General features: G+C 47.3%; 1 protein-coding gene across 1 annotated transcript; it reads right to left on the bottom strand.

The window, feature by feature from the left end:
- Window positions 1-29628: 29628 nt before the first annotated feature.
- Window positions 29629-60156, bottom strand: LOC144505536 (NACHT, LRR and PYD domains-containing protein 3-like). The gene is made up of 10 exons (XM_078231663.1): window positions 60079-60156; window positions 58599-58695; window positions 54877-54966; window positions 53843-54009; window positions 47920-48091; window positions 47748-47813; window positions 39848-41579; window positions 36749-36835; window positions 30494-30661; window positions 29629-30326 (listed from the first exon to the last, which is right to left on the bottom strand). The coding sequence occupies exons 3-10, from the start codon at window positions 54938-54940 to the stop codon at window positions 30239-30241; spliced, it is 2544 nt and encodes an 847-aa protein (XP_078087789.1). The 5' UTR covers window positions 54941-54966; window positions 58599-58695; window positions 60079-60156; the 3' UTR covers window positions 29629-30238.
- Window positions 60157-72089: the final 11933 nt, after the last annotated feature.

The following is a 72089-nucleotide window of genomic DNA, read 5'->3' as shown; positions in this document are numbered from 1 at the left end:
CCTTCTGCACTGTAGGGTTTCTATGATTTCTTCTATGATACCATATGCCTTCTTCACCACTTTCTCCACCAAACTTCTCCTAACTGATTGAACCGAATGAAGCACCAATGATATAAATCACAAAATCTGCACAGAAAGAGAGAATACCTTTGGGGTTAATTTAAAGCTAATTTAATTACTTTTTTTCCTCATGAGCACTCATAGAATCCCTCTAGTGCAGGAGGAAGCCATTCGGCCCATCGAGTCTGCACCAACAAGAATCCCACCCAGACCCCCACATATTTCCCACACGAATCCCTCGAACCTATGCATCCCGGGACACTAAGGGGCAATTTAGAATGACCAATCAACCTAACCTGCACACCTTTAGACTGTGGGAGGAAAACAGAGCACCTGGAGGGAATTCACACAGACACGGGGATAATGTGCAAACATCTACACAAGGAGCCAAGCCGGGAATCGAACCCAGATCTTTAGAGCTGTGAGGCAGCAGTGCTAACTAACCACTGTGCTGCCCACTTTTTCCATTCTTCTTTGTTTTAATACTCTGTTTCGAGGCTATGTTCCCAGATATGTTCCTCAGTGTCAGGTGCTTTCTGCTCCTTATTTTTTAACAACAAATCAAAAGACTTGCATTTATGTAATGCTTTTCATAACTGCCAACCTGGCTGAGTATAATACATTCAGAAGTAAACACTGTGGTGATTGGGAGAATGGGATACAGAGGAGAATTTCTTCAAAGACAGAGTGAGAGACAGAGATGATGAGAGGATAAAATGGAATTGAGGATAGAGCTCTTTCAGAGAGAGGGTGAGATCTTGAGCCCGCACACTCCCTGCGAGATCATCAGTGGATCCCATGATCTGGCATAATCTGCAAATCACAAATCTTGCTGGCGAGATCACGATCTTCAATTTTCCCCCTCCCACGCTGGCAATGTAATCAGGATCACGATTATAATCGGCAAGAACCTAACTTCCATTTATTTCAATAAAATTAAATATAATTAAGCACCCACCCTCCCTTGCCAGATTCATCCCCTTGCTAGATTTTCATACATTGTCGTGTCAGCAAGGTTTACAACAGATTCACCCAGACATGAACATTGTGAGGGCAAAAAGGCCACTTTAGTCCCCGGGGGAGAGGGACAAGGCTGGGCAGTGCACTGGCAATGTTCCCTGGCACAGGTAAGCAGTAACAGGTTGGCAGTGCCAGGGCAGGCCCAAGGTGGAGATCTCACAAAGGGGACTCATCTATTTGTGGCGGGGGTGGGTGCGGGAGTGGACACAGAGAGCGAAATTGATGCCAGTGATGGGTAGGGGAAGGGGAAGGGGATGCCAACGATGATCGGCAGATGGGGGGAGGGAGGAGAGTGAGGCAGCCCACAATGTTTGGGGGGAGGGGGGAAGGAAACGTTGACAATAATTTGGGAGAGGGAAATGGAATGTGAGCGTTGATTCGGTCGGAGGAGAGGGAGTGGGGTGTGGAAGGGGGTGCCGGGCTATGATCGGGGCGGGGTGGTAAAAGGAGAAGCTGGCAATGATCGGGGGTGGGGATGGGAAATGGGACGCTACAATGATCGGGGTGTGGTGGGAAAAGGGGATGCCGGCAAAAAGATTGGGGAGGGAGTGACAGAAAGGGGTGATCGGAGCGGGTGATGGGGGGAGGAGAGGCCATAGATACCTTGTGGTGGAGGGAATGTGGATAATTTTTTCCAGGAGCAGTTTTCTGGATCTAAAGGTTCCTGACTCACCAGAGCAAAACGTGCCCAATCTTTTTTTGGCAGTTAAAATGACAAGATCTGGAGAGAAAACAGGCCAGCAGAATTGAAGAGTTACTTGCCAGCTGTAATTCTCCAAAAAAGTTCTGAGTGCTGAGTGTAAATCACAATTGTTTTTTCAGTGGGAGTTCATAGAACATAGAACATAGAACAGTACAACACAGAACAGGCCCTTCGGCCCACGATGTTGTGCCGAGCTTTATCTGAAACCAAGATCAAGCTATCCCACTCCCTATCATCCTGGTGTGCTCCATGTGCCGATCCAATAACCGCTTAAATGTTCCTAAAGTGTCTGACTCCACTATCACTGCAGGCAGTCCATTCCACACCCCAACCACTCTCTGCGTAAAGAACCTACCTCTGATATCCTTCCTGTATCTCCCACCACGAACCCTATAGTTATGCCCCCTTGTAATAGCTCCATCCACCCGAGGAAATAGTCTTTGAACGTTCACTCTATCTATCCCCTTCATCATTTTATAAACCTCTATTAAGTCTCCCCTCAGCCTCCGCCGCTCCAGAGAGAACAGCCCTAGCTCCCTCAACCTTTCTTCATAAGACCTACCCTCCAAACCAGGCAGCATCCTGGTAAATCTCCTCTACACTCTTTCCAGCGCTTCCACATCCTTCTTATAGTGAGGTGACCAGAACTGCACACAATATTCCAAATGTGGTCTCACCAAGGTCCTGTACAGTTGCAGCATAACCCCACGGCTCTTAAACTCCAACCCCCTGTTAATAAAAGCTAACACACTATAGGCCTTCTTCACAGCTCTATCCACTTGAGTGGCAACCTTTAGAGATCTGTGGATATGAACCCCAAGATCTCTCTGTTCCTCCACAGTCTTCAGAACCCTACCTTTGACCCTGTAATCCACATTTAAATTAGTCCTACCAAAATGAATCACCTCGCACTTATCAGGGTTAATCTCCATCTGCCATTTTTCGGCCCAGCTATGCATCCTATCAATGTCTCTTTGCAGCCTACAACAGCCCTCCACCTCATCTACTACTCCACCAATCTTGGTGTCATCAGCAAATTTACTGATCCACCCTTCAGCCCCCTCCTCTAAGTCATGAATAAAAATCACAAAGAGCAGAGGACCAAGCACCGAACCCTGCAGCACTCCGCTAGCAACCTGCCTCCAATCCGAAAATTTTCCGTCGACCACCACCCTCTGTCTTCGATCAGACAGCCAGTTACCTATCCAATCGGCCAACTTTCCCTCTATCCCACACCTCCTCACTTTCATCATAAGCCGACCATGGGGGACCTTATCAAACGCCTTACTAAAATCCATGTATATGACATCAACTGCCCAACCTTCATCAACACACTTAGTTACCTCCTCAAAAAATTCTATCAAATTTGTGAGGCACGACTTGCCCTTCACGAATCCGTGCTGACTATCCCGGATTAATCCGCATCTTTCTAAATGGTCGTAAATCCCATCTCTAAGGACCTTTTCCATCAATTTACCAACACCGAAGTAAGACTAACTGGTCTATAATTACCAGGGTCATTTCTATTCCCTTTCTTAAACAGAGGAACAACATTCGCCATTCTCCAGTCTTCTGGCACCATCCCCGTGGACAGCGAGGACCCAAAGATCAACGCCAAAGGCTCTGCAATCTCATCCCTTGCCTCCCAAAGAATCCTAGGATACATTTCATCAGGCCCAGGGGACTTATTGACCTTCAGTTTATTCAAAACTGCCAGGACGTCCTCCCTCCGAACATCTATTTTGTCCAGCCTATTAGCCTGTAACACCTTCTCTTCCTCAAAAACATGGCCCCTCTCGTTGGTGAACACTGAAGAAAAGTATTCATTCATCACCTCGCCTATCTCTACTGACTCCATACACAAGTTCCCACTACTGTCCTTGACCGGCCCGAGCCTCACTCTGCTCATTCTTTTATCCCTCACATAAGAGTAAAAAGCCTTGGGGTTTTCCTTGATCCGACCCGCCAAGGACTTCTCGTGTCCCCTCCCAGCTCTCCTAAACCCCTTTTTCAGCTCATTCCTTGCTAACTTGTAACCCTCAATCGAGCCATCTGAACCTTGTTTCCTCATCCCTACATAAGCTTCCCTCTTCCTTTTCACAAGACATTCCACCTCTTTCGTGAACCATGGTTCCCTCACTCAGCCATTTCCTCCCTGCCTGACAGGGACATACCTATCAAGGACATCCAGTATTTGTTCCTTGAAAAAGTTCCACTTTTCATTAGTTCCTTTCTCTGACAGTTTCTGTTCCCAACTTATGCCCCATAATTCTTGCCTAATCGCATCATAATTACCTCTCCCCCAATTGTAAACCTTGCCCTGCCGTACGGCCCTATCCCTCTGCATTGCAATAACAAAAGACACCGAATTGTGGTCACTATCTCCAAAGTGCTCTCCCACAACCAAATCTAACACTTGGCCCGGTTCATTCCCCAGTACCAAATCCAATGTGGCCTCACCTCTTGTCGGCCTATCCACATATTGTGTCAGGAAACCCTCCTGCACACACTGCACAAAAACTGCCCCATCCGAACTAATTGACCTACAAAGGCTCCAATCAATATTTGGAAAGTTAAAGTCCCCCATGACAACTACCCTGCGACCCCCACACATATCCATAATCTGCTTAGCAATTTCTTCCTCCACATCTCTATTACTATTTGGGGGCCTATAGTAAACTCCTAACAATGTGACCGCTCCTTTCCTATTTCTAACCTCAGCCCATATTACCTCAGTGTGCAGATCCCCCTCGAAGTGCCTTTCCGCAGCCGTTAAACTATCCTTGATTAACAATGCCACTCCTCCACCTCTTTTACCAGCTTCCCTACACTTAGTGAAACATCTATACCCCGGGACGTCCAACAACCATTCCTGTCCTTGTTCTACCCACGTCTCCGTAATGGCCACAACATCGTAGTCCCAAGTACCAATCCACGCCCCAAGTTCATCTAACTTGTTCCGGATGCTCCTTGCATTGAAGTAGACACACTTCAACCCACCTTCCTGTCTACCGGTACCCACCCTTGACCCTGATACCTTCCCCAATACCTCACCACCCTCACTGACTTCTGGACTACAACTCCTTTTCCCACTCCCCTGACAAATTAGTTTAAACCCCCCTGAAGAGCCGTAACAAATTTCCCTCCTAGGATATTGGTGCCCCTCTGGTTCAGGTGCACCCCGTCCTGTTTGTACAGGTCCCACCTTCCCCAGAATGTGTTCCAATTATCCACGTATCTGAAACCCTCCCTCCTACACCATCCCTGCAACCACATGTTTAACTGCACTCTCTCCCTGTTGCTCAACTCGCTATCACGTGGCACCGGCAACGTACCAGAGATGACCACATGTTTTGTCTTGGCTCTCAGCTTCCAGCCCAGCTCCAGAAATTCCTGCTTTAAATCCCCGTCCCTTCGCGTACCTATGTCATTGGTACCAATGTGTACCATGACTTGTGACTGTTTCCCCTCCCCCTTCAGAATCCGGAAGACGGAGATGTCACGGACCTTGGCATCCGGAAGGCAACATACCATCCGTGAGTCTCTTTTGCTGCCACAGAACCTCCTATCTATCCCTCTAACTAACGAGTCCCCAATAACTATTGCCCTCCTGCTCTGCCCCTTACCCTCCCGAGCCACAGAGACGGACACAGTGCTGGAGATCCTCTCACTGCGGCTCACCACTGGTATGTCATCCCCCTCAACTGTATCCAAAGCGGAATACTTGTTGCTAAGGGGAACGACCACCGGGGATCCCTGCACGGACTGCTTCCTCCCAGCCCCTCTCACCGTCACCCATCTGTTTTCATTCCTCGGAGTAACTGTATTCCTAAAGCTTCTGTCTATGGCCACCTCTGCGTTCCTAATGATCCTAAGTTCATCCAACTCCAGCTCCAGTTCCCTAACACGGTTTTGGAGGAGCTGCAGATGGGTGCACTTCCCACAGGTGTAATCAGCAGGGACACTGTCGTCGTCCCTCACCTCAAACATAGTGCAAGAGGAACATTGCACTGCCTGCACACCCATCCCCTCGAGATACCTTGCCAGTACCAGGTAGAAAGTGCAGAAATGAATTTAAACTCACCTCTGCTCGCCCTTACTGCCTCAGCCCTGTGAGCCAAAGCCTTATAGCTCACACTCTGCTTACCACGCACTCCTCTGCCCGCTCCCGACGCTGCCCGCTGTATACTTCACGCGCTTAAAAAACCCTTCCCAGACTCCTTAGCAGCCCACTTCCAGTTTTCACTTTAAACTTAAAATTCTACTGCAAAAGTAAAGGCCAAAAAAAACCACACACTAGCTGACTAATTAAATAAATAAACAATTCAATTAATCTCTCACCAGCACTGCTGCCTCCAATCACTCCCTCTCAGCTTGCTCCAGTGGAACAATGAGTTCAGACTCGAATCTCCCACACTCTGTGCAATGCAGAGGTCACAATCGTGAATATCATTAGAAGCTCAAGGGGCAGGGCCTATTCACACTGGAAGCTGACATTTCAGGGCCTCTGCCCATGCGCAGTGGCCCCAAACTGTCAGCCTCCCATTTGCTGGCCAGCTCGATCGCTGGCCAGCCCGGGACCCCCGCAGTGCGACCCCCAGCCCTCCCCACGCCTGATTGTTGCCCCCCCCCATCCATTCGCGGGCCAACCCCAATGTCCCTCCCGCCTGATCTCCAGCTCCACCCTTCAGCAGTGACGATCCCCCCAGCCTCTGGCAGACCATTCCCCTGGCAGACCCCCCACTGACCAACCCCCCCCAGCCCGCCCCAATCACTGGCCTCCCTCCTGCCCCAACCAATCCCCATGCAGAGTGGCAATTGGAGCCCCCACCTCCGCCGATTGCTGCCGAGCACCTCCCTACCAGGCCACACCCCCTGGCCCCACCCTCTTGGCACAGCTCCATGCCTGGTGGGCAGGGCCAAGGTACCCCCTGGGCATGAGCACTTTGCCCCTTGGGCAGTGCCAGGGGGCACAGGCTGGCACTGCCAGGATGCCCATGCACAGGGGGCACCCCCCCCCCCAAAAGTGGGGATCGAGTCTGAACCTCGCTGGAGTGAAATGTTCCGAATGGGGTGGGAGATGCTAGCGGGCCTGGAAAATTCAGTCCCGGGCCCAATAGTAACATTAAAAAGAGATGTAAAATATATTAAAATGACTGACCTGGTGTTCTCGCCAGTTTTGAGCGTGGTTCCGATGGTGCTCGATATCCAGTGCTGGGAGATGCACATGTGACAGGAACGCATGCGTGAATCCTGCAAATCGGCCGACGTGATTCTCCCGGCCCACCACGCTAAAATATCAGCGTGGCAGAATGGGATAATCACCCCCCCCAGTCTCCACACCAGAACTGACACTGCCAAATTCTCATCAGATTGCACCCAGAGAGCAGAGGGGTAGGTTGGCCTGAATGGGGAAAGTGTCTGAGGGGAAAGTTCTCTCAGAGCCAGGGGAAGTTTGAAATTTTTTTCTTGGAATTGGAGGGGTCTGAAATGCTTCAGCTCAAGTGGAGAAGTTTTAAAGTTTATTTTTTAGTGTCACAAGTAAGCTTACATTAACACTGCAATGGAGTTACTGTGAAAATCCCCTCGTCGCCATACTCTGGCGCCTGTTCATGTACACTGAGGGAGATTTTAGCATGGCCAATGCATCTAAACAGCACATCTTACAGACTGTGGGAGGAAACCGGAGCAACTGGAGGAAACCCACGCAGACAAGGGGAGAATCTGCAGACTCCACACAGACAGTGACCCAAGCCAGGTGTCAAACCAGGGTCCCTGGCGCAGTGCCAAGCACTCGGTCAGCATGAGGCTCTCACTCCCAGAATCCACATTTTTCATCTGTTGTGTAACTGTTGTGTACTTCTGCTGGCCTGTTTACTCTCCAGATCTTGATATTTTAACTGTCAAAAAAAGAGTGGGCATGTTTTGCACCTTCAGTCTGGTGAGATAGGGACCCTTAGATCCAGAAACCAGTTCCTGGAAAAAAAATCTCCATCCTCTCTCCACCAAGAGGTATCTGTGACCTCTCCTCCACCCCCTGCGCACCCCCCCCCCCCCCCCCGCCCCACCCCCCGCCCCTCGCAAACTCCCCCTGGCTCTGATCATCTCCTTCTGTCACCTCCCCAATCTTTTTGCCGGCAACCCCTTTTACCCACTCCCTGACCATTACTGGCATCCCCTTCCACCACCACACCCCAATCATTGTAGCGTCCCTTTTCCACTCCCCACCCCCGATAATTGCCAGCTTCCCCTCCTACCACCCCGCCCAATCATCGCCAGTGTCCCTTTCCATTCACCACTCCCCCTCTCCCCACCCGAGCATCACCAGCATTCCATTTCCCTCCCCCAAATTAGTGTTGGCATTTCCTCCCCCCCCCACTCCCCCCAAACATTGTGTGCTGCCTCTCTCTCCTCCCTCCCCAAACCCCTCGGGCATCGTCAGCATCCTGTCTCTCCCTACCCCCCCCTGCCCCCGCCCCCTCGAGCATCATCAGAATCCCCTTCCTCTTCCCCCCAATCATCGCTGGCATCCCTATCCTCCGCATCTCAGATCATCCTTCCCTCAACCAACACTGGCATCACCTTCGCTCTCTGTGTCCACTCCCGCACAAATAGATGAGTCCCCTCCGTGAGAGGCTCCACCTTGGGCCTGTGCTCCTGGCACTGCCAACCTGTTAGTGCTAACCTGGTGCCAGGGAACATTGCCAGGGCACTGCCTGGCCTTCTCCCTCTCTCGCAGGGACTAAAGCGACCTTTTTGCCCTGGGAGGTTCCCTCAAAATGTTCATGTCTGGGTGAATCTGTTGTAAAACTGGCCGATATGACAAGGTATGAAAATCTAGTGAGGGAAAGAATCTGGCGAGGGCACGTTCTTAATTATATTTAACTTTATTGAAATAAATGGAAGATAGGTTCTTGCCGATTATAATCGTGATCCTGATTACATTGCCGGTGAGGGAGGGGGAAAATCAAAGATTGCGATCTTGCTGGCAAGATTTGTGATTTGCAGGTTACGCCAGATCATGGGACCTGCAGGCAGTGTGCGCACACAAGATCCCACCCTCTCTCTGAAAGAGCTCTATCCTCAATTCCACTTTATCCTCTCATCATCTCTGTCTCTCACCCTGTCTTTGAAGACATTCTCCTCTGTATCCATTCTCCCAATCACCACAGTGTTTACTTCCGAGTGTATTATACTCAGCCAGGTTGGCGGTTATGAAAAGCATTACATTAATGCAAGTCTTTTGATTTCTTGTTAAACAATAAGGAGCAGAAAGCACCTGGCACTGAGTAACATATCTGGGAACATATCCAAGAAACAGGGTATTATAACAAAGAAGAATGAAACGTGTTGACAGTGCTTAGCACTGCTGCCTCACAGCTCCAGAGACCTGGGTTCAATTCCCAGCTTGGGTCACTGTCTGTGTGGAGTTTGCACATTATCCTCATGTCTATTTGGGTTTTCTCCAGGTGCTCTGGTTTTCTCCCATAGTCCAAAGATGTGTGGGTCAGGTTGATGGGCCATTCTAAATTGCTTCTTAGTGTCCTGGGATGCAGCGGTTAGAGGGATTAATGGGGTAAATATGTGGGGTTCTGAGGGTAGGGTCTGGGTGGGATTGTTGTCGGTGCAGACTCGATGGGCTGAATGGCTTCCTTCTGCACTGTAGGGATTCTATGAGTACTAACGAGGAAAAAGTAGGAATTAAATTAACCACGAAGGTATTCTCTCCATCTGTGCAGATTTTGTGATTATATCATTGTTGCTTCATTTGGTTCAATCAGTTAGAAGTCATTTGATTGTTTGCAAGTCAGAAATTAGGAATTTGTTCTGAGAGTCAGAGCTGGATTCTGTGTGAAAGTTGCTGCAAGGGCCCTGGCTGGGTTTCAAACATTCAGCTTCGCTTCAGAACAGGGAGTGGCCTTTTTGATTTGATCATTCCTGTCACATTAACTGTGAGCAAAGTTAGCTGTACATTTTATAATCTCTCTGATTCTGGGGAAGTTCAGTAACAAAGGCACCTTTGCTAAGGGCTCCCTTCCAAAATTACGCAGTTCCTTTTTTGTACAAGATTTGGAATGGCACCATCTTGCTGTTTGTAATAGACTAGCTGCTTTACTGATACAACATTGCTTTTAAGATATGGTACAGGCGATTGTATAAGAATTTGGCAGAATTTTGGTTCCAGTGAGAAAAACGAAGTGAATCGCGTCGACATAATTTCTGACAGAACATTGAACCTCATTGCCAAAACCGTTCATGGCCTTGCCTGTGACAGCCTCCCTCTGATTCCCCAGCCACAGCTACACTTAATCATGCTAATCAATGGGGAGCTCCGAAAACCAGCTCCCTAGCACTTGTTCCACAGCCATTGTAGGGAATGGCAGACAGGAAAGCCACAACACATTTCTCATTGGGAGCCCTGAGCAGACTTCTTGAGTAAGAAGTTTAACAACACCAGGTTAAAGTCCAACAGGTTTATTTGGTAGCAGAAGCCACACAAGCTTTCGGAGCCTTAAGCCCCTTCTTCAGGTGAGTGGGAATTCTGTTCACAAACAGGGCATATAAAGACACAAACTCAATTTACAGAATAATGGTTGGAATGCGAATACTTACAGCTAATCAAATCTTTAACATACAAACAATGTGAGTGGAGAGAACATCAAGCCAGGCTAAAGAGATGTATATTGTCTCCAGACATGAAATCCAGTGAGACTCTGCAGGTCCAGGCAAGCTGTGGGGATTACAGATAGTGTGGCGTGAACCCAATATCCCGGTTGAGGCCGTCCTCATGTGTGCGGAACTTGGCTATCAGTTTCTGCTCAGCGACTCTGCGCCGTCGTGTGTCGTGAAGGCCGCCTTGCAGAATGCTTACCCGAAGATCAGAGGCCGAATGCCCGTGACCGCTGAAGTGCTCCCCAACAGGAAGAGAACAGTCGTGCCTGGTGATTGTTGAGCGGTGTTCATTCATCCGTTGTCACAGCGTCTGCATGGTTTCCCCAATGTACCATGCCTCGGGACATCCTTTCCTGCAGCGTATCAGGTAGACAACGTTGGCCGAGTTGCAAAAGTATGTACCGTGTACCTGGTGGATGGTGTTCTCACGTGAGATGATGGCATCTGTGTTGATGATCCGGCACATCTTGCAGAGGTTGCTGTGGCAGGGTTGTGTGGTGTCATGGTCACTGTTCTCCTGAAGGCTGGGTAGTTTATGCGGACAATGGTCACTCCTCAAACACCTCATAAACCAGCTCTACAGCAAACGCCGTAGCCTGGAAAAACACTGTCAGCAGCAAACTACCCAGCCTTCAGGAGAACAGTGACCATGACACCACACAACCCTGGCACAGCAACCTCTGCAAGACGTGCCGGATCATCGACACAGATGCCATCATCTCATGTGAGAACACCATCCACCAGGTACACGGTACATACCGAGTCCAGCAAGACTCGCAACCACTGCCAGCCGAGGCACATTAATAGGGTCGGATGTTTCTGGGGGATAGGGTGGTGGGATGACAGAGGCTGGGGAAGGGTGATTGGTGGTTTCAAGGCCCAGGTCGGTTTGGAGGGGGAATAGCAGCTGCTCTTGCTCCTGGGGTGTGGTGGATGTGTGTTGGTTGCAGCCCCCTCACTGCACAGCACCAGCTAGGTGAAGGGGGCTGCAATCAAGGTGTCCCTCACTGCCCTTCCCTGCCGGACACCTGCCATCACTGCCCGCCCTCTTTCCTCCGGCTCTTCATATGACAGGACTCCCACCTTGCCCCCTCACCGCTCCTCTTCTTTCTCCTCCTCCTCCTGCTCCAGCTGGTCTCCCTGCTACTGGGCGATGTTGTGCAGATACGTGAAGCACGCACAGGGTCATACTGGAAGGCCCCCCCCAGATTGGGCCAAGCAGCGGAACCGCATCTTCAGCAGGCTGATGCACCGCTCAACGATGGACCGGGTGGCTGCATGTGCCTTGTTGTAGCGGGTCTCCGCCTCGGTCTGGGGCCTCCACACAGGCGTCATCAGCCATGACCTTAGCGGGTATCCTTTGTCACCCAGTAGCCATCCCGGAAGACTGGGCTGGTCTTCAAAGTCTGACTGCGGTCACGGGCATTCAGCCTCTGATCTTCGGGTAAGTATTCTCCAAGGCGGCCTTCTTGACACACGACAGCGCAGAGTCACTGAGCAGAAACTGATAGCCAAGTTCCGCACACATGAGGATGGCATAAACCGGGATCTTGGGTTTATGTCACACTATCTGTAACCCCCACAGCTTGCCTCCTGGACTTGCAGAATCTCACTGGCTGTCCTGTTTGGAGACAATACACATCTCTTTAACCTGTGCTTAATGCTCCCTCCGCTCACCTTGTCTGTATCTTTAAGACCTGGTTGGCTGTAGGGATTCACATTCTAATCAGTATTCTGTAACTTGATTTTGTGTCTCTGTGCCCTGCTTGAGAGCAGATTTCCACTCCATCTGATGAAGGAGCAGCGCTCCGAAAGCTTATGGCATTTGCTACCAAATAAACCTGTTGGACTTTAACCTGGTGTTGTTAAAACTCTTACTGTGTTTCACCCAGTCCAACGCCGGCATCTCCACATCACGACTGTGGAAGCACAGAGCTGTCATGGACACTCCCTGGATGGCGTGCAGCGACTTGCATGATCTTCATTTGATGTTCGCAGACAATTTGGATGTTCAGGGAGTGGAACTCCTTCCTGTTCAAAAATTGCTGCGCCGTGCATGGGGCGGCCGGCAAGGCAATGTGTGCATCATCCATTGCAGCCTGCATATTTGGTAGCCTGGCAATGGATGCGAATCCGAGAGCCCTGGCCTCCTGCTGTGCACGGCCCACATCAAAATTAATGAACTGCCCTGCCCGGGCATACAGGGCATCTGTGGCCTGCCACACACATCTGTGCATGGAGGCCTGGGAGATCCCAACTAGGTCACCACTGGGTGCCTGGAATGATCCGGAGGCATAGAAATTGAGGGCAGCCACCCCTCCCCTCAGGTGCCAAGTGTGAGAGCACCTCACAAGTGTGTTGCACCATGGTCTTGGATAGGCGCAGCCGGCGACGGTACATCTCCTCTGAAATGGCCTCGAAGGCATTGCGGGGCCTGTACCTCCTTGCCCTCGGCACCCTCTGCCTTTTTTGCACCCTCTCGGGAGCCCTTTTACCCACCTCCTGGCCCTCAGTGGCGGACCTCCGGCCTCCTTCCTGAGGGTCTGGTGGTGGCTGCTGCTGCAGTGGTCTGTCAACGCCGACCACCTCCTGAGCCATCGCCTCCTCCTCCTCCTCCGCCCCTGCTAACACCAACATGGCCAACTCCAGATCGAGCAAACCGAGATCCACCTGCACTGTGGGGTTTGGAAAGTCATGATGTGGAGTTGCCGGCATTGGACTGGGGTGAACGTGGTGTTGTTAAAACTCTTACTGGGTTTGGAAAGAGCATAGAATGAGGGATTATTCTCATTGGCTGCACAGACCCAGCACCACCCCAATCCCTCACTTGGGCGAGAACCCCCACTTGTGGGAGCTGGCAACGCCACACAATCCAAGGTGCCATGTGTGGCCCGATTAGGGTTCTGTGAGATTCCCATAATTACAAGTGCTGGCACAGATTATGCAGGTTGATGCGCAGACGTGGGAAATGTGCACCCTTGAGCCATTGCTATGTATGCAACTGCAGCATCTGTTACAGGCGCGCTTTGCTGGTCCGTGTCACAGGACAGGGACGGACTGGAAATCAGCACCAGATGTGTGCCCAGTGACAGCAGATTCCATGCAGTCCATGTCTGAACCTCTGCACCCCAACCTGCTTCATCTGGTTAGGCCTCAGTCAGCACATGGTGCACCCTTCCTCCACCCCGGATCACCAGCACTTAGTGGAGTCCCAGAGCACATCCCGCGGTAAGACAATGCCACTGCAAAGTGCCCTGGAGGGGGAGGGTGAGTGGGAGCCCTCAAGGCTGCCTCCCGTAGTGTGCAACAGAGCTACCCAGGGGGTGAGGAGGGTGGGTGGGACTCCCTGCTGGAACTTCACCCAGTGGGCTGTGAGGAAATAGAAGGCCCCCGACCCCCAACCCTCCACCCTAGATATCACTGGTCCATGGGCCAACACCTGAAGGCAGCAGGAGGAAGGCCACCAGTCATCTCCAGCGCCTGCGAGCAACATTCCCCGTGCTCCGTTAGCAGCACTTACCTCCACACGCCATTTCAAGGCTGCCACACCAGGTTGAGACTTTTAAATACCTAGTCTGATTCGCGCCAAAGTTACATCATGCCAAAGAGGTGGGAGACACAGACGTGGGCGGAGATTGCCACGTGGATCCCGATAATGGCATGCAAAGGGATGTAAACTTGTGCTAATCAGCGGCACGCCAATTTTCAGCGGTTCCTGGTGGCGCCATTTTTCTCCAACTGGGTGATGCGCGTGGGTCGTAAAAGCTGGCGGGGAACCCACAAAATGGCCGACACGCGCATCTCCCAGCCTGACCCACCAGAAAAGTTGCGGGTCACGATGGGAGAATTGCGCCCAATGTTTGAGTTCACAATGCTCTGGCCTGTCTCACTGTTCATCAATTTAACATCGAGATGGATATTTAACCTTGCGGCCACAGTACAGAATCCTGGACATTTTGGATCTGTTTCTCGGCAGGCGTCAAATCAGTAATTTCGGAATCTTTATCGTCAAATCTCCAGACTGAGAATCCTTTGTTCAGAGTTTTTCATCTGTCCTTCAATGAAACCACCAGCAAGTTTTGGAGCTTTGCTCTGACTGTATACAGGATGGACCATTTGAGTGTTTTTGCTGAACTGATTGACAAAGTTTGTCCTCTCGAATCAATTATCTAATTTTTACAGGAATTCTGTGACATTCACAAAAATGCTACTCAGCCTGAAATACAACAGGACAGCAAAATGGCACTGCTGCCTCATAGCTCCAGGGCCTCGGGTTCAATTCAGGCCTCAGTTGACTGTGCAGATTTTGCACATTCTTCCTGTATTTGCGTGGATTTTCTCCGGGTGCTCTGATTTCCTCCCACAGTGCAAAGATGTGCGGGTTAGGTGAATTGCCCCTTTGTGCCCAAAGATGCCTCGGTTAGATGGATGAGCCATGGGAAATGTGTGGGTTTATATGATAGGGCGGGGGAGAGGGCCTGGGTAAGATGCTCTGTCAGAGAGTTGGTGCAGACTTGATGGGCCTCTTCTGCATTGACGGAATTCTATGAATGTCATGAGTGAAAGAGGAATTTCCAATCCCCCAGAGCCTTTACATTCATCGTGTACTACAATCAATTATTCAGGCTCTGATTAAATATAGGAACAGGAGGCAGTCATTCTGCCCCTTGAGCCAGTCCCCCTACTTACTTAAAGTAAGCCTAAGTCCTTCTGCCTTGAGCAAAAGTTATCCTCAAATCAAGGAACATCTGAAAATGACTTGCCATTAATTCACTTCACTTGTTAGCTTAACGAATAAAAATCTGACCAACTTTGTCTTGAATAATTTAGTAAGAAGTTTAACAACACCAGGTTAAAGTCCAACAGGTTTATTTGGTAGCAAAAGCCACACAAGCTTTCGGAGCTGCAAGCCCCTTCTTCAGGTGAGTGGGAATTCTGTTCACAAACAGGGCATATAAAGACACAAACTCAATTTACATGAATAATGGTTGGAATGCGAATACTTACAACTAATCAAGTCTTTAAGAAACAAAACAACATGAGTTGTTGAATTGTTTCTTAAAGACTTGATTAGTTGTAAGTATTCGCATTCCAACTATTATTCATGCAAATTGAGTTTGTGTCTTTATATGCCCTGTTTGTGAACAGAATTCCCACTCACCTGAAGAAGGGGCTTGCAGCTCCGAAAGCTTGTGTGGCTTTTGCTACCAAATAAACCTGTTGGACTTTAACCTGGTGTTGTTAAACTTCTTACTGTGTTTACCCCAGTCCAACGCCGGCATCTCCACATCTTGAATAATTTATCCAGGATCCACCTCTTTTCCGTGTATCTCCTGCTAATTTGGAATGTTAAATGTAACTGTGGAGTGTCTGTGCTCATCCCAACAGCTGCAGTCTTTGTTGCTCAGAGATCATTGACTTTGGAAGTTCAATGGTTAACCACTTAATGTACAGAAAAGGTCTTTCTCTCTCGCTCATTGGCAAGGGGTTTGTTCATGGTGAAAATACAAATATCAATAAATTGATGTTTTCTGACATTTCCCATGTCCCAGATGGAAATGCAACAATTTTTTTCAAAGCATTTGTCAGTTTTACTGAACCTCTCTGGAACAAGGAAAGTTTCAGTAAAATTTCTGACAAAATGTGTTTACAGTCGCATTGGCCACAAGTTGTCAAACTGGTTGGATTTGATTCCTCCAGAAAGGCTGCATTCCTGTTCTGCGGTGAGTGAGGAATGTTTGAATTGAAATCCATCCTGAGGATGGGCAGCATCTTTCACACACAAGTGGAGCTCGAAACCTCACTGAACAAGGAAATGATCAGATTCCCAAATTGTCATGATAAAATAAAACAAGTAATTTCTACTTCATTGATGTAACTTTGCCATGCAATAACAAGATATAACAATCTACACTGAAATGAAGATGCAACATTATTTTTGCAGACAGAATTGAAGTTTAGTGTAACTTCTACATTTTATTCCTCAGCCAGTGTCTGTGTGCCTTTGTAACTATCTGTCCTGTACCCAAACATCTCTCTATTTCCCCTGTTCCCTCTTTTCTTAATAATACCATTTGTTGTATATCTCACAGTTACCGTTCCTAAATGCAATCCCTCACATTTCTTTGGCTGGAATTCCACTTTTCTGATGAGCTGCCCAGTCCGTTGGCATCTTTATTCAATCTACAGCTTTCTTCCTCACTGTCAACCATTATTCAATTCTCATACAACCTGAAAACCTCTTCATCTTACCTCTTACATTTAGGTCAGTTTAGCAGGGTCAGTTGTGACCTCAGGAATGTTTTTCATTCATTCATAGAATCCCTACAGTGCAGAAGGAGGCCATTTGGCCCATTGAGCCTGCACCAACCACAATCCCACCCAGGCCCTATCCCCTTAACCCCACCTATTTACCCAGCTAGTCTCCCTGACACTAAGGGGCAAATTAGCATGGCCAATCAACCTAACCTACACACCTTTGGAGTGTGGGAGGAAACCTGAGCACCTGGAGGAAACCCACGCAGACATGGGGAGAATGTGCAAACTCCACATAGACAGAATTAAATCCGGGTGCTTGGCGCTGTGTGGCAGAAATGCTAACCACTGTGCCACCATGCCTGCCGCCTGTCTCTGCAATTCACCCCAGGTCCAATTGCGTGTCCCACATTCACGTTGTCTATTACATGAGATATTTCAACCAGGTTATACTAAAACTCATTAATGGAGGTGCTCTTACTCATGAGATGAAAAAAGGGCAAGTATTGCTTCGCAGTGCAACCCAGCTTTATTAAAGAAACTTATTATCAAAACTCGATTGACAAAACAACTCTTAACTCTTGATTGAAAATTATTAATACACTGTACTGTCTGTTTGAGACTCTGGTACTACCTGTGCAGTTGAACTTGATGTGGAGATGCCAGCGTTGGACTGGGGTAAACACAGTAAGAGTTTTAACAACACCAGGTTAAAGTCCAGCAGGTTTATTTGGTAGCAAATGCCAGAGTCTCTGTGTGCCTTGTTTGGGAGCAGATATCCACTCCATCTGACAAAGGAGCAGGCCTCCGAAACCTAATGGCATTTGCTACCAAATAAACCTGTTGGACTTTAACCTGGTGTTGTTAAAACTCTTACAGTTGAACTTGGCCAGACTGTTCTGCCTGGCATGCTTTTTTTGTCCTCACTGAGCTCTGTCAATTTTAAAGTTTATTTATTAGTCACAAGTAAGGTTTACGTTAACACTGCAATGAAGTTACTGTGAAATTCTCTGAGTCGCCACACTCCAGCGCCTGTTCGGGTCAATGCACCTAACCAGCATGCACCTGCATGCTTACTTTCGGTGACTGAATTACAATGACAAACATGTCTCTTACATATTCCCCTCTCTTAATTCATAACCATTCAGATAATAATCTCTCTTCCTCTTTTTGCTACCAAAGCGGATACCCTCATATTTATCCACATTATACTGCACTTGTCAGACATTTGCCACTCTCTCAGTTTGTCTGATTCACACTGAAATACTTCTGCATCCTCCTTACAGCTCACCCTCCCTCCCAGCATTGTGTCATCTACAAATTTGGAGTGATTTAGTTCCCTTATATAAATCATTAATATATATTGTGAATAGCTCGGGTCCCAGCACCAATCCCTATGGTACTGTCACTGCCTGCCAATCGAAAAATGATCAGTTTATCTCCACTCTTTGTTCCTTGTCTGCCAACCAGTTTTCTACCCACCTCAATATGAGAAGAATGTTCTTACTCGGCTAGTGACAAGCTTCTTGATAGTATGGCAGGGTTTACATGTGAAGGGACAAAGGGAATGTCAAGGGTTGAATGAATAATGGAAAACAAGGAGATTGTTGGACTTGACCCAAACCCTTACATTCCCTTTGCCCATTGTTCCTTGACATCTCTGATAATTAGTCTACTCCACCCTCTAACCTACCCCAGGCATTCTCACTTGATCAACCAAACCCACCTCAACCCTTGCAAAAGTTGCAAAGAATTTGGACACAAAATCTCATTGAGATGTTACTATTTTGATATTTGTTTAGCTACTCTAGCAACATTCTTCTGGAAGAATTTTGTATTTTGTGATTTTTGTTTTTTTTTAAGTGATTACAGACAGTGAAATTGGAATTTCAAATGACTTATGTGTTTTTCAGAATACACAGTATTTTGCTTTTATTCGGAAACCTAGACTAGTTGTAGGAGTTATTAGCAACAGCCTGGTTCAATGCTGGCTGTCCTAATAACTAATCTAACCACTGCAACAACACCATGAAACACATAACATTTGCATCTCTGGTCAGTTCCAAAGAACATTCATATTGGATTTAAAAGTTGACTCTCTTTCTCTCGCCACCATTGCTGCCAGACCTCCTGAGTTTTTTCTGCATATTTTTGGTTTTTATTCAGACATCAAGCGTCTGCAATATTTTCGTTTTACCTGATATTCATATTCACAGTCTGGACAACATGTTTTACTCCTTGGTGTAAAGAGATGGAAAGGCAGTGGAGAGATACTCACAAAGCTGTCCCTCCACCTAATCGATTACCAAAGCCTGGACAGTGGACTCGCAGGAAAATAAAAGGGCAGAGGCTAACCGTGCTCACAGTTGACGTAATTTGATTACGTTAGAGCCCATTTTCAAGGATGGTTGATGATTGTGGGCTCAGAGGCACGAGCAACAAAGTTAAAAGATGATTACAGATTTTTCTCTCAGAGAAACTCCATTTGATCCTTTTTGTTGTTGAACAGCAGCCACAATCCTCCAACTAAAAGGATGGTGTCTGGGGGGTTGTTAAAGAATGTACCTCGTGCTTTTCACACTTCATTGTACAGAGATAGCCAGCACTCAAATTCTAGCATGGAATACATTCCATTAATTTTAAGGTATGTATTTTTCACATTATGCTATTTTAATTCCTGGGAGTTTCTTTTTAGATCTATCTACATTTTAGTTTTAGATTCCACCCCCAACCCCCCACCTTCCCCAGTGATTTGTGGGGCTTTATGCTATCTTTCCACAATATCTCAATGAATCGAATAAGGTAATGCTATTGAATGGCCCAGCAAGCCATTCAGTTCAATTACACACAGAGAGTGCTAGAGGTTTGCACTATCTCCCAGTTGATGCTAGATCGGTTGCTATCTTTAAACCTGAGCTCGAAATGTTTTTGTTAAGTAAAGATGTTATGGATTATGGGCCAAAAGCTGGTATATGGAGTTAGTCCACAGATCAAGAATGATCTCATTAAATGCACAAAGAGGCTCGATGTGTTCAACTCCTGTTCCTGTTTCTATGTTTCTCTGTTCCTAAGGACAATTAGGGACAAATACCAAATGTTGACCTTTCCAGTGATGCTCACATTAAATAAAAGAATAAAACCTGATCTAAAACTTAAGTACCCTGTACTGCATTTTCAAATATTTTAAATAACAAGGTATTTGATGTGAAAGGCAAAATGCTTCTACATCCTTCTTGTCAAACGTTGGCAGGGCTTGAACATATTTAAACAGATTCCCACCAGACCTTTGACTGCCATGAGTTTGTTCTTCCTCATTCCTTCAGGCAAAGTCAACTACAGCTTGCCAAATCCAAACATTTTGTTTTAGCCCCCCTTTGTAAACCACTCCGAGTGACCTACTGCACGTTCAGGAAAAGAAAAACTCTACTGAAATAGCCATTTTTCCACGAGGCACTCCTATTTAAACAAATCAAATGCCACACCTGGAAAGAAGCAACAGTATCTCAAATTTCACTGTCTCGAGCTTTAACTCTTCACTAGCTCCCAATTTGGTTCAGGTACAAGATCAGGTACCCCAAAGTATGACTCTCCGACTAGACCCCAACAATATTTCTTGTCATTCATGTGAGTATAAGGCGTTTCACTCCAGGTGTAATTCTATTGACAGATTAGGAAGCTTTTATTAAAACAAACTTTAAGAATTGCGAGTAGACTTCTTGTTGGTACAACCAATATTTATTTAAAACATACAATCAATAATCACCCACCCAACGAACAATAAGTTATCTTACAGAAAATACTAAAGTTCAAGTCCAATACTAGATCTTGACTTAACTTTGCGTGACTGGCAAGTACCCAAGCAGATATTGGCCTTTATCTGTGCGCTCAGTAGTCCTCTGCGTAGTCTGGTCTGGCACTCTGGCTCTGGTCTTCCTTCCTTTTCGGGTGCGGTGGCTCTTCTCGTGCTGGTCGTTGCTGGCAATGGTCACCGTTGTTGCAGCTCGTTCGTGGGGTCAGAGAGAGAGAGAGAGCTTCTGTTGTGCAGCAGCTTTTATACCCCATTGGGTTTCGCGCCCCTTTTGGCCATTGCCAATCAATCGATCAGGACTTGATCACCCTGATCGATAAAGTCCAATCGGGTGCTGCCACACCAATCTCTGGGTGTGTTCCCAACGGCCATGTCTGTAGGTGCTGGGGGCACGTAGGACACACACCTCCCTCACAAATAAGGGTTTATGGTGCCCCAAGTCTGGTAACCAACACAGTTTGACCAGAAAGTCCCTTTTTCCCTGGACATGGCCCATATCCTGTGTATTCAGTCGTCTGAGTTGCAGCCTGTTGATCTCTGTCTTTTAGGTGGCAGCCTGCTGTTTTAGTTTTTGCCCAATTGTCCCAGAGTGCTTTACAAATCGCCATTTTAGGTGGCCCGTTTGGCCACATAAATATACAGTTTAAATATAATAAATGAATTAGCTTATCGTTTACTAATTGAAATACTTATACATGACATGATATAATTATTTACTGCTGAGCTAGCTCTATTAGCTCCAGTTACAAAAACAATACTCTTGCACACTTAAAACCCCTCTTCAAAGTCAGTTAGCAACACACAACACAAAATATATTTCTTGAAGGTACGGTACATCACAATAGAATATATGAGAAGGGAAATTTTATGCGGGAACTCAATAACATAACACAGCCAAATTATTGCATACCGCTGTTGTCACCACATTGCAAGATAGATGTAATCACTCCAGAGGGGCAAAAATATGTTTATAAATATGCAAATAAGAATGAAGGCTGTTAGCTCTGAGAAAACATTGGATTGGAGGGGATGTTTTCTTTCTAACTGAGATTGCTGAGGGAACATTTAATTGCAGGTGCATAAAATTATAAAGTTCTATTGGTGGCGAGGTTGAGCATTGTTGGGATGGGCATTGTTGTGTGGTAAGAGAGTGGGTGAGCACTGTTGGTGGGTAAAGTTGGTGAGCACTGTTGGGGTGCCCTCTGTCAGAGGGTGAAGGGCGGTTGAGCATTGTCAGAGGGTGAACACCGTAAACGGATGAGAATTGTGGAGGTGGGCGGAGTAGTAAAGTGGTATTATGTATTATTCGAGGCTCAAAGAGGGCTGATTACTATGAGGAGTTTCAGCATTGTCTACTATGGAGGTTAGTACTGTCAGAAACTGGGAGTGGCGGGGGTGGGTGGGGGGTGTGCGGGTGGGGGGGGGGGTTGGGTGAGCATTGCCAGGGATCCTGAATAGTTGCCAGTGAGGGAGGGAGGTGAGCATTGCCAGAAGGTGAAGGGCTTGAGTGATGTCAGCATGTGAAAGGTTGGGCGCTGTTGGGGTGAATTAAGGTGAGTTCTGTCAGGAGGTCAGATCCATCAGAGGGTGAAAACTGTCAAAGTGGTGTGTGAGCACTGTCAGAGCATGAAGGTGGGAAGCACTGTCCGGATGGAGTATGTGCACTGACAGGGATTGACAGTAATGAACACTGTCAAGGTGGTGTTTGAGCAGTGGGGGTGGAGAGTGAGCAGTGTCAGGGGATGTGAACTGTCTTGGTTGTGTATGAATACTGTCTGGATAGTGTATGAACACTGGGTAGCGTGTGAGTACTGTCATGAGATGAAGGGCGGGAGCACTGTCAGGGGGGGATGAGGATGAACACTGTTGGCCACTGATAGTGAATGAAGAGGGTGTGCACTGTCAGGCTTGCGAAGAGGGATTGAATTTGTTAGTGTGCTGAATAGGTGCATTGTCAGTGAGGGCGTCATGGTTGACAGGTCTATTTAAAGCAGTGTAAATCAATAATCTGAGTCAGAGCTTCAGTGCACGATGATACATTGGGATGTGGCTTCACTGAAATTACATTCGTCACTTGGCCACACGACTCTGTTTATCACTGTACCCTGCTGGAGTCAGCACAAGAAAAGGCAAAGGCTCCAAAATAAAATGGTCAGTGGGCAGTTCAAATCTAAATTGGGATGGTGGTGGGGGGTGGGGGGGCGGGGGTGGCGGGGGGAGAGGGGAGGTCAAGAGGATGAAGGGTGGCACCCTCTCCAATGCTGAGTGGATAATCTGGCCCATCGTGATTTCCCCAGTAACTGTGAGGATATGTACCCCTCAACTTGCTGCTCCACTGTGAAACTAGTGTTGGAAATCCATGTCTTCACAGAAACCTTTCAAAATAAATATTACTGATCCAGAACACCAGTTTTATTTTCCAAATTACTTTCCATCCATTCTGTATCTGCAAATGATTAGGTAAATTCACTATAATAATCTATTCAGATTACGAAAAGAATGGGCTCTTGAGCTGTCTCTGAGCTGTGGAGGTTAATATTTGCTTAAAATCTAGTTGTTTACTGAGGTATATCAGAGACAGTGTACATAAATCCAATCTGATTGAATGATAGTCTAGCGTCAGATATAGAACGGACCAAGTAAATAGAGCATTTTGCTTTCCCAAAAGCATGGATAGATTAATGATCACTGAGCACACATGCTTCAATTTTCAATGCATAATTCTATTTATGTTTACCTTAGCAAGTCTATTTCTGTGATAAATTTAGACTGTCCACCCATTTCAATTCAATCCTCTAACCGTGGTTTTGGAAAGAAATCCTTCCTGGTATTGGCATTCACTTTCACATAGTTCATACAAAATCTTTAATTGCCAACTGGCTTTGATATCATTATGAAAGAAAGAACTCCATTCACTCGAACTCAATTCAGTAATGTCATTTGGAGCATATTTTTAAAGTTTAAAGTTTATTTATTAGTGTCACAAGTAGGATTACGTTAACACTCCAATGAACGTTAACACTCCACTCCACTCGAACCAGAGGGCACAATCTCAAGGCTAAAGGAACGATCCTTTAAAACAGAGATGAGGAGGAATTTCTTCAGCCAGAGAGTGGTGAATCTGTGGAACTCTTTGCCGCAGAAGGCAGTGGAGGCCATGTCATTGAGTGTCTTTAAGACAGAGATAGATAGGTTCTTGATCAATAAGGGGATCAGGGGTTATGGGGAAAAGGCAGGAGAAAGGGGATGAGAAAAAAAATCAGCCATGATTGAATGGCGGAGCAGGCCCAATGGGCCAAGTAGCCTAATTCTGCTCCTATGTCTTATGGTCTTATGAAGTTACTGCGAAAATCCCCTAGTCACCACACTCCGCCGCCTGTTCGGGGAAACTGAGGGTGAATTTAGCATGGCCAACAAGCACATCTTTGGACTGTGGGATGAAACCATACATTCAATTTCCTTTCAAATTTCAGTTTTTATTAAACTTAATTTAAATTGTCAAACTATTACTGAACTCACATTCTCTGGGTTATAAGAACAGCCTCTTGAATACTAACCCAGTTAGATTACTCTAGCTGACCCTGATGATTGAAATCACCTCAATTTTCTCGTGATTGTCTGATGACTAACTTGACATTTCTGAGTTGTGACTTTTACAGGGAATGACAAAAGGGAATCTCAAGTACTCATCAATGATGTTGAGGAAGTACACATTCCGATCTGTCGAGGGAAGGGGGCCCTTAAAGTCCACACTCAGTCTTTCGAAGGGACGAGTGGCCTTAACAAGTTGTGCCCTGTCAGGTCAGTAAAAGTGCGGTTTGCATTCCGCGCATACCCGGCAGCTTCTAGTTATGGACCTGACATCCTCCACCGAGTAGGGTAGATTCCGGGCTTTTACGAAGTGGTAGAGCCGAGTGACCCCTGGATGGCAGAGGTCATTGTGGAGAGCCTGCAAACGGTCCTCCTGCATACTGGCGCATGTTCCACGCGACAGGGCATCCGAGGGCTCGTTGAGTTTCCCTGGATGATCCATGATGTCGTAATTATAGGTGGAGAGTTCGATTCTCCACCTCAAGATCTTGTCGTTCTTGATTTTGCCCCGTAACGTGTTATTGAACATGAACGCCACGGACCGCTGGTCCCGTGATCAGGGTGAACCGTTTTCCCGCCAAGTAATGGCGCCAATGCCGGACGGCCTCCACAATGGCCTGGGCCTCCTTTTCCACCGCTGAATGTCGAATTTCGGGGCCTTGGCGGGTGCGAGAAGAAAAGGCGACGGGCCTTCCCGCCTGGTTAAGTGTGGCGGCCAGGGCGAAATCAGATGCATCGCTCTCCACCTGAAAGGGGATGGACTCATCGACAGCATGCATCGTGGCTTTCGCGATGTCGGCTTTTAGTTTATCAAAGGCCAAACGAGCCTCTGGTGCTAGGGGAAAAGAGGTAGGCTTGATGAGCGGACGGGCTTTGTCCGCATAATTGGGAACCCACTGTGCGTAGTAAGAGAAGAAGCCTAAGCATCTTCTCAGTGCTTTTGCGCTAGTGGGCAGGGGAAGTTCGAGGAGGGGACGCATACGGTCTGGATCAGGGCCGATGACCCCGTTTTCCACCACGTATCCGAGGATGGCTAGGCGGTGCGTATGAAATACACACTTCTCCCTGTTGTAGGTCAGATTCAGGCGAGATGCAGTGCGTAGGAATTTAAGGAGATTGGTATCGTGGTCCTGCTGGTCATGGCCGCAGATGGTGACGTTATCCAGGTACGGGAAGGTAGCCCGCAGTCCGTTATGGTCCACCATTCGGTGCATAGCATACTGGAAGACCGAGACCCCATTGGTGACACCAAAAGGAACCCTTAGAAAATGGTACAAGCGACCATCCGCCTCAAAAGCCGTGTTCTGGGAAATGAGTCCGGTCAGGTCGTCAAAGTTTCGGTAGGGGAACATGTGGCAAATAGTGACCACAACTCTGTTAACTTTAGGATAGTAATGGACAAGGATGAGTGCTGTCCTACGGGCAGGGTGCTAAATTGGGTGAAGGCTAACTATAGCCGGATTAGGCAGGAATTGGTGGATGTTGATTGGGAGAGGATGTTCGAGGGTAAGTCCGCGTCTGGCATGTGGGAGTCTTTTAAGGAACTATTGATAAGGCTGCAGGATAGGCATGTGCCTGTAAAAAGGAAAGATAGGAAAGGTAGGATTCGAGAGCCGTGGATAACCAGGGAAATTGAGGATCTGATTAAAATGAAAAGGGAGGCTTACGTTAAGTCCAGGCAACTGAAAACAGATGGAGCTCTGGAGGAATACAGAGAGAGTAGGAAAGAACTCAAACGGGGAGTTAGAAGGGCAAAAAGAGGTCACGAGATGTTCTTGGCAGGCAGGATTAAGGAGAATCCTAAGGCATTCTATTCATACGTTAGGAACAAAAGAGTTGTCAGGGAGAAAATCGGACCTCTCAGGGACAAAGGAGGGGAATTATGCTTAGAACCCAAGGGAATAGGGGAGATCCTAAATGAATACTTTGCATGGGTATTCACGAAGGAGAGGGGCGTGTTAACCGGGAGTGTCTCAGAGGGAGGTGTTGACCCGTTAGAGAAAATCTCCATTACAAGTGAGGAAGTGTTAGGTTTTTTAGGGAACATTAAAACTGACAAAGCCCCAGGGCCTGATGGCATCTATCCTCGACTGCTCAGGGAGACGAGAGATGAAATTGCTGGGCCTCTGACGGAAATCTTTGTCGCTTCTTTGGACACGGGTGAGGTCCCTGAGGATTGGAGGATAGCGAATGTGGTCCCGTTGTTTAACGTCCGTGGTAGGGAAGTTGTTGGAGAGGATTCTTAGAGACAGGATGTATGTGCATTTAGAACGGAACAATCTCATTAGTGACAGACAGCATGGTTTTGTAAGAGGGAGGTCGTGCCTTACAAATTTGGTGGAGTTTTTTGAGGAAGTGACAAAAACGGTTGATGAAGGAAGGGCCGTGGATGTCGTCTATATGGATTTCAGTAAGGCATTTGGGAAAGTCCCACATGGCAGGTTGGTTAAGAAGGTTAAGGCTCATGGGATACAAGGAGAAGTGGCTAGATGGGTGGAGAACTGGCTTGGCCATAGGAGACAGAGGGTAGTGGTCGAAGGGTCTTTTTCCGGCTGGAGGTCTGTGACCAGTGGCGTTCCGCAGGGCTCTGTACTGGGACCTCTGCTATTTGTGATATATATAAATGATTTGGAAGAAGGTGTAACTGGTGTAATCAGCAAGTTTGCGGATGACACGAAGATGGCTGGACTTGCGGATAGCGAAGAGCATTGTCGGGCAATACAGCAGGATATAGATAGGCTGGAAAATTGGGCGGAGAGGTGGCAGATGGAGTTTAATCCGGATAAATGCGAAGTGATGCATTTTGGAAGAAATAATGTAGGGAGGAGTTATACAATAAATGGCAGAGTCATCAGGAGTATAGAAACACAGAGGGACCTAGGTGTGCAAGTCCACAAACCCTTGAAGGTGGCAACACAGGTGGAGAAGGTGGTGAAGAAGGCATATGGTATGCGTGCCTTTATAGGACGGGGTATAGAGTATAAAAGCTGGAGTCTGATGATGCAGCTGTATAGAACGCTAGTTAGGCCATATTTGGAGTACTGCGTCCAGTTCTGGTCGCCGCACTACCAGAAGGACGTGGAGGCATTGGAGAGAGTGCAGAGAAGGTTTACCAGGATGTTGCCTGGTATGGAGGGTCTTAGCTATGAGGAGAGATTGGGTAGACTGGGGTTGTTCTCCTTGGAAAGACGGAGAATGAGGGGAGATCTTATAGAGGTGTACAAGATTATGAAGGGTATAGATAGGGTGAACAGTGGGAAGCTTTTTCCCAGGTCGGAGGTGACGATCACGAGAGGTCACGGGCTCAAGGTGAGAGGGGCGAAGTATAACTCAGATATCAGAGGGACGTTTTTTACACAGAGGGTGGTGGGGGCCTGGAATGCGCTGCCAAGTAGGGTGGTGGAGGCAGGCACGCTGACATCGTTTAAGACTTACCTGGATAGTCACATGAGCAGCCTGGGAATGGAGGGATACAAACGATTGGTCTAGTTGGACCAAGGAGCGGCACAGGCTTGGAGGGCCGAAGGGCCTGTTTCCTGTGCTGTACTGTTCTTTGTTCTTTGTCCTTTATTGTCAGTCCTCTGGGCGAATGGGGAGCTGGTGGTAGGCAGACTTTAGGTCGATGGTGGAGAACACCCGGTACTGCGCAATCTGATTGACCATGCCAGATATGCGCGGGAGGGGATACGCATCCAGCTGCGTGTATCTATTAATGGTCTGACTATAGTCAATGACCATCCGGGGTTTGTTCCCACTCTTGACCACCACGACCTGCGCTCTCCAAGTATTAGCGCTAGATTGTATGATCCCTTCCTTGAGGAGCCGCTGAACCTCAGATCGAATTAAGATCCAATCCTCAGCGCTGTAACGCCGACTCTTAGTCGCGATGGGCTTGCAGCCTGGCACAAGATTCTGGAATAGGGAGGGTGTGGTAATCTTCAGCGTCGAGAGGCTACAGGTGGAGCGCGTTGGGCCATTTGGAGGCTGCTGTTCTCCCACTGAAAGCGGAGGGAGTGGCTCACCGTACTGTAGGGTTACACTCTTCAAGTGGACCATGAAATTTAGTCCGAGGAGTATTGGCGCGCAAAGGTGCGGTAACACCAGGAGCTTGAAGCGTAAACCGTGCCCTGCACCATTAAATTTACCACGCAACTCCCTAGCACGGTGACAGACCGGGACCTTGATGCCATCGAAATCGTCTGCTTGACAGGTTGGATCTGGAGGCCACACCGCTTCACAGCGTCTGGGTGAATAAAACTCTCCGTGCTCCCGCTGTCAAACAGACAATAAATCAAGCGTTTGTTTACCTGTATGTCCATCATGGACTTGTCGAGTCTGTGAAGCTTTGCCTGGTCCAAGATGATCGACGCCAACGTTGGTTCGTGAGCGCCGCTGCAGGCAGCTGAGATGGTTGAAGATGACCCCTGCTGGTCGTTCGCGGTCGGTGCCGACCAAAATGGCTGCTCCCATAGGTTGCACGTGGGCAATGGCGCCAAAATCAGCGACCCCTGGTGGTCGCGCGTCTCTTGCGACTCCGTCGTCTGTAATGGCGACGTCCTGGCCTCGCACGTGGAAGAAACCCTCGACGATGCCAACGACGAGGAACCCGGCTCCGGGGAGTCGCAGGCCGCACTGTTGTTCCTGGAAGTAAGTATGGATCGACATACCTTCGAATAATGCCCCTTCTTGCCGCAGGCAGAGCACAACACCGCTTTAGCGGGACATTGCTGCCGAGTGCGCTTCACTCCCCCACAGAAGTAACACCGCGGGCCGACCGGAGCTGCTGCCGTCGTCAGGCCCGAGTGTGGGCACGCCATCACGCAGCTTTTCGGACCCGAGGGACGAGGTGGGATCTGCGACTGCTCCTGCCACGCTGTCTCCACGTGGTCTTCGGGATACAACGCTAGGCTTTTGGAGGCCGTCTCCAGCATATCCGCTAGTTCTATCGACTTAGTGAGATCGAGATTACCTTGCTCCAACAGTCGGAGTCGGATATAAGACGATCCGATTCCCGCCACAAACGCATCTCGAGCGAGGTCATTCATGTTTTGGTCTGCCGACACTGCTTTGCAGTTACAGCCCCTGGCTAGCTGTAGAAGCTCGCATGCGTACTGTTCCGTCGTTTCGCCGGGCTGCCGTTGTCGAGTGGCTAAAAGATATCGAGCATGCATCTCGTTTGGCGGTTTAATGTAGCGCTTCTTAAGAAGCTCGAGGGCCCCTTTGTAGTCGGTGGCCGCACGGATCGCTAAATATACAGCGTCGCTTACCCTAGCGTGGAGGACCCGGAGTCTGTCGTTGTCTGTGGTGACCGCTGCGGAGGCTGCAAGGTAGTCCTGAAAACATTTTAACCAGTGGTCGAAGGTGTTAGAGGCGCCCGCCGCACATGGGTCCAGCGTAAGACCTTCGGGTTTTAACATTTGCTCCATACTCTCTGTATCGTTTTCCTTTTTTTTAACGACGAGAGTTCAATTAATAGTAAATAAAATTGATGCGCGATATAACTCACGAGGCTAGAGATGCTCAAGGAAATAAAGGCTTTTATTTACTATTACAATGAAGCTACCATATATAGTACACGATCCCAGACTGAGGGGTCCCAGACAGAGCAGTGACCTTTATACCTCTCCCAGGAGGCGGAGCCCGACTGGGATGTACCATAATAACTATAATACAGGTAGAACAGCCCAACCCTAACGCCAACAGTAACAAGTAGAACAACCCAACCCTAACCCCAACAGCAACATATATACAGACTCATAGTACTGGCCAGACCCTGGCTCAGTACTACCTGGTGGGAACCAACGATGGTTCACCACACACTGCAGCCCAGACTGATCCCCACGCTGGTCCCTTCCTGTTTGTTCATTTGCCCAGTGCCCGATTGGGGAGCACTGAGCCCCGGAAATCCTGCAGGAGCAGCGCTGTGGGGCTGGGCGGCCGAGTCACATGACCCTGTTGCTGGGCCTCTGACGTCACAATGGGAGATGACACTCACTCAGCTCCAGCTGGAAACTGGGAAATGGCCAATAGGATTCCAATCTGGAGCGTGGCCGCTTAAAGGGGAGGGACAGGAAACCAGACACAAATGTTCATAGAATGGGAGCAGAAATTATTATACATTGAAATGTTCACACTGTCACCATCAGTCCCGATCTGAATTCTTGCAGTGATTCCAAGTGTTTTTTTCCAGTTGGATTGAATTGATTCCACCTCAGCCTAAAGCAGATTAAGGATCAAACAGGAAACAAACAGATTGAACAACAGTTTAAAAAACAGGGAGAATATAACAATTAAAGAGAAATATTAACCATAAATGTGACTGAATTATATTACCGTTGAAAAAAACTGTTTTGTATTAAAAATGAATGTGAACAATTACTCACTCAATCTCCATTAGGCTCTTGCAATTCTGTATGAGGTGGATGAGAGCGGGGACAGATTGGTCTGTGAAGGAATTTGACTCCAAGTGCAGAACCTTCAGTGGGTGGTTTGTGCTGAGAGCGGAAGCGAGATGTTCTGCACATGAATCAATGAGGCCAACCTCGCATAGACTGGGGACCGCAGAGAGAAAAATAATAGTAAACAAGGTAAATCCCCAGTCATAAATAATAATGTACATTATGAAGCATTCAAAACACAGCTTCCATTCATATAGAAGGAAACATGCCACTGATGCAGTAAATTAATCTACGTTTCAGTTCAAAGAGCTTTCATTCGAAGTGGGAAATGCGATGACTGAATAGGTTTTAAGTGATAAGGAAAGCACGGGGCCAGGGAATGGATAAAAATGGAAGTGCAGGACTGATTGAATAACAAAAAGGGATGATGCTGCAAGCCAAATGCACAACATCCCCATTTCCCCATAAATCACTAGGCAGGACATGGGATTGTGAACGGCTCAGGAATACAGATTGAGGTGGAGTTGGAAATAATGGCTATGAGTTTACCAAAAGCATTGAAGTCCTGACATCAGGATTGGAAATGGGTGGCGTGGCCATGTGGGTATAGTAGACAGAGGTAAGGACAAACTATTGTTAGAGCTGGACAAATACTGGCTCGCAGATAGGGGAAGCTGTCCACTTTGATGGCATGGGCAGGGGAAGTTCCGGTTGAGGCAATGCTGGCATCATATTTAGAGGCAGCCAACACTAATTTCAAACACAGAATTTCATGTTGCATCTGCAGCTGGTTTGTAGGCATGGGGTGAGCGTGTTTTCTTGAAAATCCATCTTACAGGACGTGGGCGTTGCTGGCCAGAGATGGGCATTCATTGCCCATTTCTAGTTGCCCTGCAGAAGGAAGTGGTGAGCTGCTTTCTTGAACCACTGCAGTTCTTGAGATGTATGTGCACATATAGTGCTGTTAGGGAGGGAACTCCAGTCGCTTCATAGAAGCACAGAACTCCTACAGTGCAGAAGAAGGCCTTCGGCCGATTGTGTCTGCACCAAGTTTCTAAAAAAGCAAATTGCCCACCCAGCCACAGTGAAAGAACGATGATACATTTCCATGTCAGGATGGTGAGTGACTTGGACGGGAACCTCCAGATGGTGGTATTCCCAGGTTTCTGTTACTCGTGTCCTTCTCGATGGTAGTGGTCGAGGACGTGGAAGTTGCTGTCAAAGGAAGCTTGATGAGTTCCTGAAATTCATCATGCAGATGATACACAAGGCTGCCACTGTTCATCTGTGGTGGAGGGATTGAATGTTGATGGAAGGTAGCAATCAAACTGCTACTTTTTCCTTGATGGTGTAATTCTTCTTAAGTGCTGTTGGAGCTTCAGCCCTCCAAGTAAGTGGAGGATATTCCATCACACTCCTAACTTGTGCTTTGTAGTTGGTGGGCAGGCTTTGGGGAGGTCAAGAGGTGAGTTACTCACCACAGCATTCCTAGTCTTTGACCTGGTCTGGGAGCCATAGTATGAATATAACTAGCCTGGTTCAATTTCTGGTCAATGATAACACCGAGGATGATGGTAGTGGGTAATTCAGTGATGGTAAATGTGATTTGTTGTCCACTTTGACACCTCCAAAATTTTAAAATTAGGGCTTTAAGGAGACAATTATTAACAATTAACACTAACACTAAACTGCCCTTTTTAACCAGCCTCTGTTTTCAGGCTGGCAAGAGGAGCTCTGGGGCACGGGGGGGATTCCCAAAATAATTGGGAATGGTGCCAGGATGGTGAGAGGATGGCTGAAGGGTGCCTCTATCAACAGACATTTTTAATTTTGGTTACCCCACAGAAGGTCTGATCCCTGTAGGTCAAACCTCCACTCACTTCTTTGTCCACATCCACTCGGCCTCCTCTCCCAGCCCTGAGACGCTCAAAAGTTACTTCATGATGGAATCCAGGACTTGGCCACTGGGAGCAGATGCAACACTAGCCCTCTCCAGTGCACATTCTGGTACTGCAGGGACTAGAGAGATACTGTCCAATTAGATTCCTCATAACTGTGGGGTGTTCAGTTTAGTTTATTCATTCGTGTCACAAGTAGGCTTACATTAACACTGCAATGAATTTACAAAGGAAATCTGCTGGTCGCCACATTCCAGTGCCTGTTTGGTTACACTGATGGCGAATTTAGCATGGCCAATGCTTCTAACCAATACGTCTTTCAGATTGTGGGAGGAAACTGGAGCACCTGGAAGAAATGGGTAGAAGTCCCATTTCCAGTCAGTCAATGCTCATTGAAGCATGAAGTAACTGTGGATCAGCAACTATGGGCATATTTGCTCTGTCTGAGCATTTTTTGTCCACGTGTGTGCCGTCAGTGGCATTCTGCACCTGGGAATATCCAACAGAGGAATTGAATCCTCGTGACTGACTGTTTGGATTGGCTGGTCCTCTGGAATATAATATTGATGATCATCTTGATGCAGTCAAGAACCACAGACTGGGAGATCCGACAGATATCTCAAGATCATTCCTGGAAATATCCTGATGGATCAGTGCCTCGGTGACCTCGAATGACATTGGCAATGAATGCTTGCCAGTTCCTATTAGGCTTAGCCGACACTCCAAAATGTCCGACAGCTTGCGAATGGTTTCCATGGAGGGAAGCAAACTTCAGTAACAATGTGGCTCTCACATTGCAGGAAACTGAATGTCTGGATGGCAAACTTCCTGTAGTGGGTAGCCTCTTCTGTGCAGAGGAGTCCGGTTGTTTGCTTCTCTGTACCCTCCTCCTTTGTACCCCCCAGCAGCTTCATAATCCTGGTGCCACTCTGGATTTTGTAGCCCCGCATTACATAGCTGCTCGCGAAAATTCCTCCAGACTGAAGGTTTCAATAGTTGAGTGAATGAGACCCAGAACAAATAGCTGCTCTCACTATTCCACACTTTCTCATTCCTGCTTATTATGCAGATACAAGCGGCAAGTCAGCGAGGATAGTCAACCAGAGTGCCCCACTACACCAGCCAGCTTTGTATTCGCTCAAAACTGTTACAACTGCTCTGCAGTCAGTATCAACCACCTTACCAAGCCACACTAACACTCACAATGACTACTGACTACAGCAATGACTGTGCTTCCGCTGAGTTCCTGTCTTATTCGAGCTGGTGAGACTCTGAAGCACTTTGGTTCCTGCACACCCCTCTTAAGAATAAAATAACACATTAAAGCATCGTTAAATGTCTTGTGATGTGGGTTAATTACTTTCCATCAGTTCCAAGCTGAAACTTCTGCCTCCAGCCCAGCCACTTACAACAGCAACACGTTGGGCATTCCTTCCAATAGGTTTGTTGCCATTCTACGAATGCAGCCACCTCCCAGTCTGAAAAAACTGACCACTTTTCTCTGAAGTTGTTCGCGGACCTGCTGATTATTTTCAGCACCTTGTGAGGGAATCTGACACTGCTGCCTGCTGCGCTGGATTGTGCTGTGGGAGGCATTCCAAGATAGAGTGGGAACTAAGAAATGGCTGAGGACTAGAACTCTGCATGTCCAGATCACCGACACAAGCACACAGAGTATTATGGTGGGGACAGGCTGCATATGTATAAAGGATGGCTTAAAACTCTCTTCCACTGAAAGGCCCGCTCATCAGTCCAGAGTTTGGGGGCAAAGAGAGTAGGAAATTGACTAGGAATTTTGTGGTCCGAGAGAAAATGAGCCCATGTGTAAGAAGGTTGGTCCACAGCTGATAAAAGCGTAGATCACCAGCTCTGTCCAGCTGGGTTTCAGAGAAGCCATGCGGAAATTGGGTCTCAGTGAAATCCTAGAGCAGATATAGCTCCATGTGACTGAGGATTTAAGGTTTCAGAACTCCTGGAGCAGTGAAAGCTCTGTAACGTTGAGGATTGCGTTTCAGGGAAGCCCTGGTGCAGTGATAACTACATGCTGCTGCGGATTTGGGGCTCAGGGAAGCCATAGAAGAGCAACAGCTTTGAGCTGCTGTGGAGTGGGGGTTCAGTAAAGCCCTGGGGTCATGATAACTCTATACTGCTGGGAATATGGGCTCAGAAAAGCCCTGGAGCAGTTGTCGGATTGTTGAGACTGAAGCAAAGGTGTCAGCTCTGTGAACCTGGCATTTGTTGGTAAAGAGTAGCCTGTCGTGAGCAGCAGTCATTCACTCAGTACAAATAGGAATGTGCAGGTGCTTAGCTATTGGGTCACAGTCGAGCAATCCACTGAGGCACTGTCTTGAATGAAGTGATTGAGACCTGCGGGGTGAGCAGATACCCGGCAGTCTGACCTTGTGTCTGCTGGGCTGACAGCTCATGCAGTCAGCAGAAATAAGACGTCTTCCAGTTTGAGTCAGAGCTGTGTTCAGGGGAAAGCAGGGAATCAAAATGTTCAAAGGAGAGGAGCTGAAAAACTTTATTCGGAAAACAGGGTGGTAATAATTCATGTGACTCACAGTGATCACTGACATTTGGGTCGGTTACTGAGAATTTTTTATGTTCTGTCCTGGTGGAGTCAGCAATTTAAGTATAGTTTGTGGTGTATTCAACAACAGATTATTTTTAACTCTTGTTTACCTCATGTCAATCATGAATGTTTGGGTCTCAGACAGATCGTTCCTTCACTTTGCTGACTCTTGTATGGAAAATGTTCCTCTTTATTTAACAAGATGGATTATTATGGATTGATTCTCTTAGTAATTAGGTGTAATTTCAACATTAATCTTTGAAATAAATTTGACTGTTCATTGAGAGGATCGTTCAATCTTATTTTCCAATTACGTTTCTTTTTTTTATGTAATGTGATGCAATGGGGCACCACGGGGTGGCACAATGATTAGCCATGCTGCCTCACAGTGCCAGGGACCCCCCAGTTTTGATTCCTGGCCTGGGAGACTGTCTGTGCAGAGTCTGCACATTATCCCCATGTCTGCGTGGGTTTCCTCCGGGTGCTCCGTTTTCCTCCCACAGTCTGAAAGACGTGATGATTAGGTGCATTGACAATGCTAAATTCTCCCTCAGTGTACCAAAACAGGCGCCAGAGTGTGGCGACTCGGGGATTTTCACAGTAACTTCATTGCAGTGTTAATTTAAGCCTTATTGTGACACTGATAAATAAACTTAAACTTAAAAGTAGAGATACAATGTCCAGAAGTGCATCATCAAAATGAACATTGCACAAAGTGAGCTACAAAAGGAGGCATTGAAGCAGATAAACGAGGTCGGTGTGAAGGAAGGTCTCACAGGAGGAGTGATGTTGAGAACTGCAGAGATTTACCGACGAGATTCCAAAATGTAGGATTTAGTCAGCTGAACGATCACCCACCAATGATGGAGCAAGGAAAATTGGAGGTACACAATTGGTCAGAAATAGAGATGTGCAAATATATCTTTAGAGTTGCAGATGAGAGAGAGAGCGCGAGTGATCAGGAGGGTTGACTTCTTGCAGGTATTTGAAAATACGAATGGTAGCTTTATGTGTGCGGCATTGACACAGCAGGAACTATTGTGGGCCATTGAGCAAAGGGGTGACAGTAAAGTGGAACTTTGCAGAAGGTAAGATACACAGCAGAGTTATAAATGTCAATTTACAGAGAGAGAAAGATTGGAAAATCACTCAGGAAAACCATGGAATTGTCAAGTCTGAGACAAAAAATCCATGATGACCATTTTACAAGCAGATGGGTTGAGGCAGACGCAGCGGAGCAATTGAATTTTATTATGTGATGGAAGTAGGTGATCTTAGTGATTGGTTTGGAGTTGATACCTCAAGTCAGTGGTAAAGTGGTTTCTCAAATTTGGACTTGTCTGGTTCAGACCTAGATAATCGTTAGCGAGCTGCATAGAATCAGTGGCTCTGGGGTGGAGCTTCAACAACTTCAGCTTTTCCAATATTTAATTAGAGGAAATGTTTGTGCATCCAGCAGGAAATGGATGGGGTGAACAGCATTTGAAGCTTTGAAACATATCCTTTCGATTCTGAAGCAGGGGGCAAAACTGAATTGTTGTGGAATTGATGTATTGTTGTGGTCGAGCACAATATCAGGTATTCCGGTAAAGACCAGCACATGTAATTTTACATGTTTTGCATATTTGCCGTCCATTTTGATCCCACGGTATAATGTTAATACTCGTACTGATTCTCAGTGTCATTAATAACGCTATTTCTAACGCTGATAGTAATTGTCAGATATCCAGTTACATTCCATACATTGCCACACAATCAGGTACTTACTCCAGTTTCTGTATTTGACAGTTCGGATTGCTCAGAGCCGCAGACAATAGTTTCACTCCTGAAACTCCCAGATTATTGCGACTTAGTCTAAACAGAGAGAGTGAGAAACATATTAAAATGGGCTGAATTTTCTCCATGGAGGGAGAAAAAAGAGCTGTGTTTATTTTTGGGGCAGAGACCCATAACTGGTGCAAACTGATTAAAATTATTATTTTTGCATGCGCATATCACTGAACGGGATGGAGACAAGTTTCTTGTTCACTTAGAGCCAGTGGGGGTTTGAATGCACATCGGTCAGATGAAATGACTCATTTGGACTCACATAGCAGCCATCACTGAGGCTGCTGGTTGCCCAGAGGGAGAAATCTGCAGTTTGTGTCAAAATATGCACAACACCACAGGTAAGTGAGATATCGAAGAGAAGACAGAGGCTTGGCACTCGGGGCATCACATCCTGTTTTTGATGCCATACTGGAGGGCATGGGGGAGTGGTGGGAGCTCCTCTTCCAGAGGATGGCAGAAGGAAACCACATTATGGTGCCATTCAGCAAATGTCTTGTCGTGTCTTGGTAAAGAGGGTACCCAGGAGCTGCCATATGGTGTGTAACTGTGTGCAACATGTCCCTGAGGTCCATTGTTGATACTTGGAAGGAGCTAGAAATGAAGAAGTTCAAGACCATAATGACTGTGGCCACTCTTGTGAGCTCTTCAGCCACACAGCAAAGATTTCTGTGACCATCTGCCTAAAGTGCCTCCACCTCCTGCATCACCATGCCTCGATCATGTCCAGGTAATTCCATCTTGAGCGATCGTTCCTGTTTCAGGGTGCGTCATCTGTTACCTTCCCGCCCCTCTTACCCCGCCCCTGCTGCCACCCCGGGTTCTGTTCTCCCTCTATTGCCCCTCATCCATCATCTGACAACTTTACCATCATTACCAGCTTGAGTTTTCTATCTGGGCAGGTGGCTCCCCATTTTTCACGGCAGCCTTGCCTCCTGATCTTCTGCCTCTGTGGGTAGTGTTGACCACGTTCAGATCCTGAGCGCAGAGTGCACATACACACTGCCAATTGCACAGCACCAAATAACACCACCCCTCCCCCATCCTACACACACGCACGCACGCCCACACAAACACACACACAAACAAAGTGGCCAGTGGCACTGACGCTCTGAAAGATCCGGGGTGTTGGGCATCATTGAAAGGCTGTAAACTCTCTACCCTCTTCCCTTGAGATGAACAGTTAAACTGCACACCGTTTTAAAACCTTAAATCTCCACCGATCTTACATGCTTAATGAGGTTTTCATTGAACTCAATTAAGACTCCTGATCCACTCCTCCTTTACCAAGTGATTATTGTCGGAATCAGAATTCCCACCTTGAAATTGACTCACCCGCCTGGCGCCGTTGCCCTTCACATCCCTGCCCACCTTTGGTCCCACCTTCAGGAAGAACCAAGCATTCAGCCCATTGAGCGAAAACTCAGCTGAGAATCAAAAGTATCTCAGCATACATGGGAGCAACCTTAGAAATCAATGCGAAGATGTGACTTCCACTGAAAATTAAATCTATTCGGTTTAGTTTGATGTTTTGTCCACTGTGGGTGAAGGGTGATCAGCCGTCCAAACTAAATCGCTCCCGATTGCCCTTTAAATTGAGTGGAAAAGAAAATAACGAACAGTGTAAATTGGTGAACAATTCACTCTCACTGGTTTGAGTACTGTTGGCTTTCACTTCTCTCATTAGAGAGAGAGATGTTTGTCTGCAGCCAGTAAATGTTCTTCAGTCTGGTCTCACTTTCTGATGAACTGAATCACTATCCTGAAGTTCCATGACCCGTGCCACCAAGTTTTCGGTCCCCATCGCGGGTAAAATCATTACTCCACCAACGTGTTGTAAGTGGAGATGACTCAACCACGCTCAGCACATCCCAAATTCGCCACAATTGTCTGCTGGTATGGTAAGTTGTTGCATAAGGTTAAATCTCACGGGATCCAGGGTGAGGTATCTAAATGGATACAAAATTGGCATCTTGACAGAAGCCAGAGGGTGGTAGAGAATTGTTTTTCAAACTGGAGGCCTGTGACCAGCGGTGTGCCTCAGGGATCAGTGCTGGGTCGACTGTTATTTGTCATTTATATTAATGATTTGGATGAGAATATAGGAGGCATGGTTAGTAAGTTTGCAGATGACACTAAAATTGGTGGCATAGTGGACAGTGAAGTTATCTCCAATTGCAACGGGATCTTGATCAATTGGGCCAATGGGCTGATGAATGGCAGATGGAGTTTAATTTAGACAAATGCGAGGTGTTGCATTTTGGTAGATTCAACCAGGGCAGAACTTACTCAGTTAATGGTAGAGCGTTGGCGAGAGTTACAGAACAAAGAGATCAAGGGGTACAGGTTCATAGCTCCTTGAAAATGGAGTCTCAGGTGGACAGAGTGGTGAAGAAGGCATACAGCATGCTTGGTTTCATTGGTCAGAACATTGAATACAGGAGTTGGGATGTCTTATTGAAGTTGTACAAGACATTGGTAAGGCCACACTTGGAATACTGTGTACAGTTCTGGTCACCCTATTATCGAAAAGGTATGATTAAACTAGAAAGAGTGCAGAAAAGATTTACTAGGATGCTACCAGGACCTGATGGTTTGAGTTATATGGAGAGGTTGGAATACTGGGACTTTTTTCTCTGGGGCGTAGAAGGCTGAGGGGTGATCTGATAGAGGTCTATAAAATAATAGGTCAGCTAGATAATCAATGTCTTTTCCCAAATGTAGGGGTTTAAAGTGAGAGGGGAGAGATACAAAAGTGTCCAGAGGGGCAATTTTTTCACACAGTGAGTGGTGAGTGTCTGGAACAAGCTGCCAGAGGTAGTAGTAGAGGCGGATACAATTTTGTCTTTTACAAAGCATTCAGACAGTTAAATTGGTAAGATGGGTATAGAGGGATATGGGCCAAATGCGGGCAATTAGGACTAGCTTTGGGGTTTAATAGAAAAAGGGCGTCATGGATAAATTGGGCCGAAGGTCCTGTTTCCATGCTGTAAACCTCTATGACTCTAAATACCCGCGACAGGACCAAAAAACAGTCACCTCAATTGTTGACATTTGTGCAGAACAGGTACCAGTCGCTTGAGTTGCTCACACTCTATGTAGCAGTCCTCCAGGTCAAGATGTTTTATTGTATCACACAATCCAATGACATGAGACAGGACCACGCAGTCAATCGGAGTCATTTGCAATCCACAGAATGGAAGTGTTTTCATAGATCCCACTGTGTTCAGTGCCAGTCCTTTATTCTGAGACTCAAACAGATAGTGGAATGTGTTCAGGAGATCCCTTTTACCAGATCCACTCTCTCCAATCTGTACTTGAATTTTCTCCTTCACCCAGTCAATCACTCCACAAGTTGTTCGATGATGAAATTGTCCCAGAAACTCCTTCAGGGGCCAAGCTGCCTGTGGAGAGGAGAGACCAGCAACAAAACGGAGAAATATCTCAAATTGTCCATCTTTCTTGCTGTGGGCTTCACTGAGCAGTTTCCGGATATCCCCGGGATCTGGAGTCAGAAACTGTGCAAGTGCAGCTACAAACTCTTGGATGGTGAGGTGTGGGAATGTGTAAACCACACTCTGGGCAGAATCATCTCTCCCCAAAAGTTCCATCAGAAACCCAGACAGGAACTGAGAAGGCTGCAGATGAGACGCGATCAAATCTTCATTTCTAAACACAATGTTCTTCTCAGAGACTCCTTTGAATGCCATCTCACCAAGCTTCAGCAACATATTGCGTGGATCTTCAATCTCTTTGCTATGGTTTTTCAGAATATTGTAAATAAAATAGGAATATAGTTGTGTGATAGTCTTGGGGACTTGCTGCTTTTTCCTGCCACTTAGTCCAAAGAAGGGACCCAGTGACAGACCGAGGATCCAGCAGTAGGAAGGGTTGTAGCACATGGTGTAAAGAATCTCATTCTCCTCCACGTGCTTGAATACAGCTGCTGCCACTGCCTGGTCATCAAAAAACTTGTTGAAATATTCCTTCCGTTCATCACCAACAAATCCCAGGATTTCAGCCCAGACACTGATCTCTGCCTTTTCCAATAAATATAATGCAGTGGGGCGGCTGGTAACCAGCACTGAACATCCTGGGAGCAGCTTATGCTGTATTAAACTGAACACAATGTCAGACACTTCACACCAGCATTCAGGATCTGTGCACATGGACTGAGGTTCTGTATTTCTCCGAATGTCAGCAAAATCAATCCTGGCCTTGAATTCATCCAAACCATCGAATATAAACAGCAATCCCTCTGGGTTCTTCCAGAGCTCTCCCAGATCATTCCCAAAATAAGGATACTGATCCAGTATCAGATTCCTCAGGTTTATTCTGTTGTTAATTGTGTTCAAATCCCGGAATTTAAAACTGAAAACAAATTGAAAGTGTGGGTATATTTTCCCAGTGGCCCAGTCATAAACAATCTTTTGTACCATTGTTGTTTTCCCAATCCCTGGGACTCCACTCACTGTTCCTGAATTCCCAGATTTGCAACCTCTCCAGGAAAAACTACTCTGGAACAATTGATCAGTTCGGATTTTTTCCAGTTCTTTCCGGAGATGTTTCTCTCTCCACTCTTCATGGTCTCGGCCTCTTGCCAGCAGTTCATGTTCTACAAGTGTCCGATCTCGAACAGTAGAAATGATCGTTAGCTCAGCGTATCGATCAAGCAGCTGGAAAATCTTAACTTTCTCCTTTATTAGGATCGTGTTCACTCTCAGTGTTTCAGTTTGTACCCGGAGTGTCTCCTTGTGCATCTGTTGAATACCTTCAATGAAACAGAAATTGGTTCTCAATCTTAATTGTCTTGATGCAAAAATAAGTTTGTCTCAGTAAAATGGCACAACATATTATACACAACCTCAAGGCTTGTCACAGTCAACTTAGTTATAGAATCACTACAGTGCAGAAGAGGCCATTTGGCCCATCAAGTCTGCACTAACTCTCTGACAGAGGATCTTACCCAGGCCCTTTCCCTGTCCTAACACCGTAACCCCACATATTTGATGCGAGAAAAATCACACGGGAGGCAGGATGTACCCGGGAAATAAAGACTTTTATTGCCAATAATAACGGAGCTACTATATACAATATACAATCCCAGACTAAAGGGTCACCAGGCAGAGCAGTGACCTTTATATCTCTCCCAGGAGGCGGAGCCAACTGGGATGTACCATAGGACTATATTAACAGGTAGAACAGCCCAACCCAAACCCCAACAGTAACATATCTACAGACTCATAGTACTGGCCAGACCATGGCTCAGCACTCCTGGTGGTAACCAACAATGGTTCACCACAGTATTAACCCCGTAACCCCATGTATTTACCCCGCTAATCCCTCTCACCGACATACCTTTGAATACTGAGACAATTTAGCATGGCTAATCCACATAATCTGCACATCTTTGGACTGTGGGAGGAAACCGGAACTCCAGAAATGGCCCCTCCCTCCCGGGAACAGGCCCAGATCAACGGCCCCATCCTGGTTTGGGAGCTGGAGTATGTCGAGTACCTGGTGGCAGACTGTAAGGAGCTTGAGCGAGTGGGTTTTAAACGGAGATTTTTACCAAGACCCAGTGCGGATCCAGAACCCGAAATAAAACCAGAAACACAAATAGAGCCGGTGCAGGTTGTGAGGCTTCATAAATACCCGGTGTCAGCCACAAACCCTTAATTTGTGAGGCAAAATCCTCGGGTCTTCTGGAGGCAATTATTGGAATTGTTGCTTGAAAGTTATCAATGTGGATTCTTAAAGTGTTGTTTATAGATGACGACAGGGCAGATAGTACTAAACTTCATGATAATGCCCCACTTTCATAGAAATCTCTATGATTAGTAAATATTATGAGGTATTTTACTTTTATTGGTTCATAATCTGTCCTGTCGTTATCAAAAGATTTATCTTAACAATGCTCATCTCATTCTGGTTAGAAGGCAAGAGAAGTTCAATTGAAATGTTCCCAAACTGTGGGCCCTGGGACTTTATGCTTGGGTTCGCGATCTTCCCCTCCTCCAAAATCAACATTGACCGTGGAGAGGAGCAGGACAGCGCAGTCCGGTATTCCTTGTACCGGTGCTGTCAAACAACTAAGTGCAGAATCTCAACCCAAAATTGCTCTCAAATGTTAGGAAACACAATTATCAGCACGTTCAAACAGGTTTGAAGTGTTATGTGCAAACATGGCTCAGACCGTCACAGCTGCAGGCAACTTAGTGACTGTCTGACTGATGACCAGTCTTGTGGAAGAAATTGTGAGGTCATATGGCTGAGAAGGCGAGTTCCTACTTTGAACTCTTGAATGATGATAGAATGATAGAATCCCTACAGTACAGAAAGAGGCCATTCGGCCCATTGCGTCTGCACCGACCACAATCCCACCCAGGCCCTACCCCCATAACCCTACATATTTTACCCACTAATCCCTCTAACCTACGCATCTCAGGGGCAATTTTATCATGGCCAATCAACCTAACCTGCGCATCTTTGGACTGTGGGAGGAAACCGGAGCACCCGGAGGAAACCCACGCAGACACGGGGAGAATGTGCAAACTCCACACAGACAGTGACCCAAGCCGGGAATCGAACCCAGGTCCCTGGAGCTGTGAAGCAGCAATGCTAACCAATGTGCTACCGTGCCGCCCTTCTCCGGTTCTCTTGCATTCTGCCTGTTCCATTGCGTTTTACCCCAGGTTAACAAATTTGCTGGATCAGCAGCAGCATAAATGGATGGATCACCGTCTATGTTAGCTCGGGATGGAATGGGGAGGTGGGGGCGGAATTCGAGACGGGGGCTGATTACAGCAATACAGATTGCCCTGGGGATGGAATGGGTGGAAGGCTGAAAGAGGTACGAATGCAGTATACGTAGATTGGGTCTGGGAGAGTGACGATTACAGTATCTGTCTGAAGGGAGAAGGACTGATTGGAATGCGGAGTGATGGAGGAATGCAGAGTAGCTTATCAGTGTGTGGAAAGAGTTCCGACATGCCACAGAGAAAAACCGCACTGACCTCCTCAGAAGACAAACACGGGACACGGCGAACAGAGTACCCTTCATCGTCCAGTACATCCCTGGAGTAGAGAAGCTACAACATCTTCTCTGGTGCCTTCAACCTGTCATTGATGAAAATGAACATCTCGCCAAGGCCATCCCCACATCCCCACTACTTGCCTCCAAACAACCGTGCAACCTCAAACAGATCATTGTACGCAGCAAACTAACCAGGCCTTCAGGAGAACAGTGACCACGACACCACACAACTCTGCCACAGCAACCTCTGCCAGATCATCGACACGGATGCTATCATCTCACGTGAGAACACCATCCACCAGGTACACGGTACATACTCTTGTGACGCGGCCAACATTATCTACCTGATACGCTGTAGGATAGGATGTCCCGAGGCATGGTACATTGGCGAGACCATGCCGACGCTATGGCAATGAATGAATGGACACCGCTCGACAATCACCAGACAGGAGTGTTCCCTTCCTGTCAGGGAACACTTCAGCAGTCACGGGCATTCAGCCTCTGATCTTCGGGTCAGCGGTCTCCAAGGTGGCCTTCACAACGCACGACAACTCAGAATCGCTGAGCAGAAACTGATAGCCAAGTTCTACACACATGAGGACGGCCTCAACCAGGATCTTGGGTTCATGTCATACTATCTGTAACCCCCCACAACTTGCCTGGCAAAAAGCAAGTCATGGAATCGGAAGGAAGATGAAAAGACAGGTCCTAAGAAGACTGAAATCAGAGGGACAAAGAACTGGATTCTGAACATGGTTCACTGCAATTAAAGAAAGGGCAGAGAGGCTTCCACTTAAAGAGAGAACCAGGAGATGCAGACCTGAGGAACTTTGCGAGCCAGAGGACAGACATTTTAGTTTAGTTTATTTATTAGTCACAAATAGGCTTATATTAACACTGCAATTGTTACTGTGAAAATTCCCTAGTCACCACACTCTGGTGTCTGTTCGGGTACACTGAGGGAGAATTTAGCATGGCCAATGCATTTAACCAGCACTGTGGAAGGAAACTAGAGCACCAGGAGGAAATCCACGCAGACACGGGGAGAACATCAGATCCCACACAGACAGTGACCCGAAGTGGGAATCAAACCCGGGTCCCTGGCACTGTGAGGTAGCAGTGCTAACTATTGTGTCACCATGAGATTCTCACTCCCACAATCAGCATTTTCCTACTGCAAATGATCCAGAAATGTTCTGGTGAGTAAATAAAATTGTAGCATCATTACAAGTCATTTAAAATGGCAAAAAATTCATATTTAAATGATCTATTAAATGTTGAACTATAATACACATCTTTAATTGTATGGAGAATATTACTATATTACTTTATTGCTGGTGTCAACTGATAAAATCCGTTCACATTGGAAAATAGTTTAGGAAGTAGTGTTCCAGTGTGTCGAACTGTGAAACAGTCAATGATACACATTATCTTCTGCAGCGTTTGGAAGCAGGGCATTGGATATCACCAAAAGGTCAAATAGGATGAAATAATATAACATTAAGGGTAAGACGCTTGGCAGTGTGGAAGATCAGAAGGATCCTGGGGTCTGGGTTCATAGGACGCTCAAAGCAGCGTCGCAGGTAGAGGCTGTGGTTAAGAAGGTGTATGGAATACTGGCCTTCATCGATAGGGGAATTGAGTTTAGAAATCGGGAGATGATGCTGCAGCTGTATAGGACACTGGTCAGACCCCACCTGGAGTACTGTGCCCAGTTCTGGTCGCCTCATTACAGAAAGGATGTGGAAGCCATAGAAAGGGTGCAGAGGAGATTTACAAGGATGTGACCTGGATTAGGCGGCATGCCTTATGAGGATAGGCTGAGAGAGCTAGGTCTTTTCTCCTTGGAGAGGCGAAGGATGAGAGGTGACCTGATAGAGGTGTATAAGATGTTGAGGGGTATTGATAGAGTGAATTCTCAGAGGCTTTTACCCAGGTCTGAAATGGTTGCAACAAGAGGTCACAGGTTTAGGGTGCTGGGGAGTAGGTACAGAGGAGATGTTAGGGGTAAGTTTTTCACTCAGAGGGTGGTGGGTGCGTGGAATTGGCTGCCGGTAGTGGTGGTGGAGGCGGATTCGATAGGGTCTTTTAAGAGACTTTTGGATAAGTTCATGGAAGTTAGTAAGATAGAGGATTATAGGTAAGCCTAGTAGTTAGGGACATGTTTGGCGCAACTTGTGGGCCGAAGGGCCTGTTTGTGCTGTACCTTTTCTATGTTCTAAAAGGTAAACGTGTTGTCAGGATATTGACTGTTACTAGATCTCATCCTGGGTAGATTATCTGTGAATTGTGCACACTGAGAGAAGGACAGAATACACCTGGACAGGAATTTGTCTGTCACTCTATCAGGCGAAGGCAGCTTCTTTGCTATATCGGGTAAACTGGGTGAAGGGTGGATTGTTAATGGGCACATCTTTCTTTTAGCTTCACATTTGACAAAAAATGAGCTTCCAGCATTCTTTCCTCTCCATAATTTCAATTCATGATATATGTTGATGTATTGTTTCCAGTTCACGATATCTGTTCACAGTGCCTTAGGGTCCTGCCAGATGTGAACAGTGTTTTTACAGTGTATCAGAATCACTAAATTTATTTGAACCTCCATTGTTTCCAGCTTTTCAGCATTCTGATAACATTTCTCTGCCGTGCTTTTAACGCAGCCTTAACGTTTCAGCAATAATTATGTCATTGGAACTCCAATCCCCTTCACCACACAATGGCCTGAAGGACAGAACACATTTATACTGCATTCGAAGTGATCTACCAATAAATATGCCCCATTGTTGAACTGCGATTTGAGCTTCCTGTAATACAGGTTTGGAAAAATACCTCTGTATTTCCATGTGTTATTATATTTGATCAAAAAGTAATGAATTAAAGAATCATTATTTGAGCAGAACAAGGTTCAGTATCTCTCACATTGCAATTGATAAGTAAGTCAATCACTTCCCAGTTACCATAAATATAACCCTATCCTCACGTTTCTGCACAGATTAATATTCTGCTGTTGAACATTGATAGATGTGTTCAGTATGGACACAACTGCTCATTTAACACTGTGGAAGGATAACATTTCTCCAGCTCTTCCTTGACAGCTTATGGTGTGACATTCTTCTGGGGCAGCTGTTCACACTTTACATCTGGTTCTAGGCTCAGGTCTTTACTTAATACTGGACTGAATGTGCCACAAAGTGAAGGTTCGTGTCACACTGTATCAGGATCTGTCGCGTGTGTGTATGGGAGGCAGTTTCTTTGCTACATCTGGTGAACTGGGTGAGTAATGCATTGTGAATGGACACATCTTTCTTTTAGCCTCACATTTGACACATAATGAGCTTCCAGCATTCTATCCTTCCAGATGTGTACGGAGTTTTCAAAGTGCAGCAGGATCCTGTCAGGCGTGTACCGGATTTCATAGTGTATCAGGATCCTGCCAGGTGTATATGTGGTTTCACAGTGTATCAGGATCCTGCCAGGTGTATATGTGGTTTCACAGTGTATCAGGATCCTGCCAGGTGTATATGGGGTTTCACAGTGTATCAGGATCCTGCCAGGTGTGTATGGGTTTTTACACTGTATGGGAATTCGGTTGGGTGTGTAAAAGGTTTCACAGTTTATCAGGATCCTGTTGGGTGTATGTGGGTCCCATCGTGTATCATAATCTTACTGGGTGTGTACAACACTTCGTAAATGATAACGATCTGCACATTTACAGGAAACATCAAAAATATTTGTAACTCTATGCAGAATAATTGAGGATATATTTAAACCACATGCAATCTTGTTTTCCTAGAAACTAAAATTCAGACTCTTCAACTCTGACTATCTTTAACATGCGGCTGCAATTAACCATTTCAATTCCTCACAAGTGAAATAGTTTGAAATCTGCGAGTCATCATTTACCTTTTAGGTGAGTGGGTACTTCGGATACATCTCGCTTCATGTACATATAACCAGACAGTTCAGGACCTGTTAAAATTAATCAGCTATTATCCTGGATTCAGATCTGTGTAGTATTATAGTAAAACCGGCAAAGTTTAAGTGTGAAATTTGATAGTGCATTATTTTACCGTACCAACTTCCTCAATTTCTTTCAGTATTTTATCCAGCTTTGGGACCCCATGGCGCATTCTCACAAAGGATTCCCACATCACCCTTCGGGCCCGAGATCCTTTCTCCATCACCAGATTTAGGAGAAGTTTGGAACTGTCTGCCCGGTTTCCCTTCTCCACGAGCTCAGTCACTTTCTGTAACGAATAATAATGAGTATGTTAAGGAGCGGAGCAAAAGATCGGCACAGAGAATGAGAAGAAAAAAATCTGTTCAGAGATCGGATTTCACAGTTGTTTCCAGAAAGAAACAATCACTGGATCAGCACCTGAATCCACTCTGAAGATGGATGAATACGCGGCAAACATCGTGATTCAGTTAATAATGGGATTTAAATCTGATGAGATAAAACTGGAAGTCAGAAATATATTTTGGAAATTGTGATAAATTATTGAGATTCTGCAGCAATTTTAATGTGATTCGCTTACTCTGCTAATCAGTAATCTGACACAACATCAAACTGTTGATTGACAATATGATCTACAATATGAGTCACACATTCACTTTTTGCTGTCACACTTTGTGATTCATGCAGAAACAAAATAATAGCGAATTAGAAATCAAATAGCAGGAAAGGGCAATTTTAACTGAGGAAGGCAGCTAGGAAACTGAGACATTGCGAGCAGCACGGGTGGCACAATGGGGTGGCATGGTGGCACAGTGGTTAGCACTGCTGCCTCACAGCGCCAGGGAACCAGGTTTGATTCCTGGCTTGGGTCACTGTCTGTACGGAGTCTGCACATTCTCCCGTGTCTGCGTCGGTTTCCTCCCACACTCCAAAGATATTAGGTTGATTAGCTATGGTAAAATTGTCCCTTACTGTCAGAGGGATTAGCCGGGTTAATGTGTGGGGTTGCGGGGATAGGGCCTGGATGAGATTGTGGTCTGTGCAGACTTGATGGGCCGAGTGGCCTTCTTCTGCACTGTAGGGGTTCTTTGATTTATCAAAACAACCATAGTTGATTTATCATTCAGAGAATGGAGCAATATTAACAGCGTTGGAAGCCAACCAATTCAATCACTGTTCCCCTTGGCCTTGGCTGTCAGTTAAAAGCCCCACTGCAGTTCATAGAGGAGCAATCAGAAGATGAACCTGATATAAAGCTGAATGTATTAGCAGATTTGAGCATGATAGAAATTGTATGTTCTAAGGAGGAGAGAGAGTTAGAGAGGTGAATTAATTTAAAGGAGTGGGCAATAAGAAACCTGAATGCTTCTCAATGAGTGGTGATGTGAAAAAGAATTGTGCAAGAGTCAGGTCCAGAGGAACTGACTATTTCAGTGGCACAGGAACAGTTTGCAAAGTAGGAGGAGGTTACAGACAAAGGGAGGGCCAAGACCAAGAAGGACAGGTGAATATACGAGCCCAACATGACATAAGGAGGGCAGGGCGACAAAGATCAGACGTTGAGCTCCTCAGAGCTAACAGGTTGGCCAGCAGTTAAAACAGGTTTGTATGAGGGTTCAGCAGGAGGTGAGCTGATACTGTGCTGGAGACAGGCGATGTGATAAGGTTAGGAGCACCTGATCTTTATGGTGGAGAGTATCTGCATTGGTGAATTTATCTCAAGGTTGGACTGTGAGATGATGGATAGTTTGGTTCAAACTGACACATTCAGTTTTGAAATGCTGAGAAGAAAGCATATGTGCTGCTGGAATAAGACTGTAACTTTCGTCTTTCCAATGTTAACTAGAAGCAGCTGCATTCATTATGGCAGGATCATAAACATGTAAGTCAGCAATTAAAGAGAAATATCTAAATATTAGTGAAGTCACCATAGTCCCTGATGACCATCGGCTGCTCTCCCCTCAAACGAGAACTGACTGGTGGGGATCCAATCTGAGCATTAGCACACCTCAGGCGGAGGACAAGGGTGCAAAGGCGTGCCTTCAAGAATAACTTCAGCCAGTATGAGAATTGAACCCGTGTGGTTAACATTAGCTCCATATCGCGATCCATGCGAGCAACTGAGCTAACTGACCCCCATTAGCTATAGTACAATAAATACCAGGGTATAACTCCTTCCAAATGAGAGGTGCACTTACATGCACTGACCCTGCTGCTTTTCCTCTTTTCCAACAGTTCTCCCGCCCTCCACCTGTTCCAGCAGAACTACTTCAAACTACAGTCATTAACCATTCCTCTCTCTGCCTCCCCACCCTCACATCTTCACTTTTCCAGAATTGAGAACTACCGTCAACTGTCTGATATAAGTTTAGCAAAACCTCTTGGCTTTTGCACTGGAATCTTCTATTCAGAAGCTCAGGTTTCAGTATGATACAATTTGCAACCACCGTTTCTTAGAATCATAGCATCCCTGCGGTGCAGAAGGAGGCCATTCGGCCCATCGAGTCCGCACCGACCATCTGACAGAGCATGTTACCCCGGCCCTATCCCCGCAACCCTGCTCATTTACCCTGCTAATCCACCTTACCTACTCACCTTAGGATAACTAGGGACAATTTATCATGGCAAACCTGTCAAATTTGCACATCTTTGTGGGAGGAAACCAGAGCACCCTGACAAAACCCTGGCAGGCACAGGGAGAACGGGAAAACTCCATGCTTACAGTCACACAAGGCAGAAGGGTCCTTGGTGCTGTGAGGCACTGTGCAGCCCCATAGCTCGGCCATCCATATTACGTTAAGTATTGCAGCTGTGGGAAATCCGAAATATAAATAGAATATGATGCATATACTCAGCGTACCAGACAACATGTGTGGAGAGACAAGCAGAACCAAAGTTTCAGGACCGTGATGTGCTCCAGTTCCGGCGAGGGGTCACTGACCTTTGTTTCTCTCTGCATAGATGCTGCCACACATGCAAAGCATTTCCAATGCTTCCTGTTTCTCCAAGCATTATTTGGAATCACAAGCTTTCGGAGTGCTGCTCCTTCATCACAGTGTGGATAGGTTACAGGAAAAAATGTGTTCGGGGGGGTGGGGGGGAGAAGTTCCCACGTGTGTGTGTGTGTGTGTGTGTATGCGTGTGTGCCTGTGTAGTCAGTTACTTGGCGGGACGTGGCCACATGACTTTGATAAGAAGGAGCTGAAAGAATTTTCCACAGGATAGGAACTCTATTTTAAAATGAAGGGTAGTGGCTTGAGGACAGTAAGCGGGGCCCGAGTGTTAAGGCATGAGGTACTGTACAACTTACCTTGTGCTCCTCCATCCTCCAGCCTGGCCTGAGGAAAGAGTGAAGATTAAGGAAGCAGGATGACAAGAGACAGCAGAATTCCATGAAATAGGCAGGGACGGATTGGTGATTCTGGTGGGCCCCGCTACTGGGCTAATGATTGTTGTTCAGAAAAACGGCAGTCGTTGGCCGATTAGCCTGACAGTCTGGATGGCTCAGACACTCGCTTATTACTTCAGACATTATCCACCCAGATTGATAGGATATTTAGCCAATGAGCCCGTGCCCATCTTGAGGAACCATCTGCTGTAGTGACATCTGCACTCACCTTGCCCAAGCCCTACCTATATGCAGAGTATAAAATGTGAACCTCCAGTGCGCGAGATAGAAAAGTGGAAAGAAACTACAGGTAATCTGTAATTAACTAACATGACACGGTTTACTGAATTAATTAATTGTAGAAAGAAACCTTTAACCACAATCGAAGCATTTTCACCCTTCAGATTCAGTGTTTGGCATCAAATGCCAAGGGCTCATCATATTCAGTCTGTGCCACCTTGGCTATGGGATCATCGTAACTATCGCACTCTCAATCAGAGTTAGAACATAGAACATAGAACATTACAGCGCAGTACAGGCCCTTCGCCCCTCGATGTTGCACCGACCAGTGAAACCAATCTAAAGCCCATCTAACCTACACTATTCCAATATCATCCATATGTTTATCCAATAACCATTTGAATGCTCTTAATGTTGACGAGTCTGCTACTGCTGCAGGCAGGGCATTCCACGCCCTTACTACTCTCTGAGTAAAGAACCTACCTCCAACATCTGTCCTATATCTATCACCCCTCAATTTAAAGCTATGTCCCCTAGTGTTAGCCATCACCATCCGAGGAAAAAGGTTCTCACTATCCACCCTAATCCTCTGATCATCTTGTAAGCCTCTATTAAGTCACCTCTTAACCTTCTTCTCTCTAACGAAAACAAACTCAAGCCCCTCAGCCTTTCCTCATACGATTTTCCCACCATACCAGGCAACATCCTGGTAAATCTCCTCTGTCCCCTTTCCAACACTTCCATGTCCTTCCTATAATGCGGCGAACAGAACTGTATGCACTTTCACTTTCAGAATCATACCTGCACTACAAACCATCTTCCTCTCCCTACACCGCATTAGATATTCCACATTTTAAACAATCTTTACAACTCAGAAATCATCACGTGGAGCAGCATGTGTATCTCCACTCTTTGAAAGGTTTTATTATTCCCATCAACCATCTACCTATTCCATCCAGTTCAGATCTGATTCTTCAGTGGTTTGTACAGAGGCTCACATCGAAAGGTTGAAATAAGTACACCCAGCCTCCATACCACCCTCCTCTCCGTGATTACTGCACAATGTGAGTGTTCGATCTGTAAAGGCATTCTTTGAACTTTGTTACATGGGACCTCAACTAGCCATCTACTATTGTTTTTTAATATTGTTTCCATGGGATGATGGCGTCCCTGTATAAGGAATTACTTATTGCCCATCCATAATTGCATTGTGGAGGTGCTGATGACCCAACTTCTTGAACTGTAGCCATTTGGTTTAGGGATGCAGTTCCGAAAACTTGTTCCCATGACAGTTGAGGATATTGTTTGAAGTCAGGATGTTGAGTCGCTGAGATGGGAACAGGAAGGTGGTGATGTTCCTATGCATCTGATGACCTCATGCTTCTCATGTGACGGGTTTGAAAGCTGCTGTCAAACAAGGTTTTGTTGTTGCAGTGCATCTTGCTGACGCACTGTTGCAAGTGCACATTGCTGGTGGAGGAAATGCTTGTCGAGGGTAATTGTTGGGATGCCACTTACACGGGCCGTTTCATCTTGGATTATCTACAGCTTCTTGAGTATTTTGCGAGTTGTACACATCCAGGCAAGCGCAGAATATTCAATCACACCACATTGGTGAAATTTCAACTTACCTCAGGAGGCATTGGATGAAGTTTACCTTATGTAAAACCCATCAATTTACACAGAGGTAGGATTGCGACCATTAAGCATGCAGTGAATATGAAACAAACATAGAAACCCTACAGTACAGAAAGAGGCCATTCGGCCCATCGAGTCTGCACCAACCACATTCCCACCCAGGCCCTACCCCCATATATTTTACCCGCTAATCCCTCTAATCTACACACCCCAGGACACTAAAGGGCAATTTCTTTTTAGCATGGCCAATCAACCTAACCCGCACATCTTTGGACTGTGGGAGGAAACCGGAGCACCTGGAGGAAACCCATGCAGACACGAGGAGAATGTGCAAACTCCACACAGACAGTGACCCAAGCCGGGAATCGAACCCAGGTCCTTGGAGCTGTGAAGCAGCAGTGCTAACCACTGTGCTACCGTGCCGCCCCGTGTTGTGTTGTCAATATATGGAACAGAGTCCCGAGGCAAATGGTGGCCGATGATATATGCAAAGTGCATAGGAGGAACAATTAACTTTGCACCTGTGGTTCTGGAAACTCTGCATGAGCATGATCCTCAGTTCATGACTGGCTTCTTCACAGACTAATGGATTTCTGTGATGGGTTAATAACTCCAATACTAACTAGGTTTAATAGCCACACCATTTGACTTCTAAGAGGGTTAGTAGCTAACCCAGACAAAACTTGACCTTTTTTCTGGCATTTCCTGGTCATGTTTCTTAGAGTTTTGTGATATATAAATAACTGAAATATCATCAATGTTCCTCTCACTTACCCAATGTTCCTGTCCAGTGAAAATCTTTTCGAATGTTAACGCCAGGCTGATTCCATTCACGCCTTCTTCAATTGCCTGCACTAGTCTGTCCCGGAAGAAATTAGTAAAGTGGAACAGTTGGTCATCATCACACTTTGTCAGGAACTCAGTGATTGTGGAGTTCTCATCTGTGAACACAAACAAAAATTAAATACAGTATCAACTTTCTACCCAGTTGGCTATAATCCACTTGTATAAAAGTAAAAAGCTGCGGATGTTGGGCAACTGAAATGAGGACAGAAAATGCTGGAAAACTCAACAGCTCTGCAGCAAGAGTGGAGAGAGAAATTCGTTAACATTTAGTTTTTGAGAGCTAGGGAGAAAAGCGATGGATTATGTATGGTATAAGAGGGAGCGGGTGCTCAGGATGGAGCAAATAAGGCCAGTGACAGATGGGAGGTAGGAGTGACAACAAAGATGTTTAGGATAAAAGACAGAGGAAGTGTTAATAAAAGTGTGAAGGACTACGAAGTTGCTTCTCATTCCACGAAGGTAAAATATAATCTCGAGGTCACAATTCAGATACCCTGGCTACTAATTTACTCAAGTTGGAATACTCCTTTTGTAATCATCAGTTCTAGAATGCTTTTCCTCTGGCACCCAGGATGAAACTTATAATTTCGGATCTGCTCAGGGCTGTAGAAGTGTTTCTCGATTCCTCTGACTCTAGAATCTACCACCACTATCGCTCTCCTATTCCTGTGTCCTGCCTACATTTCACCCTCCCCGATTCGGTGTTGTCTCCAGCTCCCTAATTTCACAGTCCTGCTCAGGGAGACCCTGCTCTGAGTCACTGTCTCTATCTTTCTCTATCAATACAAAGTATCATCTAGCACTCACTGACTCCCTCCGCCTTTGATTACGGTGCGACTCAGGATTGTCACTAACTTCCCACTTTGTATCATCTCCTGTTCTGCTCCCACTTACTCAAGTTTTCTGCTTGAGTATCTGAGTTCTGGATAGAAATGATATTTTAAAGGATCTTGTGAACCTACCTGGTTTCATTTTCATTCTTGTTGGAGATATCGGATCTTCTCCCTTATTTGAACTGTCAGCCATGGTGGTGCCTGTTGTTCTAAAAGGCTCTGAGATAAGTATAATATGAATAGGAGGGTTAGATTGAAATATTAAAATGAGGAGAACATTGTCTTGTTAGCCATAATATTAGTCCCCCTTCCCACATCATTAAAATGGCTGCTGGCTGTGGAATTGAGCATTTCCCAAGTGCTACGAACAACTCGACTCATCAGGTGATGAGCAGATCGGTGAAATCCAATGAGTCTCCAAAGTATAGTTTCAGGGTACTATTTTCTGAGATGGCACACTGGGAAAATAAGAAAATGTGTTGACAAGGGCAAGGCGGTTATTGTGAAGTCTGTGTACTTTGGAACAAGGATTTAGCATACCAGACTTAGCAGAAAATTTGAAACCTATGGAATCAAAGGAACAGTGGCAACATGGAGGCAGGCATGGAGGTGGTGGCACAGTGGAAATTTCTCTTAAGTAATAATTCAGAAACTCAGGGTTATGCTATAGGGATCTGGGTTCGAATCCATGGCAGGTGGTGGAATTTTAAAAAAGATCTCAGTAAAGGTTCTCAACATCACTGACTATTAGAAAAGAAACTAAAGATAGATCTCCCGGTTTACTCTGAGACTGGAAGGTAGATCTTTGGAGAAAGAAGATGGATCTCCAGGAACATTTTGAGGCTGGAAGATGGATGTCCTCCAGGGCACTGATGTGTAAAATGCAACTGCAAATGCTTCCTCGACACATTGCTATGGTGTTCTATGGTTCAGGGTTGCTGGCAGCCTCCGTCCCGAACTCCAGAGGAGCCCCAAGTATTGTTCAGGTAAGTCCTGACATCGGCATGGCACGTTTTCCAAACATGTTTTGCACGAGCAAATTTGCCCACTGGTGTAGCAGAGAATCAGGAGTGACAAGTTTAGTGAATGGGCAAACACATGGCAGATGCAGCAGAATATAGCGAGATGTGAAGTTATACATTTTGGCGATTCATGTCCCGCTGCTGCTGCCAGTGAAGACTGGGAGATTTTACCATTTTTCTCTCAGTGCTGGGTAGAATTGAAACTGGGAGACTTTCAGATCTGTCTTTTGGGCGTGTTTTCAGGCCCCATACACACTTTGCCTGCACAAATTTGAGTGAGTCTGTTGTTCGCTGCAGAAGCCTGTGGGCGGGGCTTAACATGCCTGAAGCCCTGCAGAGGGAGGTAGTGCGCATGTGCAGGCCTCTGATGCTGCACATACGCATTCGCAGAAGCAGGGGTCTGACAGACAAAGAGAGCTGTCAGGCCCCTGCTAGTGCAGGCTTCCTGAAGTGGCTCCTCCATGCAATCGCAGGGGCCCACGGACCGAGATGCAGTCCCCGCCAACCCCCACCCGCCACCGATCGTGGACCCGCCACTCTCCTCCCACTGATCCCTGCAATATGGCAGCGGGCCCCCTCCCCCATTAGCCCCTCTCCCGTTATCCCCTCCCCTGGCCCCACCCCCACTTGCCCCGCCCTCCACTGGCCCCTCCACTGGACATTGCCCAGGTGCCAGACTGGCATTGTCTAACTGTCGAGGTGGCACTGCCAGTCTGGCACTGCCCCTTGTTCACGGCCACCCCGGCCTCAATGGCCGCAGGTTCCACTGGCGAGGCCAAGTTGACTGCTCTCCATTTATGAGGAGGATGTCTATTCCTCGCTGGCGAGAACCTTTCCCGGCGGGGTCACAAAGTGGGGTGGGCTTGGAGGTTTGAGCGCTGGGCTCACTAAGCAGATGTAAAACAACATAAAAATAAATTTGCATGCATTAACCTGCCTCTTGCCCATTTCTGGTGAGAGGCTGACCGCTTTGGAAACCCGGCGTTCGTAAAATGGTGCCGGTCGTGAAAACCGGCGTCAATTGCGCTCAGTGCTTTACGCACGAATTTACCACTGCGCCATGTCCAAAAATGGGCGCACGCAATGGTAAAATCGCCCCCTGAGAATTTGGCGCTCAGCTAAATTTCCATTCACTGCAGTGGACAGAAAATCCTGCCGATGTGAATGGCCAGAAGATTCCACCCTTTTGTGTGAAAAACAGAAAGGAAGAACGGTTTGTGCAGCAAGCAATTCAGAAGGCAAATGGTAGTTTGGGCTTCATTGCAAGAGGATTTGAGTTCAGAATTAAGGATTATTTCACTGCAGTTATACAGAGCCTTTGTGAGACCACACTCAGATTAATGTGTGCAGTTTTGGCCTCCCGACATAAGGAAGGACTTGTGATAGAGGGAATGCTGATTCCAGGGTTGGCAGGACTGTCCGATGAGAAGAGATTTGTTCAGCTGGGCCTGTCCTTCTCCAACACGCATACCATCTTGACATCCACCCCAATTCCTGGAAACACAACACAAGTCCCCAACCTCACAGCCCCCTCCCCCTAAAGTTTTAAAGTTTATTTATTAGTCACAAGTAAGGCTTACAGTAACACTGCAATGAAGTTACAGTATAATTCCCCTACTCGCCACACTCCAGCATCTGTTCGGGTCAATGCACCTAACCAGCATGTCTTTCAGACTGTGGGAAGAAACCGGATGACCCGGAGGAAACCCAGGCAGACACAGGGAAAACATGCAAACTCCACACGGAGCCAAACACACACCACCTCTCCTCAACCACCTAAAATATGGCAGAACTCAGGCACCCACTACCCTCTTCAACCAGGGGTTCCACTCAACACCTCTCCCACCCACCTTCTTTGCCCCACATGAATGTACCTCCCCATCCACCACTCCGCACAAGAACAAACTAACGTCAGTAATAATTTTAAACAATGGAAAAGGTCCAGGAGACAAGAAGACAACAAGTCACAATATAAGGGCAAGGCATCACAAGAGGCAACAAGGGTTGGACGTGAGCTGAACGAAAAGAGGCAGAGCATGAAGAAAAGGGGACATGTCCTCTCTCTGTCCAACCCCAAAACACTCCCTCCATCATAGCCCAAATCAGCCCACTACCCCTAAATCATCCTGGCACCCCTTCCTATCATTAATGTCATTGCGCTCCTTTGCCCCCATTACAATCATTGCCAGCATCGATCCCCTTCCCCCTGATCTCCACCAGCATCTCCATCGCTCTGATGTCCACTTCACCCCATACCACAAATAAATGAGTCCCAGCACGTAACGCCCCTTTCAGGGCCTGACCCGAGCCCTGCCCCTGGCATAGATTCACACTATGTGAACCTGGCAGTGCCAACCTGTGGCAGGGTGAACTGCCCGGTCATTTGCTTCTCTCCGGTGAGGCTATATTCGCAGTTGCAGCCCCTCCCCCCGCCCCCATCCTCTTTTAAACCTCACCGACAGTCAAACATACGTGGAGGCGAGAATAAGTGGGGGAGGAGGCAATGTTAATTATATTAAAATATATGTAAATTGATAACCATGAAGTTCTCGCTCTTGGGCAAGAACCTCACCGATGAGGGGCGGGGAAAATGACGACAACGCGATCTCTCGGGGAGGGGAGGGGAAGGTGGGGGCGAGGTATCATACTTCGCAATTCTCTCAGACAGTGAATGCGGGCTGAGAATTGCCCCCCTGCATTTCTCAGTCCCTGTTCGAGTTAAGCCATGGTTATCAGTTCAAAGGGATAGATTTAACACAGGAGATCACGGACCATGCAAGAAGGCAACTTTAAATGGGTAGAGGAGGGAATGAATACAGAGAGACTCACAAATTCAGAAGCTACGATCATTTAACATTGATCCCAATGGGCCGGCCGTGCTGACCCAAGAGAGGCAATTCGGTCCGTCCAATCTTCTGCCTCGTGGCTGGTGAGAACGGAAAATTTCACTGCAACCAGTCATCACGGTTAAAATCGTCATTTTAGTTGATCCTTGTTTACCATTCTTTTGTTTGAGTTCCACACACTGGTGAGATTGATTTTCAGAGATAGAATACAATCCTACAGTGCAGAAGGAGGCCATTTGGCCCATCGAGTCTGCACTGACCACAATCCCACCTTGGCCCTGTCCCCATAATTCCACATATTTACCTACCTAGTCCCCCTGACACTAAGGGGTAATTTAGCATGGCCAATCTCCCTAACCGGCACATCTTTGGACTGTGGGAGGAAACCGGAGCACCCGGAGGAAACCCACGCAGACACGGGGAGAATGTGCAAACTCCACACAGACAGTGACAGTGACCCAAGCCGGGAATCGAACCCAGATCCCTGGTGCTGTGAGGTGCTGTGAGGCAGCAGTGCTAACCACTGTGCCACCGTGCCACCCCTCAGATTTTATCTGAGGTCCTGTGGGCGAGGACTTGCCAACCCGCTTCAGTTTGTTTTTGTCAGACAGGCTATGTTTTTACTAAAAAACATAGATAAAATCAATCTCACCAGTGGATGAAACTCAGGCAAAAGCATGACAAAACAAGGTTAAAAATGTTGAAAGAATTGCTTTTTAAAAAATCATTTCCTGTTCAAGATATACAGTGAAATAGACACCACGTTAATTTTGATTCCAGCATGATGGAACCTGTTTTTTGAGTTTAAGTCACATTCCGGAGGCTGCTTTCAGAATCTGAATTTCTGAGTATGGACTGTGGGGGTGGATGGGTGCGGCACAACTCTGTGGGTGAAGACTGCCAGAGTTTGCAAACCTGGTCCTCCATGACTTAAAAGAAATCCACAAAATCCAAAAAAGGATGCAGCATGTGGTGTGAAAACATCGACAGAGGAAGAGTCCAGGTCCCACACCTATCGTGGCTGTCTCAGATGGACAACATTGATTCATTTCATTCCATCCCTCTTAGTTGAACTTTCTCTCCACCCCAGCTATGACTAGTACTACATTCTGCACTCTCTCGTTTCCTTCTCTATGAATGGTATGCTTTGTCTGTAAAGCGCACAAGAAACAATACTTTTCACTGCATACTAATACATGTGGCAATAATAAATCAAATCAAATCAAATCAGAAAATGTAAGGAGAATGCAGTCCAGGAGGAAGCTGATTCTGTGACCTTCACTGTTAAAACACTTAATACCCTTGCTCACTGTCTGAGGGCCATCTAGCGAATGACCATGGTCATCAAGGAGAGGAATGGTTGCAGCGTTCTGAGTAACAAAATCCCACCGCAACAAATCACCTTTCCAATAAAGATTAAAGAAAGATACAGAATACAGGTTCTGGAACAGTAGTAACCTTACCTTCGTCAGTGAGTTCTGTCATTTCCATGTGGAGCCTTCGTAAACTCAATACTATGAATGCCAAAGTTGTTCCTGATTTTCTTTCAGCAAATCACAGTTTGATAATTGGAGTTGAAACTTGTAATTTGAGAAGTGTGCTACCTCAGCACCTGCTTTCGTAATATATGCAGTTGAACTGGTTTAACAATCCAGTCTGTTGTGAAAATAATCGTTACAAACAATTCTGTCAGTGTTGTTTCATGGTCAGTTTCATAAGAGAGGTGATTTAAAAATGTATTTTTACGTTTCTATCTGAAACTGGTTGAAAATCTGCACTGATTCCCAATGTTTAGACTTGCAGATTAAACAGTCAGTGGGCGATTTACCATTTATGTTCCGAAGTGCTGGGCAGACTTGAAACTTGAAGCTGGGAGAGTTTCAGATCGATCTTTTGGCCCCATCCCACCATTGCCTAGTGGGCATTGCCCAGGTACTAGTATGGCGTTGCCCAGGTGCCAGAGTGGCACTGCCAATCTGGCACTGCCCAAATGGCACCCCCTCTTGCCCTCAGCCTCCCTGGGGGGCCTCAATGGCCTCTGGTTCCACTGGCGAGGCCAAGTCGACTGCTCCCAACTGAGGGGGAGCATGTCTATTCCTCGTCGACGAGAAACTTTCCCGGCAAGGTCATAAAGGGAGGTAGGCCCAGATGATTGAGCGCCGAGCTCGTTAAGCAGATGTGAAACAGCATTAAAATAAATCTACATGCATTAACCTGCCTCTTGCCCACTCCCGGCAAGAGGCTGACTGCACCGGAAATCTGGCACTCCTAAAATGGCGCTGGTTGCGAAAACTGGCACCAATCGCGCTAAGTGCTTTACGCAGTGGCGGATTAACTACCACCCGGACCCCTAGGCTGAGCTTTAGAAAGGCCCCCTGATCTTGCCCCCTGTCCCACCCTTAGTTGAATCGAATAAAGTGACGTTAAGTGACGCTAGATAACTTATATCGTTGTACTATGTGTAATGTACTACATGTATAATATCATAAAGTTATATGAATCAATTACAACCCTTTTATTCATTTATTTTTCATTTTCTTTACATTTGTACTTTAAAAGCTTCCGTGTTTTTTGGTTTACAAAAGTGTCGATAACAGCATGTAAATCAACAGATCGAAGCATGTCTGACTCAATGTGCATGAGTGCCAGATGACTAAGTTTCTCATCGCTCATTGTTGAGAGCGCAAATAGATTTTGATCCTCTTCAGTGCCGAAAATGAATGCTCACCTGAACAGTTAGTGATTTTTTTTGCTCTCGGGCACCCCTCCCTTCCGGGCCCCTAGGCCTAAGCCTACTCAGCCTAATGGTTAATCCGCCACTGGCTTTACGCCCCATTTTACCACCGCATCGAGCCCGTAAAATCGCCCCCTCAGTGTCTGATGTTTCAATACAACCAGGGCCACCTTTACAAAGGAACACAATCATTTTTACTGTTGAAGGAAAGTGCCATTGAATTGGAAGGAAATTACAGGGGCAATTCTCTCATCGCAACCCGGATATTTTCTGGCGGGTCGGGTCAGGAGATGTGCATGTCGGCCATTTTGCGGGTTCCCCGTGAGTGTTTACGACCCGCGCGCATCTCCCAATTGGAAAAGATTGGCACTGTCGGGACCACGTAGAAAACCAGTGTGCCGCTGATTTACATTACTTTCCAGACCTTAGCATGCCATTATCAGGATTAACCTGGTGTTGTTAAAACTCTTACTGTGATTATCAGGATTGTAAGAAGTCTCACAACACCAGGTTAAAGTCCAACAGGTTTATTTGGTAGCAAATACCAGTATTTGCTGCCAAATAAACCTGTTGGACTTTAACCTGGTGTTGTGAGACTTCTTACTGTGCTTACCCCAGTCCAACGCCGGCATCTTCACATCATTATCAGGATTGGCAGGGCAATCTCCGCCCACGTCTGCGTCTCCCACTTCTTTGACCTGATGTCACTTTGGCCCGAATCAGAGTCGGTATATAAAAGTCTCAACCTAGCGTGACAGCCTTGAACAGGCGTGAGGACATAAATGCTGCTACCGGAGTGCAGGGGATGTTGCAGACAGGTCCTGGAGATGCCTGCTGGGCTTCTACCTGCTGTCTTCAGGTGCTGGCCCATGGACCAGTTATATGTGGGGTTGGGCGGGCAGGGGGTGGGGGGGGGAGGGGGGGGGGGGCGTGGGGGGGCAGGGGTGGGGGGGGGGCTTTTATTTTTTCAGAACTCTCTGGGTGAGGTTCCATGAAGGAGTCCTGCTCAGCTTTCCTCTCCAGAGCAGTGGTGCAGCTCAGTGTGGGAGGCAACCTGAAGGAATCCTGCTCAGCCTTCCCCTCCAGGGCACTTTGCAGTGGCATTGTCTTGTTACAGGGTATGGTCAGCGTCTCCACTGAGGGCTGGTGTTCTGGGGTGGGGGAGAAGTGCACCATGTGCTGACAGAGGCCTAACCAGATGAAGCAGTTGCTACTCCAGGTCGGGGTGCAGTGGTTCAGACATGGACTGCATGGAATCTGCTGTCACTGGGCACAACTGGTGCTGATTTGCAGTCTGTCCCTGCCCTGTGACACGGACCAGCAAAGCGCGCCTGTAACAGATGCTGCAGTTGTATACATAGCAATGGCTCAAGGGTGCGCATTGCCCACGTTTGCACATCAACCTGCATAATCTGTGCCAGCACTTGTCATGATGGAATCTCACATAACCCGCATGGCACCATGGATTGTGTGATGGTGCCAGCACCCTCAAGTGGGGGTACTGGCCCAAGTGAGGGATTGGGGTGGTGCTGGGTCTATGCGGCCAATGAGAATAATCTGTCATTCTATGCTCTTTCCAAACCCCACTGTGCAGATGGATCTCAGTTTGCTCGATCTGGAGTTGGCCATTATGGTGGCAGCAGGAGTGGAAGAGGAGGAGGAGGCGGCAGCTCAGGAGGTGGCGGGTGTGGAGAGACCACCGCAGGAGCAGCCACTACCAGTCCCTCAGGAAGGAGGTCGGGGGCTGTCGCTGAGGGCCAGGAGATGGGTGAGCAGGCTCCCGAGAGGGTGCACAGAAGGCGGAGGGTGCCGAGGCCGAGGAGGTACGGGCCCCACAATTCATTCGAGGCCCCCTCAGGGGAGATGTGCCATCGCCGGCTGCGGCTCTCCAAGACCATGGTGCAAAACCTTTGTGAAGCACTCGCACAGCTGGCACCTCAGGGCAGGGGTGGCCCCCCGCCCCCTTGGACGTCAAGGTGACGGCTGTCCTGAATTTTTATGCCTCCGGCTCATTTTAGGCACCCAGTGGCGACCGAGCTGGGATCTCCCAGGGCTCCATGCACAGATGTGTGCAGCAGGTCACAGATGCCCTGTATGCCCGGGTAGGGCAGTACATAAATTTCGATGTGGGCCGTGCACAGCAAGAGGACTGGGGTCTCAGCTTCGCTTCCATCGCTGGGATTCCCAATGTCCAGGGAGCAGTGGATGGGACACACATCGACTTGCGGGCCCCACATGGACGGCTGCAGCAATTTGTGAACAGGAAGGGGTTCCACTCCCTGAATGTCCAAATTGTCTGCGACCATCAAGTGACAATCATGCAAATCGATGCACGCCATCCAGGGAGTGTCCATGACAGCTTTGTGTTCAGGCAGTCAGACATCTCTGGGCTCCCGGGATGGCTACTGAGTGACAAAGGATATCCGCTAAGGTCATGACGCCTGTGCCGAGGCCTGAGACTGAGGTGGAGGCCCGCTACAAAGAGGCACATACAGCCACGCGGTCCGTCATTGAGCGTTGCATCGGCCTGCTGTAGATGCGGTTCTGCTGCTTGGACTGCTTGTGGGGGGAGGGGGGGGGCTCCAGCTGACCCTGTGCGTGCTTCACACACCATTATCATTTGCTGCAGTCTTCACAACATTGCCCAGCAGCGGGGAGACCAGTTGGAGCAGAAGGAGGAGGAGAAGGAGGATCGGCTAGGGGGTGAGGTAGGCGTTCCGCCATATGAAGAGCCGGAGGAAAGAGGGCGGGCAGTGATGGCAGGTGTCCGGCAGGGAAGGGTTGTGAGGGACACCTTGATTGCAGCCCGCTTCACCTAGCTGGTGCTGTGCAGTGAGGGGGTGCAACCAACACACATCTACCACACCCCAGGAGCAAGAGCAGCCACTATTCTCTTTCCAAACCAACCTGGGGCCTGAAACCACAACATCACCCTTCCCCTCCTCCTGTCATCCCATCACCCTATCCCCAGAAACATCCGAGACTGTTGATATGCCTGGGCTGGCAATGGTTGCGAGTCTTCGTTGAAGGCTGGAGGTTGATGATGACTCTCTGTTGTGCACACTGGGATCTTGCCCCTGGTGCAATTCAAGTCTGACTCTTACCTTTACTCCGAATGCACGCTGCCACCCTGGCCCACGTAGCTGGAAGGCTTGGGTACACATGCTTTTTGGCCAATGGTGGGATGGCGCACTTGCACCAAGGGTCTGGTGGATATTGGGGAAGGTATGGCAGGCACTCTGAAACATGGGCTGAGTCTGCAAGGCTCAATAGACAACACCTCTAGACTTGGGAATGAAGAACACTCAGCCCTGTGGAGGGTGGGGGAAGAGAATCAGAGACACATTAGTCACAGCCGTAAGGTGCAATTAACAGTTGATTGTGTTCTTAACATTATTGATTATCAAACCCTGACTACCGGTAACCTTCACCCGTGCCCTCTAGTGAATTACAACTTTCTTACTTTGTGCGGTCTACTGCTTCTTCTCGGTGCTACTGCAGGATGCACATCGGAGGTGGAGGTGTCCAGCTGTCATTCACGCCCCATTGCCTGTGATGCCCTTGGTGGATGTCCCCTGGGTGGCCGGAACCTGGAGGGCCCTGGCTGACCTGCGGATGGCACTGTTTCGGTACCACCCTGTTCATCTTGCTGACGCTGACATGCCCCAATGTGAGGAAGGGGGGAATCGGAAGGTCTCGGGACGTCCGGGATCACCAAGGTGGAAGTTCCCGGCATGGGCTCAAGCCCTTCCTCCTCCCTTCGGGTGCCCTGGGGACCCGAGGACACAGTAAGAAGGTGTCTCCACATCATGACCCGAGGACACTCCATGGGAATGCCAGGGTAGCTGGACTGAGCTCCAGAAGCTCTGACGTTACCTGGCTCTGCCATCCTGGAGGCCAAGATGCATCTGCCCCATGATGTGTGATCCCTCAGCCCTGGCCCTCTGAGACTGGGCCAAGCTCTACAGTCCCTCCGCTACAGCATTCTGTGAGTGAGCCAGGCTCTGGAGCCCCTCAGCAGTAGCCCTCTGAGCCTGGGCTAAGTTGCCGAGGCTCACAGCCACGGCATGCAGTGTCTCCAGAATGCCAGCGAGAGTCCCAGCCATGGCCAGCGGTGTCTCCCACATGCCCCCGACACTCATGGCCATCGAACGCTGTGCCTCCTGGATGTCAGAAACACACTTGCCCGTGCCCCATAGTGTCTCCAGGATGGCCTGGACCCTGTCACCCATGAGGACAGACCCCTGAGCCAGACTTTCCACTGCGATCGCCAACCTTGCAGTGTTGGCCTGGGTCTCACGATGTTTCGGCACCACATCCTGCAACAGCACTCTGTTTGACTCCCCTAAACAGCCTTGCAGTCACAGCATGGTTGCTGACAGCCCATCCACAACTCCCCGGGTTTGCTGCTGCATCTCCACCACCCTTGGGATTAACATACACAGAGGCCCAGCATCTGGCTTGGGGACAGCTGAATCCTGGCCTCCGGTAGACCTCTCTCGGAGGTGCTTGCTTCCACCCGATGTGCATCAGTGTCTGTGATGTGCTCACCAGTTCGTGACCCAGAAGCCTCAACACTAAAGGTACCCACCAAGGCGATAGTCTCTGTGTTGGTGGGTTGTGTGGTACATGTCGGTGCCGCTTCAGTGGTGCTGCCCTCGGAGGATTCCTCGGTGCCTCCCTCCGAGGTGTCATCCAGGGGGTCGTGGGCAGTTTGCTCCAGAGCAGCAGGGGCAGCAGCAACACCAGAAGGGCTGGGTTCCTCTGGGTCCGAGCTGCAATAAAGAACACACATTAGGGGGAGGGAGGCAAAACATTCAATGCAGCGTCGCATGTACTTCGAGGAGGACCAAGGTTGAGGGTGCGCTTCTGCTCACTTGCATGCTGGACGCTGACCTGGTTGTCGGTGACCACTCAGCATGACCCATCACCCCCTGCCAGTTCCGTGGCATGTTCTTCGATGCTGGTCACCTGCCGCAGGTCAGGCACACCACCACCAGTCTGTGTCGTCTCAAATACGTTGTGAATGTTCTTTTCCTGTGGGAACATAAGGTGGATAGCAAGCATTAATATATTGCAGTGCATGGTGCGTAATGCGTGGCTATGTCCCAGGTGTTGTGCTGGTAGTTTCAGGGAAAGCGGTCACCACTGAAGGGCGCTCATTGAGGGGTGAGGGGAAGGGGTTAGATTCTGTTCCTGGGGGAAGGGTAACTTATTGCATGCCCTTCAGGTGTCTGAGCAGGGTTTGAGATCTGTGCCAAGCATGTGCAGGGTTCCCAGCAGGATGCTCACTCACCCTTGTTGCTCGAAGAAGGTCGTACATTTTTTTCCGACACTGCCGGTCAGAGCGTGGTGTCAGGCTCCTGGCATTCACCACTTCTGCCACTCCTCTCACAATGCTGTGGCAAATGCACCCCTTGGGTGAGGGCCCTGGCCGGGGAAGATCTGCTCATGCCTGTCCTCCACGGCATCTAGCAGGTGCTCCTGGTCTGCCTCTGTAAATCTGGGTGCTGGTTTGTGTACAGACATCTTTGTAGCATAACTGGCTGTGTGTCCATTCCTGCAGCTTATATACAGTTCTGCCTTATGAGGGGAGTGCAGGTGCAGTGAGTGCGGCCAGTCAAGGGCCAGTTGGCAACAAATACTTGTGAGAAATTTTGATGGCTGCTTTCAGTTGAGTTTCATGCATCCCTCGGGGTGCTGATTGGCTGCCATTCAATAGGCTGCGAGGGGCCGGGAGGAGGTGGGGGGGGGCGGTGGGTTCAATATTCAGGGTTCCTAATCGATTAGCTGCTGTGTCCAGGGAGGTGCAATACTCAAGGCTTCCATTGAAGAGAGGGAATGATCACAAGGTGGGGTTGTGCATTTCAACACAATGCAAGTTCTCTGCAGGCCAGCAGTGAGGTCAGTATGTTCAAGGGATGGTGAATGGGGTACCTGCATTATCCGGATCAATGGGGTCATGGGGTGAGCGGGCAGCCTTGTCTCTGTGTGGGGGGGAGAGGGGGCAGCAATGTCTGTATGGGGGAGAGGGGCCAGCGATGTCAGTCTGGGGCAGGGAGGGGCAGCAATGTCTGTCGCGGGGTTGTGTGGGCCAGCAATGAGGCCAGTGGTGTCTGCATGGGGAAGGGGGGCCAGCGATGCCTGTGGGGATTGTGGGGACCAGCAATGAGGCCAGTGATGTCTGTGGGGGTTGGATGGCAGTGATGTGGATGCTGGGAGGTCTTTTCAGAAATCTCCCACCGATGTGCGCATGTGCCGGTTCCCGCTCATCCTGCTGATTTCAGGCTCTTTGGCATAAATAGGCCCGACCCCCCTGAGCTTTCAATGATTTTCACAATTGTGACCTCTGCATTGCACAGAGTGGGGAGATTCGGGTCTGAAGTTGCACTGAAAAAACAGTCACCATCAAGACCAGTTTTCCCGCCAATCCAATGCTTTTGGGAGAATCGCCCCCGGAGTCACAGGCTGGCCAGCAATTGAGTTGGCCGGCGATCGGGTGGCTGGCAGTGCGGGGCTCCACTGTGACAGATTGGCACATGCACTGTGGCCCGCTCAGCATTTTGCTGCCGGCCTGTCCAGCAGGAATAGCCCCCACCCACAACATTTTAATGAGATTCACGCCAGTGCATTCTGCAGTGCGCAGCGTGTGGGAGATTAATTTTGAAAATCCCACTGGAAAAAAAATGGGATTTATTCCAGTTTTTGCACAAATACGGCACTTGGAGTTATTTTGGGAGAATCCCTGTCTCTTCATTTCAGTGTAGATTGTTATATCTTGTTATTGCATGGCAAAGCTACATCAGTGAAATAGAAATTACTTGTTTTATTTTATCATTACAATTTGGGAATCTGATCATTTCCTTGTTCAGTGAGGTTTCAAGCTCCACTTATGTGTGAAAGACGCTGCCCATCCTCAGGATGGATTTCAATTCAAACATTCCTCACTCACCGCAGAACAGGAAGCAGACTTTCTGGAGGAATCAAATCCAACCAGTTTGACAACTTGTGGCCAATGCAACTGTAAACACATTTTGCTCGAAACTTCACTTAAACTTTCCTTGTTCCAGAGGTGTTCAGTGAAACTGACAACTGATTAGAAATAAATCATTGCATTTTCACCTGGGACATTGGAAATGTCAGCAAATCAGGAAATTGATGTTTATTTAAGTTTATTGATTAGTGTCACAGGTAAGCTTACATTAACATTGCAATGAAGTTACTGTAAAAATCCCCTCGTCGCCATACCGCAGTGCTTGTTCAACTACACTAAGGGACAATTTAGCATGGCTGATGCACAGAACCAGGAAATCTGTCTGACAGTGGGAGGAAACTGGGATAGAATATAAATTCTGGTGTTGTTAAAACTCTTACATAGAATATAAAAGCAGAGGAGTCTTGCTGCATCTGTCCAAGGCATTGGTGAGGCCGCAGCTGGAATACTGTGTGCAGTTTTGGTCCCCTTACTTGTGAAAGGATATATTGGCCTTGGAGGGAGTGTAGAGAAGGTTCACCAGGTTGATACCGGAGATGAGGGGTGTAGATTATGAGGAGAGATTCAGCAGATTAGGTTTTTACTCGTTGGAGTTTAGAAGGCTGAGGGGTGATCTTATAGAGGCATATAAGATAATGAAGGGGCTGGATAGGGTAGAGGTGGAGAGATTCTTTCCACTTAGAAAGGAAACCAGTACCAGAGGGCACAGCCTCAAAATAAAGGGGGGTCAGTTTAGGACAGAGTTGAGGAGGAACTTCTTCTCTCAGAGGGTGGTGAATCTCTGGAATTCTCTGTCCACTGAAGTGGTGGAGGCTACCTCGTTGAATATGTTTAAGTCATGGATAGATGGATTTCTGATCGGTCGGGGAATTAAGGGTTATGGGGAGCAGGCAGGTAAGTGGAACTGATTCACTTCAGATCAGCCATGATCTTATTGAATGGCGGGGCAGGCTCGAGGGGCTAGATGGCCTACTCCTGTTCCCATTTCTTATGTTCTTATGAAACGGGAGCACCCGGAGGAAAGCCATGCACACACGGGGAGAATGTGGAAACTCCACACAGACAGTGAACCATGCCAGTGGCACAGCAGTTAGCACTGCTGCCACATAGCGCCAGGGACATGGGTTCGATTCCTGGCTTGAGTCACTGTGTGTGTGGAATTTGTACATTCTTCCCGTGTCTGCGTATGTTTCCTCCGGGTGCTCCAGTTTTCTCCCACTGTTAGAAAGACATGCTGGTTAGTTGCATCGGCCATGCTAAATTCTCCCTCAGTGTACCCGAATAGGCGCCAGAGGTGGCGATTCAGGGATTTTCACAGTAACTTCATTGTAGTGTTTATGTAAGCCTACTTGTGACACTAATAAATAAACTTAAATTTACTTAAGCTTAACAATTGATTTCCTGATATTTGTATTTTCACCAGGAGCCAGTCTGTTGTTAATGAGCTGAGAGAAAGAATGTTTCTGTCCATGGACTGATTAACCAATTACCTTCCAAATGATCACTGAGTAACAAAGACTGCAGCTGTCAGGAATGAGTCTGGGCACTCCACACTTATGTTGTAAATTAGCAGAAGTTACACATAATAGGGTTAGATTCTAGATAAATTATTCAAGACAAAGTCGGCCAGATTTTTATTAGTTCTGGTTAACAAGTGAAGTGAATCAATGGCAGGTCAGTTACAGCTGTCCTTTGATTTTAGGACGACTTCCTACTCAGAACAGATGCAGTTAAGTCGGCAAACTTTAAGTAAGTAGAGCAATGGGCTCAAGGAATTACTCCTGTTCCTATATTTAATCAGAGCCTGAATAATGATTTGAAGTATTTGATGAATGTAAAGATTCTGGAAGTTTGAAAAGTCCCCTTTAACTCATGACATTCAAAGAATCCCATCAGTACAGAAGAGGCCATTCGGCCCATCAAGTCTGCACCAACTCTCTGACAGAGCATCTTCCCCAAGCCCTCTCCCCCGTCCTATCCACACACACCCACACATTTCCCATGGCTAATCCATCTAACCTACACATATTTGGACATTGAGGGGCAATTTAGCATGGCCAGTCCACCTAACATGCACATGCATTTTTGCGCTGTGGGAGGAACCCGGAGTACCCGGAGGAAACCCACACAAACATGGGAAGAATGTACAAACTCCACACAGATGATCAACCGAGGCCGGTATTGAGCCTGATTCCCTGGAGCTGTGAGGCAGCAGTGCTAACCACTGTGCCAACGTGCCGCCCCGTTCTAGTTAAACTGAGTAACATTTTTTTCAATGTCACAGAATTCCAGCAAAAATTAGATAAATGGTTCAAGAGGGCTTTGTAGATGACAGTTTAGCAAAAACACTCAAATTCTCCGTCCTGTCCACAGTCAAATGGTATTATTGTTGGATCAATTAAAAATTCTGAACAAAAGAGTCTCTGTCGCGAGATTTTGATTATACAGATTCTGAAATTACTGATTTGTTGCCTGCCCAGAAACAGATCCAAAATATCTAGGATTCTGTACTGTGGCCGCAAGGTTCAATATCCATTTTGATGTTAAATTGATGAACAGTGAGACAGGCCAGAGCATTGTGAACTCAAACACTGTTTCCAATTCTCCATCTCTGTCCGGTGAGTTGCAATGGTTCTCCTGCACCTACCTGGAACAACAAGGCAACTGTTGGTTGGAAGGTTGTTTTCCTGTGTGTGAACTACAGACAGTGTGGTCCTCTAATCAATTTACTCTGAACCACCACAAAACAAAAACAACCTGCCTATTCCAAGCACTGTTGTGTTGCATTAAGTATCCATTGCGATATTATGATCTGTACCTCAGGGTTCTGTTTTCCAAATTAATCTAATAATGAGAAAAAATTGTATCATTAAAAAGGGTAGGCAGCATAGTGGCACAGTCATTAGCACTGCTGCTTCACAGCGACAGGGTCCCGGGTTCGATTCCCAGCTTGGGTCACTGTCTGCATGGAATTTTCACATTCTCCCCATGTCTGCATGGGTTTTCTCCGGGTGCTCTGGTTTCCTCCCACAGTCCGAAAGATGTGCTGGTTAGGTGCATTGGCCATGCTAAATTCTCCCTCAGTGTACCCAAGCAGGCGCCGGAGTGTGGCGACTTGGGTATTTTCACAGTAACTTCATTGCAGCGCTAATGTTGTGACTAATATTTCGCAACTTGTGGGCCGAAAGGCCTGTTTGTGCTGTATTTTTTCTTTTCTATCTCTCCATTCCATAGAATCATAGAATCATAGAAACCCTACAGTACAGAAAGAGGCCATTCGGCCCATCGAGTCTGCACCGACCACAATCCCACCCAGGCCCTACCCCCATATCCCTACATATTTTACCCACTAATCCCTCTAATCTACGCATCCCAGGACACTAAGGGGCAATTTTAGCATGGCCAATCAACCTAACCCGCACATCTTTGGACTGTGGGAGGAAACCGGAGCACCCGGAGGAAACCCACGCAGACACGAGGAGAATGTGCAAACTCCACACAGACAGTGACCCAAGCCGGGAATCGAACCCAGGTCCCTGGAGCTGTGAAGCAGCAGTGCTAACCACTGTGCTACCGTGCCGCCCATTCGGACAATTCATTCAAATTGCGAGCCCCAATTTATCAATTCACTTTACTGATAATAGAACCAACAATCATAATGTCAGCTCTTAAATATGTTCGCTCTTAATACTGTTAACTCTTAGATATTAGTGCCATTGGATCAAACCTCCTCCTCAATGGAAAGG

The sequence above is a fragment of the Mustelus asterias genome, chromosome 16 (genome assembly GCF_964213995.1).
Source record: "Mustelus asterias chromosome 16, sMusAst1.hap1.1, whole genome shotgun sequence".
Taxonomy (NCBI): domain Eukaryota; kingdom Metazoa; phylum Chordata; class Chondrichthyes; order Carcharhiniformes; family Triakidae; genus Mustelus; species Mustelus asterias.
The sequence above is the reverse complement of the archived record's forward strand: the minus strand, read 5'-3'. Positions and strand labels throughout refer to the sequence as shown.

What these genes read in the sequence shown, in the direction of transcription:
- LOC144505536 (XM_078231663.1), bottom strand. Translation starts at nt 54,940, where the DNA reads ATGGCTGACAGTTCAAATAAGGGAGAAGATCCGATATCTCCAACAAGA. An exon ending in TCACTGGACAGGAACATTGG is followed by an intron (nt 48,092 to 53,842) that starts GTAAGTGAGAGG and finishes TATTCGTTACAG; the next exon opens with AAAGTGACTGAGCTCGTGGA. An exon ending in AAGAGCCTAATGGAGATTGA is followed by an intron (nt 30,327 to 30,493) that starts GTGAGTAATTGT and finishes AATCTGCTTTAG; the next exon opens with GCTGAGGTGGAATCAATTCA.